The 70,241-nt window shown below is 45.7% G+C and overlaps 1 protein-coding gene across 4 annotated transcripts; it reads right to left on the reverse strand.

Moving 5' to 3' along the window:
* Positions 1 to 6,766: 6,766 nt before the first annotated feature.
* LOC107144743 (core histone macro-H2A.1) lies at positions 6,767 to 60,129 on the reverse strand. 4 transcript variants are annotated; one of them, XM_015488582.2, is made up of 8 exons: positions 59,899 to 60,129; positions 39,784 to 39,890; positions 39,169 to 39,366; positions 30,677 to 30,784; positions 21,696 to 21,786; positions 17,094 to 17,183; positions 14,662 to 14,836; positions 6,767 to 7,528 (listed from the first exon to the last, which is right to left on the reverse strand). In XM_015488582.2, exons 1-8 carry the CDS (start codon positions 60,068 to 60,070, stop codon positions 7,363 to 7,365), a joined length of 1,107 nt encoding a protein of 368 aa, XP_015344068.1. In that variant the 5' UTR covers positions 60,071 to 60,129; the 3' UTR covers positions 6,767 to 7,362. The 4 variants fall into 4 exon arrangements, with proteins under 4 accessions (XP_015344068.1, XP_015344066.1, XP_015344067.1 ...); XM_015488580.2 differs by lacking the exon at positions 21,696 to 21,786 and adding an exon at positions 23,518 to 23,617; XM_015488581.2 differs by having other exon boundaries at positions 30,677 to 30,787.
* Between the last annotated feature and the right edge of the window lie 10,112 nt (positions 60,130 to 70,241).

Genomic DNA, 70,241 nt, shown 5'->3' on the forward strand with positions numbered 1-70,241 from the left:
GTGGGGCGGGGGCTTGACAGCCCTTAATAGGCACATTGTCCCCTCGCTGCCGAGAGCGCCGCCCGGCCACTTCCTCACACGCCGCGCGCTGGATGAGCTCATGTCTGAGCGGCGGGCGGCTCGAGCGCCCGGCCCGGCTGCAGGGAGGCCCGGCGGCTGGCGAGGCCCGCGCGGGCTGGGGCCGGCGAGTCCTGAAGCGGAACGTTGTAATGAGCGACGCCGGCTGGATTTATGGGGCTGCGCACGTGCGCCTGGCCTTCCTGCGAGGGCCTCCGCATGGGAGCAAAAACAAGGCCTGGCCCGAGGACGGCGCGACGGGGTCTTAACAAGAGCCCGCGCATTACTGGAAGGCCCCGGCCAGGACCCCAGTGTGAGGAGGAGGAGCGCTCAGGACCAGTTCCCCGGTCAGTCTGAGCTCTGTCCAGGAGGGAGCACAGGGTCCCCGGGCAGGCAGACCACTCCCTGGCTCGGTGACTGAGGAGGGACAGGTGCTGGTTCAATCTTCTCACTTTTCCTGATCTGTAAAATGGGAACCCACAGTTATTGAGGCCAGTGGGAGGCAGCGTATCAGAATGAACAAGAACTGATTTCAGAGCCAGTCATTATCTTGCTTTGAATGTGGTTTGGCCATGTTCTTGCTGTGTGGCCTGGGCAAGTCACTTCACCTCCCTGATCAAAACTCTTACTTAAAAAGCAGGGATCTAAGGTTCTCTTTATAAGGTAGTTAGGAGGATTTGCTGAAATACCACATGCAGGCCCCTCAGTCCTCACAGTGTGACTTCTGTGCAATGGCAACGTCTCTTGTGCTGTTATTTTCCCACCCAAGCATGGAGGTGGCAGATTCCTCTGAGTCTTATGGTGGGCTCTCGATGGCCCTCCTGCCATTGTGACTTTACTGGGTGCCATAATGATTTGGGCAGCAGAGAGTGGGAGACACCTCCTGCAGAGGGATGTGGAGATCCACCAGGGCTGCCCTATGGATCACCTATGATGGTGACCACAGGATGCTCTTTTCTAGTGGAGGAGCCTCACAGTCCCAGGAGTCAGGTCTTGGATGGAGCTGGTGTCAGGACCTAGTCCTCCTGTTGCAGGGCTGGCTGTGAGAAGCAGCTTCCTGACACAAATGTGTGTGTGGTGTCACCAGAAGAGGCTGTTGATGGCCCACAAGAACACATCCCTGTGGCCTGTAAAATATGTACTCTCGAGTCACTGGCACATGGGCAAGGGCTTTCTGGTACCATAACTTGCAAGTCCCTTCTGCAGACGTTTTCCATTATTTCCCCTGTTTATTCACAGCATGGATTTAGCATCTAACCAGAAAAGCCCCACATCCACTCCCCTTGCAACTCCAGAGCAAGGCAAAGCAGAAGCATCAGATGCCATGAGATCCAGGGTGCTGCTGGCAGTATGGCAGAAGGGGACCAAGTCAGGGCCTAGTGCCAATATCAGACTCTGAAGCCACCCTGTGCCCACAACAAAGAAGAGGTCTAGCATGATGGGTTACTCCTGGTTGTCTCCACCCCCAGGTTGATTTCTACAGCGTTGGAGTGCCATAAATGTCCTTGGGGGAGGACAAGAAGGAAGACCACAGTCCCCTAACCTGCTCTCTGCCTTCTCTGAGTCAAGTCCAATGTCAGCTGACTGGCCTTTGAGTCCTTTCTGGCAATGATTCATGCAGCCATCAAAAAAGAGCCCCCATTCCTGCCCCAGGCCTTCTGGGGTGGCACCAAGGGTGCGACAGGCCCTGGTCCCCACCTTCATGGAGGGGAGCATCTCTTTTCCAGACCCTAAGAGGTGATCAGGGGCTTTGGGGAATGTATGCACAGATGCCACTCGGCATCTGCTGGGGAGACTGGCATGCAAACGCTAGACAGCAAGGCAGGTAGTGTGGATGGTGGGCGTGCAGGGTGTGCCAAGAAAGGGCACCTGGACCAGACCGGAAAGCTTCCTGGAGGAAGTGGGAGGGAGGGCTGAGCTGAGACCTGCAGGGGAGAAAGGGCTACAAAGAGGCAGACAGAAGCACATGCTGGTGAGGATCAAGGGCTGACTGCAGGACCAGAGTGGCCTCTCCCGAGGGAGGAGAGGTGGAAGGAGTGCCAGGGGAGTGTGGGTGGGACTGGGGAGGGCCTCTGGAGGAGTTAGAAGGCAGCAGCCCCATGGCTTGCAGGGCCTCGGTTTCCTTACCTATAACTTGGAGCCACTGGCCCCACTATCTAGGAAGAGAATGCGCCCAGCAGCATGGTTCTGTAGGCAAGAGGCCTGAGTCGGGTGTGGTGGTGGTTTTGAGGAGCCCTGGGGTGACTGGGTACATACATAAGAATGCACAGGAGAGTTCAGAGAAGGGCCCTCTAGGAAGCAATGTCCTTTAAGCATAATCCTAATGGAAGTTGTCAACATCCTCCCAGTTGTTTGGATTCACCCATAATTAAATCCTGGAGAGCTGTCAGTGACTGTGGACAAAGACATCACAAGCACTTTGAACTCAGCGAAAGTCTTACAATTAGCCACATGCCTGCCTGAGGTGGCATTTCCCTTTAGAGGAAGCTCCACTGGGCCAGATATGCTCTCTTGGTGTGCTGTAGCCTTCTCAAGGTGGGACTCCGAAGCCAGGACCTCCGTGGGACCTAACGAGGAGCTGCTAGATTTCAATTATGCGCCAGCCCTGGCTTGCCCTGTTTGACTGACAGCTCATTACCCTGCTGCCATTTTGGGGCAGTGGAATTTAATCTCCCAGATGGGAAGCAAATCAATTTGCCCATCCGCTGCAGCTGAGCCTACTTGAACTCAACTCTAATTTATTCTCTTAAGCTTAGGAAGCCTTGTCGTTTCAAGGTACAGAAATATCAGGTTTCCCAGGCAGCTCGGGCAGGGACTGCATAGGCAGATGTGCAAAGAGGGCCGGGTCTGGGGCCTGACCTGAGTGAACTGTGGTGGTTGGCAGGGGACATGCTATCAGCCTGTGTTAGAGGGAACAGGGCTCAGTCCCCACAGGTCAGGGTCACGGATGGGGAGGTTGTATGTGGGGATGTGGGAACAGTGTGACATCAAGAATCCAAGTCACCTGCCTAAGGACTCAAAGTCAGAAGGGATTCCCCCAGTAAGGTGCCTTTGACCTCGTTTCCCTGTGTTCTCGGGATGCTTTCTTCTGTACCGCGATCGTCACTGTGGTTTCTGAGCTTTGGACACGGGATGTGCAGGGTATCATTCTGGGTCTCTAAGCTTTTCACCTTCCTCAAAGAGTAGTCATAAACCTGAAGCCAAGGTGCTGACCATTAACCTGTGTCATTGGGGCATTTTTCCCAGATTCCCTGCTCAACAGGGCCATCAGAGGGCTTCTGGGCAGGGAATCTGCTGGGAGTGCATGGGGCACATCCCCTGCTGACACCAGAGTGTGTGTGCCAGCTGTTGGCGTGCGTGACTGCTGTGTGCTGGATCCCCCAGACTCTGGAGGGAGTCCTGGGTGCCCTGCTCTAAGTACTCCGAGGGGGACTGTGGGCAGATCTACAGAAAGTTCTAGTCATTTCACAGAGCAAAATAGGCCCAATTTAGGAGACCTCTCAAAGAAAAATTTCAGTTATGTTTTGTGGGAGACAGAATCCCGGCTGTTTTCTGTTCAAGTTAAAAGGCTGTTTGCATGTCCTTCAATTCTGCTCTCTGCCAGCACAGAGGCCTCTGGAGTCTCCTTATGTATATGCGTGTGTGAGTGTGTGTGGGTGTGTGTGTGCACGCGCCCGTGCATGTGGGGTGAAAAGAGAGGAAGGGACAGAAAAGTGCCTCTTACAGAGATGGTGGTGTCGCTGCTGTTTCTGGTTCCCCCAAGCTTGACACAGCAGCCCAGACTGGATTGGTTTCCAGGGGTCAGGGAAAGGCCAGTCTATTTACACACCTTTGCCAGGAGCATGGAGGGTGGTGAGGGGCTGGATTAATGAGCAGTGTGATTGCCTCGCCTGTCACCAGGGTCATGTGATATTATTTTGATATTGGGGGGCCCCCACAAGCAAACACAACAGGCCAGGTTATAAATAGAAGAAAAGCCAAAGAAAAGGTGGCCTCACCCCTTGCCATTGAACGTTTCCCTTTCTTCTCAGTGGGGAGTGGGCCCCAGGACCCCTCCCCACCCCAGTGTCTTGAGGCCGATCACTCTTAGGCGGCACCAAGGCCAGCTCCCAAGATAACATTGGCTGGTGGCGCCGGCAGCAAAAATTAAACATCACCGTTGCTAATGAATAAATGGGCCAGGCCATCCCCCGGGACCACTCAGGGCCACCGACGATGTGGCCTGACTGACAAATTAGGAAACGAGACACTCCCCTGCACCCAGGCTGGCCTGGCCTCGTGAGGGCCTCCACCACCCAAGGAAGACTGACTGTAGACAGACTTGAATCCTGGGGCTTAGGAAGGGCAGGACTGTGGAAATGATTGCCCATTGCTTGCTTTTTTTTTTTTTTCGTCTTTTAAAAAATTTTGCTTTAACATATGCCAGTTTGTCTGACAGGGCTTTGCTGTAGCTGTGACCAAATACAGCAGCCATCTGACCCCAAATAGGAGGGAGGGATTCTATCAAACAAAGCCATCGTGGACAGCTGCACATGATGGGGCTGAGGCTGGGGCCAGGGCTGCAGAGCGGAACCAGACTGAATTGGCTGACATGGTGGGAAAGGGACGCAGACCTGGGGTTCTCGGCAGAGGGGACATGAAGGAGTAGCTATGTGCCGGCTTGCCACTCACTACTTTCTCTTTTGGTCTAGGAGATTCCAACTTTTTATACAAAGTAAAGCCCTAGTCTGTCTGCTCCAAGAACCACTGCAGAACTCTCCGAACCAGCAAACAGAACTCCCTGATCTGAGCCTGTTGCTGGACAGAGGCACTGTCTGACCTGCCTTTGGAAGAGGCCCCAGTCTGAGGCCTCATTCACAGTAAGCACGCATCATCCACTAGACCTCTGGATTGCTTGAAATACACATCCCTATTCATCTTTCCTTCTACAGGTTGTTTATGCCCCCAAGGCTGGCCACATAGGCTTTATCAATGAGTAGGCAAGAAGCCCTGCCTAAGGGAGAACAAAATATTGGGGCAGATACCAAAGGAGAATCTAGCTCCAGGGAGGGTGGCGAGAGGTCTGGTTGTATAATCAGAGCTGGGTTCAAATTTCAGCTCCACCATTTACCACTGTGTGACCTAGGGAATATATGCTTTACCTATCTGTTGTGCCTTCCTCATAGGGTTGTTATGAGAAGTAATGAATACTGTATGGAGAGGACACCTACACTAGTTACCATTGTCAGCCGAGTCCCAGTTGGAGCCTTGTTGGTTTTCAAATGACATTTAAAGGAAAAATCTGGATTATTCAGGACAAAACCCAGCTGCTGAGTTTTGACAAGCTCAGAAGCAAGTGGGAGTGGATGTGGTCTGCCTGAGGCCACCCTGGGCTCAGGGCTGCAGGATAGAGGTGGGTGCTCAGCCCACAGCACTCTCCGAAAGTCTGCCTTGCAGCTGATGCTCATAGCCAAGGGTAGAGCTGGGCTGGGGAACAACACCAGGCTCAAGATCCCGCAGGGTTTCTCCCCTCAAATAATTTCATTTGGCAAATTATACTAATTGCAAACTTGTCTTGTGAATAGAGGCATATGTGCATTTCAAGAAATTCCTAGCTAGATGCAGTGGTGCATGCCTCTAATCCCAGCCACCTGGGAGGCTGAGATAGGAAGTCTGCAAGTTCAAGGACAGCCTCAGCAATTTAGTGTTGACCTTCAGCAACTTAGTGAGAGCCTGTCTCAAAATTAAAAAGGGAGCGGGGGTGGGGATATAGCTCAGTGGTAAAGCACCCCTGGGTTAGAGCCCCAGAACCAAAAAATAAATAAAATTAGATTCCTGTAGTTCCATCAATTTTTTTTTAAAAGTAGTGATCCCTTTCTTTTTCTTGCTTTAAACATGAGGCTGACATCAGAGAACAGTTTTTAGTCCCAGTTTTAAAAGTTAACTGGGTGGTTTAAAGATGATGGGAATCCCAGGTGGTTTGTTGGCTTTCTTTCCCTGAGTTTCATTAAAAAGAATTTCTTCTATGTGCCCACATCTCAGGGGCACAATGTACTTTGGATTATTCAGAGTTTAGAAACATTTAGGTGATTATGGTAAATAATTCATGCAAAGCCTGACAAATGCAATTTATTCTTTTGTGCAATCAGAGCAGAAACCTGAGGCCCTTTTCTCTAGGTACTTCCTAAACCTTTGAGCGACATCTAGTGGAAGATCTTTGAAAAAATACAGCATTTACTCCTATGATGTTTCTCTAAAGTTAAGGAAATCCAGTTCACTGAGAAGCTATGTAAACCTCATCTCCATCTAGATCATTTGATGGTGGACGGAGATGTTTCTGTCTCTGAGTCAGAAACAGCACCAAGGCCAAATGGACTCCTGGCACTGATTAGAGTGTGCCATTAGGGGCCCTATCTCACAGGTTGGCATCTGCGCTTGAATCTGCTTGTCACTTATTAACAGTGTGGTCACAGGCAAGTTACTAGGTAGGCCTCAGTGTTCTCAGCTATAAAATATATCAAATAACAGGACCTGCCTTACCGTGTCATTATAAGTGGCAAATGGTACCCTGAGCTCTAGCCTGCCATTCGCCCCTAACGTGGCTATAGGTACATTCCCAAGAAGAGACTTTACATGAATCCTCTGCAAATTACCAGGGGCCAGCAGATGGTCCCTGCCCACCACCCTTACAGCTCACAGGTATAATAACTTGAAACATGCCAGTCGCAACAACAGTTTAACATTTTACTAAATCAATTCACACAAATTCCAAATTGCAAATATAATTAAGGACAAAGATTCTGTTCTGCCTTTTAAATCTGTCATTTTCAAATCCATCATTAAGACAAAAAGTAAACAAAAATTAGGTCTGTTGCAAATTCATGATTTTTTTCTTCTGAGGAAAAAAAAGAACAATATAGTAAAAAGAACGCCACTGGGTGTACAATAGAGCACCACGACACACGGTTACAAATGGGGCTTCCTGGCTTCTGCGACATGTAAAAGGGACTGTTCTCCCCACTGCTCTGCGTCAATCAGAATTTCATTAAAATAAAACTATAATATCTCCTAGGTTACTCTAAGTCAGACACGGTCTGCAACACAGTGCTTAACAACAGTAATGCCAACTATCAGTGCTAACGTAAAACATTTTAGAAGGTCAAAAACAATTAAACTGGAAACCAAAACCTTATTTTCCCTAGATGAGCAAAACTGAAAAAAAAGGGTTCCTGCCTCCCAGTAAGCGTGAAGGGGAATTTTTTTCTTTATTTTCTTTCAAATTGGAGGCAGGGGACACGCTGTGGGCTGGTCCTGGAGTTCTTCAGCCTAGTTGGCGTCCAGCTTGGCCATTTCCTGCACGTAGATGCCTATACTCTCACTGTCAAAAAGCACGAAGTACACTGTTTTGATGGAGGAGGACATGGTGGACACGAAGTAATTGGAGATGGCCTTCAGAATCAGCTGGGCTGCCGTCTGCTTCGGGAACCCGTTCCTACAGGATAGAAAGCAGGCAATCAGCAACCAGGTGGCCACAGTGGTCCTCCTGTGGGTCTTCTCCTGCAGAAGGTCCTCAAGACCATCTGAGCATCTTGCCCCATGTTGTGTCAGTGTTCACTGAGCCCTGTGGCTGCTTGTACATGGGTATGAGAAACCCCAGTACCCTAAAGACTGGGGGCAGGCGGCAGGCAGAGCACTGTGTGGCACAGGAGAGTGCACTGTGTGCCTCCCAAGAAGCAGGCACCCAGGTCTTCTGAAAGACAACCAGCAAGTGGCAGGACAGTGTTTTGTGATGTGCATTAAGCTTTCCAGGGGTGGCACAAACCCTGCTTCTTTTTCCCACCGTCCCTGCCTCTAGTGCTGTCCCTAAGCCACACAGCTAAAGTGGGTGCCATCCCTGAAGAAGGCTGGAGGTTCTCTGGGAAGGTGCTGACCTCATCCACACATGCAGGATGATCTCTTTACACCAGCCTTTAGATTCAAGGCTGCAAGAGCCACTGTCCCAGAATCTAGCCTCCAAAACACATCAGCCAGTGTCACCCCAGAGGCCAGGCATTAGGAGCTAAGAGCACAGAAGAGCTCTAGGCTGAATGAGCTTCTCATCCCAGAGTCTCCATGCATTTCCATTTAAAGTAAATGTCACGTGGGGAGGCAGGGGCTCAGAATTTAAGATGAACTCAGGATGGGGAAGATTGATACTCACTGTTCTGTGTGTGTCTAAGGCTGTTCCTAGTTAACACTGTGTACACATGATCCAGGGCACCCCGAGGAAGGTGACAGTTACCAGATAGCTGGCCTGGTCTGGTGGAAATAACCAGGACTTGGAGGCAGGCCCTGGATTCAAATCCTCTGCTGACTATGTTTTATGGTTAAGGATACTGAGGGCGAGAGTCTGGGGCCAGCTTTAGGGGGATTTCTTTGCTCACTGGAAGATTGACAACTGAGCCCATGGACACACAAGCATCTGAAATGATGGGCCAGCCTGTCTCTGCTGGTCACCTCCTTCAGGTAGGGTGCCTGCTAGCAGGTAGGCAAATTTTCAAACACGAGACAGGAATTTGTTACAGCACTTTTAGCCTCACTTGTTGCATGCCAGTGAGTTTTGAACCATCTAGTGATCCCTTGGAGAGCCACAAACATCTTACTATCAGTGCTCAGAGCCTTGCATGCTCACAAAACTGTTCTGTGACTTGCTTTTGATAAAACATGGCTTCATCCACAGCTTGAATGGTGGCAGGGACATGTAGGGAGAGGGTTTTCTTTTATTTTGGGGGTACCAGGGATTGAACCCAGGGTTTACACATGCTAGGGAAGTGAGGGAAAAGGGCCTTGATGAGAGTGGGCAGGTCACTTGTCTGTCACCCATGCCCACTCTCAGATCTGAAAGCTCAGCCAGGCACAGCTGCCATGACCATTTTCACAGGCAGCAAGGAGCACACGGGCTAGGTTATTTGGAACAAGACACAAAGGCTAGACTGTCTGGGAATTGCTGGGGGAGGTGAATGTGACCTTTCATTCGAGGAGCATCTTCCCAGCTGTGCAGGCTGCTTCCAGCTGTGGCTGGGCTCCTGTGTCCTGCTGCAGACTATACTGGAGCCAAGGGAAGGATATGGGCTTTTGAAGTGGGCTGAGCTTGGATGTGTGGAGACTGATAGCACTGTGAGGAGCTGTTCTCTGCATGTACTCTGCAAGCTCTGCACTCTCCAACGACAGTGCCTTCCTGCCTATCTCCCCTCATACCTCCACAGGTGAACTGGGCTGAGGGAAGGCATGTATAACTATCTGGAGTGGCAGTCTGTGGTATAGCCCAAGAGTTATGGCCCGTCTCCTTCTGTCTGCTCAGCCTGGCTTGTGTGGCCCTGGGACAAGGCTGCAGCCCTAAGGCCTCCCAGCAACTGGTCTGCCTGGGCCACTGCAGCTATAGTCTTAGCTCTCCCAAGCTGGGTAAGATGTGGTTGATATAGGCACACACAGAAAATGTGGCCCTGGGCCCCTGTGACGGGGAGGCCCACAGTTCTCCATGGAGCACAAAAAGTATTCCAGTCACTCATGTTGGCCTAGCAATTTCTCACACAGAGCCTCTATGGCTCTGCAATCCTCTGTGTTAGACCCCTGAAAATGGGTTTGTGACTTTTAGTGAGGGATGTTCTTTCCTATTCTTCTACATCAAAGTTCTCAAACTACAGCCGGCACCAGAATCATGAAGAGTCTGCTGGAACAGCTTGCTGAGTTTCTGATCTTGCACATCTGGGCACCACACTTTGAGAACCCCTGTTCTACACATGGCCAGCATGGATTTTTAATCTGAGCTTACAAAGTAGGCCCAAAGGTTAAGGATGCACAACTGGGGAAAAAGGTATGGAACAGAGGTTTGGACCTGCAGGGCCCTCACAGTACCTTTCTGCTAACGGAGAGCAGGCTATTCTGTCAGGATGTGCCAGGCCTTGTCCTTAAAGGTTAATTTTGGGTGAACATGAATCAGGTTTTTTTTGTAGGAAAACTCTTGCTGACGAAACCATAACCTAAAGCAGGAGCCCCTCCATGAGACTGTGGCTGCTCTGGACCATGCAGGCTGCCAGGAAGGAATGGCAAAGAAGATGGCCTTCCTGAAGTTTTCAGGCAGGAACCCCAACTGTTTCCTATTTCTACAATTAGAAGCATTTATAACAAATTGGAAGTTGTCAGATGCTCTCAGTGCTTTATATACCCAGCCCTGCACCCTCAAAACAGGGGCAGCCGGGGCATGGCTCAGATGCACAGATGCCCTGACAGCCCCACCCCTCCAGGCCAGAGAAGCAAAGCAGCGAAGAGCTCAGGAGTTCCTGGTGCCAACATGGATCTGAGTGCCCATGTGTGCTGGGGCCTGGTCTCTGTCCCATGAAATGGAGAACATGGAGTATGGAAGAAGCTGGTATGTTCACTTACCAGGGAGGTGCAGTCCTCATTTAGAAGCTAGTGGTCTCTGGGGATCCTCTCTAAGGCTCACCCAGTGAACTGCCCTCCACCCCAGGCCTTGTGACAGGGTATTTTTTTGCCGTTGTAATCACCCTGTGCTAACAACGTTGACCTCAGGCCCCCAGAGAGAAGCCCTTCAACCTGCAATGCCCTGTCTTCTTGGAGGGCTGTGGGCCTGGTTGGTGGCCTGTCACAGCACAGTACATCACAGGCTTCCTGGTGCAGTGCCACCCCACTGAGCCCCTTCTGGGAGCAACGTGCCTCCTGGCTTTTCTCATCTTTGGCTCCTTGGCTAGCTGGGTTCCCTTGCAGGTCACATATCCTTCTAAATAGGGCCCTTCCTGCTTGGCCAGGTCTACCTCCTCGGCTCAGGCTGACTACCTCTGTGACAGTCACCTGCCCTGTGGACTGTTTGCCCTTCAGAAGAGATGGGATGCCACAGAGCAGGTGAACGTAAAGGGCTTCTGCTCCAGAGTCAGACTGGGTTTGACCCAGCTGCCCTCAGGCTGGGAGTGATCTTCTCTAAGCATCAGTTTCCTCAACTGGTTATACACCATGGGGAAGAGCATGCTGGGGCCACCACCAGTCCCACCCGTATGTATGCCCCTCTCTATAGCCCTGCCCTGTGCTCATGGCATGCACTTCCAGCACGCAGGGCTAGGCCTTGACTACCCCTCCCCCAGCTCCTAAAGCCATGTCTGAGTGTCCCTTGGCATCATTCCAGTTGTTTCTGGAACAGCCTTTGCTCAGAGTCCTAGCCCCTGTTTCCCTAGGCTGGTGCCAGGGGAGCCCATGCTGTCAGGGTCTGGTGTAGTCCTGGCTCGGCCTGCTCAGCAGTGGTTGGGGCACACACAGGACCCCTGTCCTACTTGGACATGCAGGGACGCTGGGTTCACAAGGGCTGCTCCTCTTACTCTGTTAAGCTCTCTCCCAGTGTGGAGCATCGCTGGCACCCTGTTGAGATCTCACCTCCAGGGAAAAAATGTGAGGAGCAGATCAGTTAGGGACACCTGGGATTCACAAAGAGCAGCTCCATCCAGGGATGAAGGCTCCAAGCAGATGTCCTGGAGGGACAGATGGGAGTTGGCCATTGATGCTGGGTAGGGCAGAGGCAGACTGTCTTCCTGCTGGGCCAACCCAGTCTGATCATCTTGGCTATCTGGGAGATGGGAAGGGCGGAGGTCTTGGAAGCCTCGCTGTCACCCCACGTGTGGATCACTGCTGCTAGAACAGGTTCTGTCCTGCGCTGCTGCTTCTGGTCTTTACTGTCCTCCCAGCTCTGAACTCAGTGATGGCCTGACTGTATGAATTTCCCCCACCCTGAGGTGAAGACCAGGTGAATCATCAACTGACAGCAGTGGTGTCCAGAAGGGCTGATGGGTCCTCTGTATTCAGGCAGCCCAAGGATGGCCTCTACCATTTCTCACCTGGGCTCACAAATCAGCTGATGGGGAATTTCTGCCAGCTCAGAGGCTTGGCATTGGTTTCTGCCCTTTCTCTTTAAAGTCAAAGATGAGGGGCAAGGAGGCTGAAGGCCAGGTCATGTGGAGGTGGAATCAGGCAGAGCCTGCAGGCAGGGCACCAGGGTTGCCTAGGGCGTAGGCCTTGGAGCCAGCAGCCTCCCGCAGAACCTGGCTCTGCATGGTCCTCAACCTGGTGACCTCAGGGGAGTTATTTAGCTAAGCTTCAGGTACTTTGCCTTTAAATGGACATAGTGACATGTCGCCTCTTGGGGTTGCTGTGTGACAGTATAGCTAAAGGCTTTACCACAGTGCCAGGGGCTCTGTGAATCCTCATAAATTGTAGGTTGAAAAACACAAAGGGAGCTTTCCTTTTAAGCTATAAATCTAGGGAAAGTTTAATCAGAGCCCCCAAACTGGCCCTTCCCTATGTGCGCTCAGCAAGGGTTACCTCCTAAGGTCAAAGAGCTGAGATGCAGGGCTGTCCACTGGTATTGTGATTAAAATGGCTTAGGCCAGGGTTGCACATTTGCCTTCATTGAGGCTGAGGAGCTGGAGGCTGATGGCCTCCACGAGAGAAAGTGACCCTGGCTCTTGACCATGTTTGTATTTCTATTGTTTTAGTTCCAATGTGACTTTTGTTCCAGAGACACTGGATGCCACAGATGAGCCGTCTTATTTCCCTTGGAACCCCCTGATTTACTGCTGGCCCTGGTGTAATCCCATTCTTTCCTCATGAAAAGGAGGGCAGCTGTCTCCCAGGCTGCAGCAAGGTCTGCCTGACAGATGTGGCTCAGGGAGCCCCACACGTGTGCTGCCTTTGGCATTCTGCCCTCTTAAAAGCTTTAGATTGATTATTTTTAAAAACTTTTTACTCCATGAAAAATGTAAATAAGTTTGTAATAACAGATGCTCTTTTATGGGAATTACTTTTATGCTTCAATTAAAAATTTCCCAATAGCCATATGAAAGAGCGTGAAATTATTACCGCCAATAAAGGTTCCTATTGCCTTGCTCTTCGGAAGCACCTTTCATCAGGGTAGATCAAAGTGCATCCGAAGCACTAATTAACTGAGCCACAGAACCATCTGTGAGGAAAGGTAATCCCTATGGCCTGACTTGAGGTTAAGGCAGGCCAGAAACAGAGAGGTTGATTCACTTACCAAAGGTTACACAGTACCATGCTGGCAACCCCTACCCCGCCAGTCAAAAAAAAAAAAAAAAAAGGCCTTGTGTAAGAAATGGGGGAATGAGAAGGTGGGAGAAGCAAGGAGTATGGTTACTCAAGCTCTGACCCAGAAACATTTAAGAGAAAAATGGTTTTGAATCCACTTTGGGACTGGCCTTAGCACCTATAATGCAGCTCCATCACTCAAGGGAAAGTTGAGCTGCTGAGTGCTTGCTGACTAAATTATGAAGGATGCTTGTCTTTGCCAGGTGCTCTTAGAGCCAATCAAAAGGGCTTTTAGATATTTTAACTCTGCTAGCCTTTGATTTCAATGTGTATTTAAATGGTATTGACTTTTTAAAAGATATTTCATGTATGCTTTTGGTAAAAAAAGGGACTAGAATGAAGTATAGTCACTGAAAATAAAGATGGCCGTCCAAACAGTAGGAAAGCGAGTGGAGTCGGCAGCTCTCCACAGTGCATTTCTGGAGGTGTAGTTGAGTGTGGAGTGTGCATGCGTGCATGCATGGGCGCAGGTGCGTTTGCTTGTCTTCTGCTCAGGAACCCTCCTGGCGCCCCATCCACACACCATGGAGCTGTTGTCTCCAGCCTCCTTCAGCCAAGAGGCCTGAGGAGATGCCGCCCCAATCTCAGAGGTGGCATTCTCCTGACCACGGACCCTGTGTCACAGCAGGTTTCTTAAAGCACTCTCCCTCTAAAAACTCCTTCAGCTTTCCGAACACCCTGAGACGTTACATGGAGTGGGGTTGGGGAAGGGGGTGATTACTAATTACACCTGTTTTCAGAGTGGGGGTTCATTTATATGCTGTGAATCAGCTGGTGAGTGGCCAATTCCAGGCCTGGCCCCCAAGTCACAGTGCAGCACTGCCCTGTCAGAAAACCGAGAGGCTACTTGTTGGTCTGGGAGTGTGTGGCCAGGGAGGCTGTGGGGGTGCAGCTGAGGCCTATCTGCATCCTTAGCTGCTAAAGACTAAACTCCTCCAGTGGTGGCCCTCTGGGTTGTCTCAGGGGCAATCATGCTGCTCCTATAGGCCTTGGCGAGTCTACCTGGGGATAACTTGAAGGCTGGGAGGTGGAGCAGAGCGGGTCATCGGATCACCTAGAGCAGCAGGACAGGAGAGGAAGGGGCTTTGGGAATAAAAGAACAGAGATAAAGGGCTTTGCCCAAGGCTGTGGTAGCTTGGGGGCAGAATTATTGCTTTTAACCTGCTTATTATAAGAAGATCACAATCTTAGTACTCCTATGTCCACACCTCCCATCCTCTCCACCTTAATCACCTCTGTGATGACATTTGCTATCATAATTCAAGTTTCATAGTGTCCTGGGGTCTGTCTCTCTGTGATTGCTCAGTTGCCCTTGCTATTGATTAACATTGGCATTCTTCCCTTTCTCATGCTCTGGTCTCCTTGACCAAAGCAAGGTCTGAAGCAGCCTCAGGAGGCCTTGTCCACAATGACAGTGTCACAATTAGGGGTCACAGAGAAATACAGCCACGACTGACATGATGACAAGAGTGCCCATACCTGCCGCTGCCAATAGATGGAAATGCAATAGATTTCAGCTTCTTATCATCGGCCAGGGCCAAGCAGTTTTTCACGGTTTTTTCCAGAAGTTCTTCACACTTGTCTGCACCCCAGACTGGACTATTACAGTGGATCACAAACTTCGCAGGCAGGCCATGGCCTGCACTGACAGCAGCTGGAGGGGACAAGACAGAGTGCACATCACAAGATGCCAAACACAAGCCTGCTCTTCGCTTAAAGCATGCATTCCCCGGGCCTCTGCTGGCCTGTGTCCACAGAGGAAGGCAGCTGTCTGTGGGGTGGCAATTCTAGCATCAGCACAAGCTGGAAACTGCTTATCCCTTGGTCTCCTCATTTGGGGGTGGTCAAGCAAAACCCACCCCTAGAAAGCTGGCACTGGATGTGTGCCCACCAAAGTTTTAGCCCAGACTGTAGTGAGCACTGCCTCAGAAGCATGCCGGATGTCTGGGCTCTATCCATCTAATGCGACCCAATGTGTCAGAATTTTGCAATGACTATGATTTATCTCTACGTCTTCCAGACACCATTCAAGATAAGCCTGCTAGGAGAGAGTGTTAAGCAACATGATCCCCTCTCTGTGGCCATCCTTCATGCATGACTGACCCTGCCTACTTGTGGCAGACCATGATAAGGGCGCTAAGATGCAACTTTTCCTGTGCCTGGAGGAGGAGCCCATCTCCAAGTACTCATCTCCTCAGAGATCCACCTTTCCCTTGTTAGATCTAGGGACTCACATCTGCCATATACAGGAGCAGCGATGAGCCTGTTCCTTTCTCCCATCCATAACATGCTCCATAAAGAAGGTGGCTCCAGGGCCAGCATGTCTGACAGGTTCTGTGTGCTAATGTCTCCAACCCACTGCTACAGTAAATACCCAAACATCTTGGTTTGATATGTATATATGTTTGGTATGTCCAAAACCCACTTTGAGGAATACCTGTCAGCATTGTCCAAGGGGTATGGGTTAAGATTGTAGCACTAGGAGACACAGGAGAAGTGATCTGTGGATAGCATTGCACTGTGCTGTAGAAATAGCTCTAAACTAACAAAAGTGGGGTCTGGGTGTGAGTCTTGGTTCAGCTTGCTGACCCTACAGAAACTTATGATTAGGAGGCTTAACTCACTGGTTTGTCCATATTTGAAGTCACTGCTAAATTATGCATGGACGGCTGGAAAGAAACATGCTAACAGATTATCTCCAGGCAGTGGAGCAGGAGTACATTTTGTTTTCTTCTTTATAATTTTTATAATATTTTCTAAAACAGCTCTTATATATAAGAACAAAATGTATTATTATTAAGTAAAATTATCTTGAACCATGCTAAATCTAATGTGTTTGCCTCAGCTGTGGCTCTCTGTGTGTGGGGGCAAATGTGGAGGGCCACAAGTGGGGCTCAAACAGGAGCACTGGGGGGGAAAGTCTATGGGCTGATACTGGCAGGGCCTGGGAAGGGGAAAGACCAGCAGCTTGTGGCTGGGTAGCTAATGCTGTGTGTGCACTTCCTTGTGCAACATGGAACTTTGGTGCAACAGTAACTTAAGTTACTGCTCTGCCTGTCATGCCCCTTATATGCAGATCAGAAATGGCAGAGCAAAGGTGAGACTCAGGTCAGCAAAGGGAATGCTGCTCCTTCACTCAGATCAGGCCTCGAGACTAGCCCAGGATGGGGGTCATGTGCAGTCACTGGGGAGAGAGGGCCAAGGCCTCGTTGGCCAGCTGACAGAGAGCCTGTGTGGACATCATGTAGTAATTACTGATGTCCATATTGAGTTAAGATTCACTTTAAATATACAAGCAGGATTTACTGATAGAATGGGTCCTTAATAAAAGAAAATTGGAGTCCAAAGTGCACGGACTCAGGAGGCCACTGTCCTGCATGCCCGACTGATCACCTAAAATTCTAAAATTCAGGCATGCAGCTGTGGGAAATACTCTGCCTCTAGATTTAAGCAATGTTTCTGCCCATGTCAGGCTCAAAGTAATTTTATTCCCTCTCCCATCAGGAATGGCAAATTAGAAATATGTATTTCTATGTTTCCCACTAAAAACACAGGTGGTTGGGTGAAAATTATTAATTTGCATCTGCCACCAGCAATTGTTGCAGATGGTTCATTATCACTGTCTAGAATTCCCAGTTTGTAGATTTGCCAAACTCAGTTTCTGTAATTCCTTAAAATTTGATGCCAAGCTTATAAGAGCTATTAACTTTTTTTTTTTAATTGCAAAGGTGAGTTTCACAAACCTTAAGCTCCCCTGACAATTTGCATGTGATAAATCTCTAAGTGGTAATCCTTATAGGGCCCTCGCCCCGGGAGATATATTTGCACTGCCACTCACCTCTGAACTCTAAGTCATCTCCCCAACATAGCATGTGACACACCAAATGAGCACAACAGCTTCCCCACCTCACCTCCAGCTACTTCCAAGGGCCCGTTCTTTTTCCGAAGTTCCAGAACAGCTTCCACAAACTCCTTGCCACCCTTCTTCTCCAGCGTGTTTCCTAGACAAGGACAGGGTAGGATCAGAGTGCCATCCTGTGCCTGCAGCACACATAGACACTTAGCATGTCAGGTGATTACGTACTTTAAATGATCTGACCAGCTAAATTTCCATAAGGCTGCAAAACAGGAACTACGCGTTGGCTCAGTCAGGAAAGTGAAATTTAGAAGGGATTTATCATGGGCCAATTACCACCCTGGCACTGCGGCCTCTACTCACATCTCTCCTGCCCCTTATTTGGATCTGCCTCAGTGATGCTGCCAGAGGTGTGAAGATGCCTGTTCTGCATGCTTTACATAGGCACAGAGCCCAGTTGGCACTGACTTCCAAGGTGGCTGCCTGCCCTAGGTTTTCTTCTATGTCTCTGGGGAGAAGCCCCAAATAAGGAGGTCTGTGAAGCAGGAGACCATGCCCCTATCGAGCAGCCACCTCTCCTCTTGGCAGGAGGCCCAGAAAAAAAGTGTTCATATTTGGCCCCCTTTGGACTAACATTGCATGCTTAGTTTCTATTTTGCAGCTTTGGTGTAATATGTGAATAAAAAAAAAAAAGGCCTCAGACAGTATTTTCTTAATTACACTAACGATTCAGAATCGTTTTAGGGAAAGGAGGGTAACATCAGAAACAGAGCTTAAAGATGAACTGGGTTGTATAAAAGTTTGAAAAGAAGGCTAACTGCTCAAGATCAAATTTGAAACAACAAAATATGGTGCTTTTAAGAATCGGGGTGCTTGCTAAGTGATCATTTACATCTATGAAAGTCAAGTTCTCAAACCAGGTCACCAACACCTGTAAGAACTTTGGGTTAACATCTCACGTGGGCTAAAAAGCAGCAAAATTAGTGACAATATCACCCTTTAATGTTTGGCCAGAATGGGGTCTGATTCTTCCTTAAGCTCTGTTTCCTTAGTTTTGCACATTTTAAAGTACTTTTCCTCACATGAGGATAATATACTCCCCTTAAGATTCACCATATGTCTTGGAAAATTCAAGGTGTATCTGGTGTGATTCTGGTAAGGAGGGTCAAAGTATATCAGAATGCACCAGCCCCAGCTCTCTTTGGATTCACTGGGTAATGATGGATTATATCTATTTATCTTAGCAAAACCTGCCTCATTCACAGGCTTGTTCTGCAGAGGTGAATCAACCCCAGGAAGTGTCTGGAAAGGAAAGCAAACAGCTTGGGCACTGTCACAAATAAGACAGAACCAGGGATGATGGCAGGAACTGAACCTGTTGCCGCCCTGCTGCAGGAAGTCAGGGGTTCGAGAATGAGCATGACTAGCAGCCCCCTGCCTGTGGGAGACTCTTGGCGATCTGAGGGCTAGGTTTCCAAAGGAATAAACTTTGGATCCTGTGTCACTTATCATTAACTCAGACTGCTCTTATCCCTTTGTCCTGAAAAGCAGCAGAAGCTTTACATGGCAGGTGTCACAATGTCACATCCAGAGACTGTCACCTGCTGCTGCATGTCTGTAATAAAGTTAAATGTCAGGGGTGGCAGCTGAATGAGCCATGTGCCTGAGGGAGCAGGTTCTGGGCCTCCTGGCCCAAACTCCACCCATCAGGAAGCAGATACTTTGGAAGACTGGGTTCTAGCCTGGGCAGGCTTTATTCCTTCTGAGGTTTGTCCTAGCTGGGACAGGGTCAGTGAGGGATGTGGGACTTGACCTTGGGCCCAGGTTACTTGTGAGACCCCAATACAGGAGTGCAAATCAGCTGGATCCCAAGACTAGTTTTCCCCTTTAGCCCATTCTCAAGCTTGGGGAGATGGGGTGACAAATATGCCACAGGCTGGATTATTTAAGGTTCTCATTCTCTATCATATCTACCATTTTGTAAAAACTGGGAAATTTGGAAAATAAAACAAGATCAGCACTGTATTCATAAAGACTTTCTGAAGTACAAAATATTTCCTAAGAAAATGGGCTGATTTTTAATTAAAGGTGTTTTATCTTAGGAAGAGTGTTTACTTTAAAATTTTTACTTATAATTAAATATTGCTTTAATTAGAAGTGAAATTGCAAGTTAAAATACACTTAATGCATTTCCCAAACTTAAAAAAAACTGAACCCTAGATTGCAGGCAATCAACCCAGTCAGGACTTGACTCCTACACACACATATGTATGCACATGTTCATGTAGACACACGTGTACTTTTTAACAAGAAACAGGCCCATTTTCAACCATATTGTCAACACTCTTAATGTAAGACTCTTGCTTTTTAGGCTTAACTTCAGGGTTAATCATAAAGCAATTGGCTTATTTGCCCCCAAGCATAAACATGTGTTACTCCCATGAGAACAAGAACATTATTTCATGCTTAGAAAGCAGGCATAAGTATCAGTGTTCAAAACAGCCTAAGCGAAAATTTAGGCTTGGGCAAATGTCAGGCTAAGCCTGTGGTCTATTTCACTGTTAGAAAGAACTTTTGATGGGTAAAAGTTAATCACTGGGGCTAAGCATTCCTGCACTCGAATTCCTTCTTCCAGCAGTCTTGGGACTCAGGAATTCACACCGAAAATGAAAAGTGGAGTGGTTGCTTCCCTAGCTTCCTCTTTTCCCCTCTCACACATCAAGGTGGGAGCTGGAACCAATTGAGGCCATGTATGAATCTGGTTGATGGTTGTTTTGGGATTATACGAGACATCTGGGGTCAGTTCTAGTTTGGACTGGGTTGCCAGGCACAGCAAGCACAGAGGTGGGCTTTGGAAGACTGGGTTCCAGCCCTGGCAGGCTTTATTCCTTCTGAGGTTTGTCCTAGCTAGGACAGTGTCAGTGAGGGATATGGGGCTTGACCTTGGGCCCAGGTTACTTCCTGACCCTACGATACTGGTGCCTGGGCAAGCATGACAGAGGTAAATAAAGCATTAGCAACATTGTTAATCCGAGTCCAGCCCCACTGACAGCTCAGAAAGGACTGGGCTTTTTAGGGGCCTGTGTCCTAGCTGGGTGCCACCCTGTCTCAAAGCCTCCAGCTCTCCCCCAGGCCTGGATAATCCTGCTTAACATAGCCTTCCGTGGGCCACAGCAGGTTGACCAATTTTCTCCTCTCCTTGGGCCTGGGTGAGATCCTCTTGCCCAGGGAGCTTCATAATTTCCATTATCAAATGCTCTGGATGGCAGGATGAACACTGGCCTTTGTTCCCCCCAGCTAAAAAAAGGACTAGCCCTTTGCTGTTCATTTATTTATTTTTCTCCATATAAGTACTTCCCTCTGATCAAGTTTTAATTTGGTTAAGAAAAGAAGCATCTTTCTCTTAAGCTCCCTGTCTTAAGAGCTATTAAACTCCTCTAAAATCTTATGAAAGCAGAGTTTATTTTAATTGCCTACAGTCTGACTTCACTTTGGCCTTGGCACAGATGGCAAATCCCGACTTTCTCATCCAGTTTGTCCATCCATGTCTGAAGTCCAAAATGCTCAGGACAGCAAAGAGCCTAAATCCTGTGGTCCGGGTAAGACTGAATGGCTCCTCTGCTAGTGACACTGAACAGAACTGGGCAGCCACAGGGTTCTGTGCTATTGTATATCTAGTGTCCAGGATTCAGCAAAGTCCTAAGTTCCTCATCTGTCATAATGACTGTACTTGGCACTTGTCAGGAATGTCACTGTTCTCTTTGGAAGCTGTATTTGAATACTGAGAATGCTGTTCTCAGGCCCAGCAAATGTATATATAAATCACATCTGCAATCAGAGGGAGACCATGCAGCAAGCACCAGTCACAAGACAGACACCAGACAAGGCACTCTGCCTACAGTTCATGTAATTCTTATTATTACCAGTTATGGAAACTGAGGTATCCAGGAGTTAAGTGGCTTTCCTGGGCCCCATAATAACCAGAAGATGTTAAGGCTAAGATTCAAGTTACTTCTAGCTAGAAATTAATTTGGGGATTACCATCGGATGCCTCATTACATAAGCCCTTCAGCATTATTGGAGAAGGGCCTTGATGCCCACACTGTGAATCCACTGCCACAGGATGTGCCTCCTCAGTGCTCTCTGCCTTGGCCACACTTAGCTAGTAAGCATGCAGGGGAGGAAACCTACATTGGGTTGCCAGCTGCCAGAGGAGAGGAAGGTGCCTTCTGGATCTAGAATAGCTGTCTAGGGACTTCTCATCATAAGTGAGGTGGTTTTCATACCCCTTGTCCACTCTTTACAGGGCACAGAAGTGGTCTTAGAAGCATGCGGCCCATCTCACCAAATCCTCCCTAAGATCTCTATGAACCCAGTCTCCAACAAAGCTGTGCCTCAGGAAGTAAGGGAAGAAATGATGCTGCTGAGCCAGTTTACAAACCAGAAGTGCCCACTGGTGAGCTGCATGATGCACCCTGGCTGACAGCTAGCTGTATTTCTCTGGTTCACAACCCAGGGACGGGAGGCCTTGGGAAGGTCAGGACAGCTGGAAGTGTGAAATGAATGCAGCCCTGCATAGCTGTCAAAGGATCAAGCTGTCTGCGGCGGCCGACTGACCATGCACACACACACTCGGCAGCACCCGGCTAGGCATTACCTACTTCACCACCGATGTAGAAGTCAGTGTTTGTCGGGTGAACGACAGCATCACTGTCGATCGAGGCAATGTCAGCCTGTACAACTTGCAACTATAACAGGTAAACAAATGTAGATCAACTGTGTTGGACCGAGACCCACGCACAGGCACATTTACTAATGCCCCAATGGCAGGGCTGTCCTACCTGGTCGATTCCAACATATGAGCCCAGGGGGCAATCAGTCCACGCAGTGTGCGCACATGTGGATGGGGGTAAGGACAGGAGGAGGAGGAGGAATATCAAATGTGACATGTTTAAATTAAACATTTGAATGACAAGTCCAAAAAAAGAGAAACACACATGAGATCATTTCCAAAGGTTAAAAGAAATTAAAACAACAAATGCCCCATTTCACTTCGCAAAAGCCTGTAACACTGGCACCCCACTGAGAAGGCTACTAAAACATGGCATCTGCTTTAAAAAAAAATGTGGACCATCAGGCCAACCAAAACAACAAGTTTCTCCATTTAGTCTGCAGTAGTCAACTTGCAGGCTTTGATGTTCATTCTTGTGGCATTCACCATTTTGTCTGCCTTCAAGGGGAAGCTCTCAAAAACCTGAAAACAGTATAGATGTGTGTTCAGGATTGCCTTCATTCCCTCAATGGGTAGAAATACTTTTACAGGCCTGTCTCTTATTCTAGTAAATCTTATTTTTATATATTTAAATATGAAATGTACCTTGAATATTATCTTTGCATTTTTTATTTTTTAGCTTGTGGCTTTTTTAAAGTATTGTGTGAGGCAGTTGGAAAAACAGTTCAAGAAGGACATTTTTATTCTCAGTCCCCACATCTTCAGCCCACTGAAGCCCATGACTTCAGTTTGGTTTGTGTGGAGTGGGCCCAGGCTGGTAATAAGCAATTCTCCTAACAAGGCATCTGCCATCTTTCAAAAGTGGCCACAGCTGGGAGCTAAAGGAACACAAAATACACTGTAGTCAGTGTTAGAATGACAATGTCTCTGTGGGTATCTGCATAGCCTGGCGAGGCTCTCTACCCCTAAGGGGACAAGCGGCTTTAGTGCCCTAAGTTGACAATTCCTTATATGAAAAGATGAAACAGACACAGGACATCTGAGGAGTACCTCTGTGCTTGCCCTAAACTCTCTGCCCTCCTGAGCAGGAGATACCATGGCCCTGAGGCAGTTTCCTTCACAGGAACACATTCAAAGAGATGCTGCCCTTCTATTTCAAATAATTGTCTTGGCCAAATAATTCATTAAGGGGCATTTAGCCATTCAGTATTTTCACTATAGAAAAAGTGGGAGAAGTGTCAGTAGGTGGTAAATTTGGGACAAGCCAATCTGCTTGTAAATGAAAGACAGCTCAGTGGCACACTAATGTAGCGTGTCTTCCTTTTCAAGCTTTGAGTGTCATTCCTCATCAAGGCTTAAATGGAGAAACTATCATTTTGTAGTTACCTGAGACTGTTCAGTTTAAAAAAGAAAAGGAAAAAAGAAAACAAACAAACAAAAAAAAAACACCACGTGTTTAAAAATCCCCCCCAAGTAACCAGCAGTCAGTTTGATCATTATGGAAGAGAATTTAGATGATAAACATTGCAATTGAGGGGAAAGTGGCCAATCACACTCAAGGAAATACATCAGACCATTTCCATTTGGAACAGCTTGAAGTAATATTTAAGGTCTGTACTCGAAGGTCAATCAAGGATTTGAAAATTTGCCTTGACCATTCTGGAGTCTGGGTGGATGAAAGTCTAAATTCTGGGTTCCATAACTTTTCATCTGACAGCTGGTGGTGCCGAACCCCATCCCCAATTACCTAGGTCATCTTTAAGGTCAATGTCAGCATTGGTAGGATTGATTATGGCCTCCACCTCAAAGCCGGCTAAATTACTGATTTCACTGTGAATAAGGTTCAGCTGAAAAGAAAAGCATGAGGTGGGAAATAACAGGAGAGCCTGCAAGTCGCAGAGAAGTGAGCCCTGGACACAGGTGATAGCAGTGGACACTCACAGTGCACTGGGCATGGAGGGAAATAGGGAGGCGCTGGCTAACATGATCCATTTCAATCAGAAGACTCCAATGTCGCTTGGGGTGCTGAAAGGAAGCAAGCTAGGCAGAGTGCTCACAGCTGTGGGGTGACGCCTAGGTCAGAAGGGAAGCACAAGGTATTGGGGGGATTGGCTCTCTTTAGAGGAACTTGTGACCTGGGGACCAAAGTACAGCAGCTGTCAGGACCCAGAATCAGAGTGCTTAGTGCCAGGTGGCACCTGTGACTGTCCTCGCCCCTGGGCACTAGGGCAGTGTGAAAGGGAGTAGTAACTGGCTTGGGTACGCCCCTAGTAGCTTTGCCATTGTCTTCCAAGTGGCTATGGGTCTTTAAGGCTGTCCCATCACTGTGACTGCTGGCTGGTGGGTTCCCCTCCCCTGCTCAGGGGTGGCAAGGAACAAGAGGTCTGTTGTTTAATGACTTAATTTTATTAGTCATGTAATGCTGAAGTTCTGGTGGAACCCAGGAAGAAAACAGCAATGCTCCAGCAGCACAATGTCCTAATAGTTTTCACCTGTTGGTCAGGTCAGAATCCCTAGTTGATGGCTTATGAGCAGTTTCCTTGAGGCTGACCAGCCATCTGGCTCTTTCTGAAGACCCCCTGACTGTCTTCTACACTGCTGTTCTGTTGCCAAGGCAACCCTGAGCCACTGAATAAGAGAGGAGTGAGTTGTGGATTTGGCTGTCCTGGCCCTACTCCTCCCTTCCTTTTCTTCAGATGCAAGTATCTGTAGTAAGTTTGCATGTGCCTGCCCTCTGTCCTTTAATAAAGTTTCTTCAATGATGTAAAGTCCTAACAACTACAAAAAAGTGCAACACCTAAGCAGCCCACAGAGGAGCTGGTGCTCAAACCTACCATGAACCAGGCTGGGAGAGGGATTGTGGCCTGTGGGGCCCAGTGGAGCAGGAGCTCTGGTCCTGGTGCTCACTCGGATAAGAGGCTGTACAGACTCTGGGCAAAGAGGCTCTTGGTAACTGAGCTCTGAGCTGCTGAATTTCCAGGGTCAAGCATTTTGTTAAAAAGAAAACAAACAAACAAAAAAAAACTTGACACTCTATAAGCATGAGAAATATAAAACCACATGTTTGATTCTTAGAAGGAGCCAGATTCTCAAAAAAGGGAACTGATTACTAAAAGTTATTCTTTAGGAGAAAGCAGCTGTACAAATAAATTTGGTTACACAGTTAAGAAAGGACCCCATGTAGTCCCTGTCACAGGGTGGTGGCCCTCATTTTAAGTTAAAAACTCAGAAGAGAGACTAATTTTCTCCATTGGACTTTCTGGGCTGTTGCTCCTGTGCTCAGTACCACAGGCTGATTTAGGGGACACTTATATCCCTGAATCTGGAGGAGGCCTAAGGGGGATCTCAGCAGCTCAAGGCTATGGTGCCAGACAGAGGCACAGAAAAGAGATAATTAGCATAGGGCCAGGCCTGACCATTGCCCTCAAGGAGAAGGGGTATGAGTGGCAGGGTTGGGTTGGAGCATCAGGGTAAGGCAAGTGAGCCCTCAGGATTTAGAATAAGGTGGTAGGCTTTACTATGTTATTTAGTATTGAATTTAAGCCCTAGCAAATGTAGTTTATAAAGACTCAAACTAATCCCTGCCCTACCAAAAATATTAAAAATTAAAACATCTTACACTGTGTGGAGATACAGGATGGTGAGTGAGGGAAGCAAAGGAGAAAAAAGGAAAGAAACACTTGGCATGGCATGGATGGTTAGATTTTTAAGTATATACCTGAAAGATTTCTTTTTGTTAAAAAACAACCACACATCCTTAAAATTCACATGATCATTTTCAATTTGTATAGATGCTTCTGGATTTATATTCAGCTATGCCTCATTGGAAAAGCAGCTACTTTTATGGTCTCTGATTCATCTAGCCAGCAAGGGACCTCAGGAGCCTTCCTCTGATTGTCCTAGGGAAAATCAGTCTCTGTCCAGGGTAAAGGAGTTTCTGGGGAAACTGTGCAGACTGACTTTGCTGAAGTGAGGGAACAGCTGTAAGCCTAACTCAGTTCCTTGGAGAACTCCCAGCTTTCTCTGGACTCACGTTCTCTTCTGACCAGAGCAGCCTGCTCCTAGAAGCATGGACCATGGTAGCTCAGGTCCACTACTGCTCAGCACTGGGAACTCCCAGCCAACCAAGTGCTGTTTTGCTCTCTCACCCACATCTGAGGATGAGGCTAGAGTTGAGATTGTCTAACTGTGCTCTACTTTGTGTCAGGGCTCAGCAGAAGTTTTCAGGTTATGGGGCTGAGCCACAAAATAGTTCTACTGGTGTAAAATATATGTGAATATGAAATTTTTAAAAATCCTCTGGACTTGAAATTGTGTGCTCGGGATGGGAAGGGAAGAAGACAAATTGGTTCAGACACTTTGGAAAGACAAATGGGTAATCAGCTTGGGTTGGGCAGGCTGGACAGTGGAAAGAGGCCAATAGTGAGATGATCATAAAAAAAGACAGTAGTTTCCCTAGACAGGAGGAAAACCCCAAGCCTGGGGGCAAATGGACCATGTATGCACAAGTCTGGAAAAGACTCCACAGTCCAGCTGGTTACACATAAATACGTGTAGTAGGGCCAAGACACCCCAGCCATGGGAGGCCTCCTGTCAGTCAAAGCATGTAGACATATGAAGTACATGCAGAGGATGGGTACTTGTGGGTCACAAATCAAACTTCTGGGCAACTGTGGGAATTCCCAAGAACAGTTTCATTTGCCAAGAAGGAGGAGGATCATGAACAATTTCAGAATTTTAATAAGGTGGTTACTTTGTCCTATCGTTGGAAAAAATGAGAAACTTAAGTTTTAAACCACAGCATGGGGAATTTAAAACAGCTGTGAAGATTGTTGGCCACTGGAGAGAACAACCACAGGGTATTGTCAACTACAGAACAGAAGGGCATCCCCTTGGCTATAGAGTTGGGAGAAAGGAACTGAGCCCATCTAGCTTTAAGATCCCTCCCGTGGTGGAGGACTGATCATCCTAACCTCAGTGGCTCTGCTGTAGCCAGTCTGTGATGCCTGCTGTACCCAAGTTTTTCCTACGGTGGCTATAGTCTTATTAGCACTGAACGTGAAACATCCTTAGATATAATTCTGAGATGAAATGGGGCTTTTGGTGGCTCCCAGCCAACCTGGTTCACCTGGATGGGAGGCTGGCACCTACTACATAGGGCAGGCCAGGAGGCAGTCTATCACTAATGACAGGAAAGAAGCAGGTGGGCTGCAGCTATAGAAGGACATGCAGCCTTCATTGACCTGACCTATTTGGTTACAGGAAATAGTAAAATCTTTTTTTAAAAATATAATCTGGTCACAAATTCAATTTTAGGAAATAAAAGTGATTGTTAATGATAAGCTGAATAACGTGCTGGATCTAGCTACAACTGTCAAATTTTGGTGTCCCTCATAATGGTCAAGGAAGGAACCTGGCTGCTCTCATGTGTCCGTGCTAGCCCCCCCCCAAATACAATTCTTTTTCTGTCCCCAATGTCCACTTCCACTAAAGGGAATGGGAAGTAGGTATCTTCTATGGAATTACTTCTAGATTTCTCAAGAGAACTGTGCTTTCCCTGGGGTCCACATGGTGGTGGTGGTGTGGGGGGGGGGGCGGAGATGGGGAATGAGTGAGGAACCATAAAACTTGAGCAGGTTCTAGGAGGCCTGTCCCTGAGCCACTCTATGGTTCCCTAGTCGGCCTCACAAGTTGGTCATCTGCCAAAGTGGTGGAAAAGGGTGAAGGGCTCCTTCTCACTCACTGCTGCCTCAGAGCTCCCTCTTTCCATACAGCTTTTCAACACCAGAAGAAGTGGGCATGATAAGGGGGAGGAAGTCCCTGGGCCCCCATGTCACTGGCCTTTAATGGCTTCCAGTGCTGAATCCATGATCCTGATCATTTGAGAGGAGGGAGACTCACTCCCTCCTTAGACTGCCTTCCCAACTGCTTCAAATAATACTGACTCTACCAAGAAACCTAAATCATTTACTACCACCGACACAGATTTATAGATAGACACATTGGAAGTGTTTTTCAGCAATAAAACCATCAGGTTTTAAAACCTCTGAAAAAAGGCTGCAAATCTCAGTTGAACCACGAAGCAAAAACACTTAGTGGATTCAGATTCATAGCACTGTTTTCTTTTTTAAAACAATTCAACAACGTGTGTGAACATTGGGTAAAATCATAGCTTAATGAGGGCAATCACTCCAGAGTCTTCAGTATGTGAAATACATCATTAACAACAACAATTAGGTCCCTGCTCCTAAGCCCTGGGCCATTTCCTCCTGTGAGTAGCTTAGCAACTCTGCCTTACAGGGCTGGAGCAAGCACAATATCACCTTTCTCCACCTCAGTTTGCTTGCAATATTCAAGCACTGATTTCACTGTCACAGATGGAAAAATAAGATTCATAGAACACAGGGTACCATACAGTCATCATTCTACAGTACCCTTTTGAAACATTTACTAAAATCCAAATCAAAACTCATATCTGTAATAACAACATTCGCAATGTGCTTTGTGTAAAATTTTATATGAGTCAGTTTTATGACTCTTGCCCCTTTTATACCACATGCAATGATTTTCACCTGACAGTAATAGCCAATAAAGGGCCTGAGAGTACTGCTTAAGAATAATGCTCTGAGGGCTGGGGATGTATGCCTAGCATGGGCATAGGGGTTCAATTCCTAGTACCCACCCCTGCCAAAAAAAAAAAAAAAAAGATAATGTTCTAAAATATAAATGCTAACTCCATTTCATGCTGCAGGAGTATAAGGTTCCAGAAAGGACAATGGCATCTTAGTTTCTAACACTGGTGCCCAGGCTGACTTGATAAGCTACTTTATTCTGAGAAGCAACACTTGGGAAGATGCAGCTTGCCCTGCTAACAGGTGCCTGCCCTGCTGGATATTCAGGGCACCTCTTCCTGGGTGCATGAATTTTAGCTCATTATGTTGTAAGCACATTTAACAGGAAGGATAGTTTCATGGTAGCTAAGAGAACAAAGCATGTGAGATGCAACAGAAGGCTGTCAGCATCAGCCCCTTCTCTTACTGGTGACCATTTTACAGCGGGCTCCAGCTCAACCAAACCTCACCAAAAGCCAAGATATCTAACAGGCCCTTTAGTTTCACTATCCAGCCCAGTGCTTTCATTCTCCTCATTAGGCAATATGTCTAAATTATAGAGTATTGAGACTTTTCTATGGTTTTTTGGTCCTTCTTCCTAGCCCTAAGAGTCAGTATCAGCCAGATCTGCACTTTTTTATTGCTGTGGTGCTTGCCCTGTGGCCTGTTAGGAAAAGTACCCAAAAGGGAGGAGAGCTGCCAGGAGCAGACTTGTGCCCAACTCTGTGATGGGAGCCATCAAGGTGTCTACTACAGCCTTTACCAGGCAGGGCTCCAGGCATCGGACACAGATCTGATCCCATTCATTTCTGAAGAGCAACACAACAAGAAGGGCATCTCTGTTTGTACGTGGGCATTTGTATTGTTCTGTGCTACTATTCTGGAACTATGTGAGCTCATCCAGCAAGGGGGGTCTGAGCTCTGATCTGAGGTTGGCCAGCAGGAGGAAGCAAGAACACGGAAGAAAGAGGCCAGGGACCTGGAGTCCAAGGACAGAGTGGGGCAATAATGTGGTACCTGCTTAGTAGGTTTGGGAGCCCTGGCTAATCATCTGTTTGGGATCTAGAACACACAGGAGCTAATTCTGAATAGCAGGAGGTTTTCACATGTTATTTTCAAATGAAGCAATTTGGATGACAGGTCACATTAACTTTCAATACATTCCCCAAAGGACATGTTAAAGGGTGTGAAAGTAAACCCAGGTGGTTGCCTGCACTGCTGAGTTGAAAATTTTTAAATGAAAAGTACATGTATTTTAAACAAAAACTTTTAAAGCCTCAGACCTTAAGATGACAACTAAAACTGCTTTTTTTTTCTTTTGAAAAATGCATATGAAATACAGATAATGGTTATAAAATGTAAACAGCAATGGTTAGATTCTGGAACACAGAGTCCACCACAGGAATTGCATCATGAGAGACTGAGTGCAATTAGTGACAGGAAGGGGGAAGGGCTGGGGGGAGAACTTGCAATGATGTGAGCAAGAGAACCGTGTCACTGGGATGCTAAAGAAAATCGACAGTGAGGATCTAAAAATGATGCAGCTTCTGAACCATGTTGTTACCACCTTAGAACCAAACAAATTTACATGGAAGGTCAAATTCAGTCCTTTAATTTTTGAATGAAGAATGAAAAAAAAATTAAGCAAAGCTTAATTCTCTTTCTCCCCACCCTCTTTTTTTTTTGGTGCTAATAGAGAAATATTAATGTACTCTCGTTTTCAGGTCTTAAAAGCCTTTGCATCATTTTTATTTTCAATAAAAGTGAATTATCTTTTACAAAACCATGGCGTCCTTGCAAAGTTGCATCACTGGGGCAGCTGAAAATATATTGCCCACGGTTAAAACAGACAAACATTTGGCTTGAAGAATCGTCTGGTGGTTCAGTGAAGAAGCCCCGAGTGCCCAATTAGTACCTCTGAAAAAAGTCCCCTCCCAGGATCAGATCTACCTTCAGCATCCATGAGAATGAGGAGGCTGCCTGCCAGATCCTTCCCTTTGCACCACCCATGCTGTCTGGTGACCAGGTTATCCCACAAAAGCAGCTCATTCCCCAGGCTAAGCCCAAGGGTCTGATAGCAACTGGCAGACTCCCACCATCTTTACCACAGTCTCCCCATCCCTACCCGCCAGAGTCCCCCACCCCAGCTTTGTGGTCCTCTCTCAGTCCTCAGCCCTCCCTGGGCCACTCCCAAAGTCCCCTGCAGCTCTGTCCACCCGTGGGTCCTGGAGCAGCCCTGGGGACCCCCCAGCCTTGCCCCGGGGCCCTGGAGCAGGCTGAAGCGCAGCTACCTACCTTCTGGCCAAGGAAGAGGCTCTTAGTAGAGAGGACGGTGAAGCCGTCGGCCGGCGTGCCCTCTGTCGTGCTGTCAGCACTGGCTGCCTTGCTGACTTCTCCCTGCTTCTTCTTGCAAAAACAAAGAGTCAGAATGAGAGCCAAAGGAGCAGGACCAACAAGTCTGAATTTTTCTTCAGGTTCTTTTTTTCCCCTCTCTTCCATGCTGGGTAAGTGCTCTGCCATTGAGCTACAATCCCAGCCTAAGTCTGGGCTTTTTTTAATGGGAATGCAGCTCAGAGGCCTTGCCCATAACATTTTGGATAAGACAGGAAACTAAACCACAATCAACTCTCAGCATTTCCCACAGGAGGACTGCACACTTATTTTGAGGGCCCAGAGTTCCATTAAGAAGCAACTTAAAGGCAAAACTTCACTCTATTGTGATAGTTTAGAAAGAGAACCATTGTCAAAAATTAAGACCAAGTCAACATCTCCTCAAGTTTCTTTCCTTTCTAGATATCTGCACCATTCAAGTTTAAGAAGAAAATAAACTATTTTAGGTCTCTAGTCCTCAAAAATCCTTAACAAGCATCCCAAGGACCACAGGCTTGAACCTTCCCACCCAAGAAGGTAGGACTCTTCTACTTTCCTTCATAAAGCCCAGCTGTAAAGAAGGATGCACACAGGGCTGTTGGTATCCTGCCCCCAGTGCCATGGGCCTTGGCAGGCTCTGGGCCTCTTCCCCAGCACCATTCAGAGTGAAGTATGTGTGCACTGGAGTTCTGGAGGGCCTTCCAAGGGGCATATGCTGTCCATAATTTTAAATAAACCAATCTCCAGAGGATCATCTTCCTAAGGTGTTTTCTCTTACACATAATCTGCCCTATGAAGGTTCTACACCTGGGGCTGAGGTGACACACTGGGTTCCTTCATAACCACCCTCTTCCCACTTCCCAGAGTAACCACCAACAGAACACACTATTCTGGAGGTCAAGACACATGCTTTTTCATATTTCTGTTAAGAATGAACCTGTGATAGAAATGGATATTTGGTTCATTTGGGAATTTTAGCATTCATATATATTATAGCATAAGGATAGTGGGAATAATGGCAAGTTTTGTTTAGACACTTTCCCTTTAACCTTCCCCTAATCACTATCAAAAGGTACTTTACTCCCAAGGTATGGCCCAGTGGAAACAAAGGAAGAAAAGCAAGGCTAAGAAATAGGATGAGCCTGGGCAATAACCTAAGGGAGGCACTGTGGCCTAGCCATTTGCATGTTTAGGATTCAAATTCATTAATGTGCATATTAAGTTTCACTTACATTGAAAAATAACACCTAATTTTGCTGGTGCCTTTAACAATAAGGACTACTTTGGCAATTAGGTTATTGACTTATATTCCATAAATTAAATGAACTCAATTTGAAGTTCCAAGGCTTTGATATAAAGAAGAAAAAATATTTTATCCAGAAATATGGGAACTAGCTGGCTAACAAACCCTTTCAAAGTCAGGTGTTTTTAATTCCACATTTTCAACAAAACAGAAGAAATACCTAATCGAGTTAACAGCTGAGAGACCATGGAAAAACAGACTGATGCAGCTTATTTAATAGTATTGTGCCAAAGTCAGCTGCTTTGTCAAGACCACGTGTACCACGGGAGTGTAAGATATTTACAATAGGGAAACTGCTGTTAACAGTGAGGGACATGCAAGGACTCTGTACTATCTTTATAGCCCTTTTGTAAATCTAAAGCTATTCTAATATAAAATGTTTATTAAAACCAATGGATAAGAGATTACTATGTGGCTGTTGGCATATATCAGAAACAGCAACATCACTTGGTCCTCTGTACTATCACAAAACTCTGTTCCCATTGACTTATCTTAGTGAACAAGATTTTCCATGCACTTACATCTATAAATATACAAAAATAGGATGTCCATACTTTGTCTCATTCTAACAAAAGGTAACATTCATCTTTGGATACTTAAACTAAACTGGGGAGAAAAATCTATATCCACCCATCCCATAATGCTTTTCCAATAAAATTTTATTTTTTCCCTAATAGTTATTAACATTAGTAATGCACTGTTGGTTTGATCAAATGTGCATTATTAATAAAGGCATCAGCTATCTAATCTTGTAGAATTCGTACCATTTAGTGCTTTTATAAAAGGCCAAAATATTTTTCAAAATAAATTGAAAAATCATTTTGTTGCAGAAATCAACAGAATATTATAAGTACAAAGCATGTTAAATTAAAATGAAATTTTGAGGGTTAAGTGAAAGGGAAATAAGTTTAAAAAGAAATAATGTAAAATTTCTAACTATTATAAAAGAGCTGCTTTGCATACTTTTAAAACAGATGGTGTTTCAAATCAGAATATCTGGATTCCACTGTGTGTGTGTGTGTGTGTGTGTGTGTGTGTACACACATGCATATATACACATTTTTTTTATTTTTAAATTTTTTTTAAGTACTGGGATTGAACCCAGTGGTAAGCTACATGCCCAGCAAGCCTCCTCCTTTTTCTGAGACAGTGTCTCACTAAATTGCTGAGGCTGACCTCAACTTGTGATCCCCCTGCCTCAGCCTCCCATGTTGCTAGAATTACAAGCTTGTGCTATCCTGCCCAGCTCCACTGGATATTTAAAAAAGAGATGAAACAATTTTTAAACATTAATATTTTTAAAAAACCAAAAATCATATCCTTTACAGCTACTTAAATTCGTTATGAAAAGTAAAGCTGTCAAATTATAAATTTGTATGATACAAAGATATTTCAAATTCTTGGGCTGGGGCTCAGTGGCAGAGTGCTTGCCTAGCATGTGTGAGGCACTGGGTTCGATCCTTAGCACCACATAAAAATAAACAAATAAGATAAGGGCATTCTGTCCATCTACAACTACAAAAATAAAATTTTAGAAAAAGATATTTCAAATTCTTTTAGAAGGTAGGTAAGGCTTGAAAACCACTGCTCTCTTCTACCCAGCACAACACTATGCATTCAGAAGGTGCTCAGTAAATATACAGGAATAGAACAAAGATGTTCCCACTGGAGGATAAACAGATAGTATAAGGATTAGTGCTTCTACCCAAGGCTACAGGGATCTTTTTTTTTTGTTTTTTTGGTACCAGGGATTGAACTCAGGGACATTTAACCACAGAGCCACATCCCCAGCCTTTTTTTTTTTTTTTTAAGACAAGGTCTTGTTAAGTTGCTAAGGCTAGCCTCGAACTTGCAATCCTCTGCCTTAGCCTGGGATCACAGGGGTACGCTATCATACCCCACAGGATATGGGAATTTTAAGAGGTGAGAAAGCCATAATAGATAGGAATTTAGGCCATGGAAGTTGGAGCTGGCTCAGTGGAAACTGAGGCATTTAAGCTTCCCCTACCTGGATACAAGCCAGGTTCTAAGGGTAATGCCATGATCCCGGTGGTTTTCAGCAATTATTAAAATTGTTGCCCCCACTTGCCCTGTTGTGGAAGGCTTTCTAGTCCCCATTACCAGAACAGGGTCTTCTGCTAAGGAAGTGGCCCACGGGCATGGGTCAAACTCAAGTTCTACGTTTGAATCCAGACTCTGGTAGTTGTATGACCTTGTGAAATTGTCCACCTTCCCCAAGTCTGAGATTCTTCATCAGATATGTTAATACTATCATGCTAATACCACATTATTTTGATCACTATAGTTTTTAATAAATCCTGAATTCAGGTATTATTAAATCTCCAACTTTGTTTTCCTTTTATAAGTTGATTTGGTTATTCTAGGTCTTTTGTATTCCCATATAAATTTTAGAATCAACTTTTTAATTTCTCAAAAAAAAAATCATGCTTGGATTTTCAATGGGATTGTGTTGAATCCATAGATAATTTGGGGGAGAACTGACATCTTAAGAGTACTGAGTCTTCTAATTCAAGGACACTGAATCTGAGAGATTCTTACTAAGAGACTCAGAAACATTTTCTCAATTCTGAGTTAACCCCTGTTTTCCTATTATAGTTTGTACTTTTAGATGATTGTTTCTGAATTATTTTAGGTATCTTTAATAATTATTTTATATACCTCTTTATTAATCTAATCTTAGAGTAGTAACTATATATTTAGTGCTGTTTATAAAAGCGTGTTTAACATCATTCCATCATGTTTGTTCTAAATTCTTCTAATTTCACGAAATTGTTACACTAATTAGTGTACTGTGTGTGTGTGTGTGTGTGTAAGGAAGAACGTATGAGTGTATTTGAGTATTTGGTTATCTGTAAAAATTCTTTTCAATTGTGCTCAAAATTATAGCTTACCTATTCATAGAATAATCAGGTTGGAGAACTGCTGATTAAACAAGTGGCCAAGATAGCAAGCAGTAAAGTGGTACAGAGAACAAACAAACCATTCCTTCTGCAGCCTGTCTGCTTGGCAGAGAAATCCTGTCTTTTCTCTTCAAGGTTCCCTCCCACTTCATGGGATGCCGGGTGCACAGGAGCCCTCTACTCTGAGGCACCTGAATAATCCAATACTTTACTTTCAGGTCTCAGCTCAAGTGTTACTTTAGAAGATTAGCCTCCCCCGACCACTTATGTAATATAACACTGCCTATGCCATCGTGTCCCTCTGTCACAGCACTTACTCTCTCCTACCTTCTATACTGCACCTGCTCCCCTCACTGAGCACTGGGGAGGGCAAGAACATTGTGTTCACTGCTGCCCTTCCTCTATTGAGGTAGTAACTAGCATGCATAGATGCAAAATATACTAATCAAACGAGAATTCTTTCTCCTTTGAGCAACTTGATATCAAATGTCAAAGAATAAGAAAGCTTTTAAAATTCTTAATGGAGTTAAAATGCTCTGCAGTGCATAACAGCCATCAAGGTTAAAAAAAAATACTCACACGTTGTGTTAACAAGTTCACTTTGAGAGCTTCATCTCATAGATATACTTGCACGTGAACACAGAGCCCCACCTCTGGTGATGGTCACTGTGGCACTATCAGAATGAATACTAAAAACCATCTCAAAGTCCATTCTTGGAGGACTGGTTACATGGGTTTCACATATTATGGAAGTAACTACGGGTATCCTATGAAACGCTCTATGTGCAGAGATGTGGAGGAACTGCCAAGGTAAGGGTGGCAGCAGCCACCAGTGTGCTAGACACAGCTGTTGGTATTTTATGTGAATTCTCTTTTTTAATTCATTTTTTTGTACTAGACATTGAATTCAGTACCACTTAGCCATATCCCTATCCCTTTTTATGTTTTATTTTGAGACAAGAGTCTCACTAAGTTGCTTAGGGCCTTGCTAATTTGCTAAGGCTAGCCTTGAACTTGTGATCCTACTGCTTTAGCCTCCCAAGTCACTGGGATTTACAGGCATGTGCCACCATGCCTGGTTGTGAATTCTCTCTTAATCCATCATGTCCCATATATGGGACACCTATAAAAACTTAAATTGAGCATTACCATTTGTGGTAAATTTATGATAAATTTGTTTTTAGAATTCTATTCTTTAAAGAAAATTAACAGGTGAAATATTCATTTCTATTATCAATGACTTTATTACTATTATTATCAATAATAAATTCTATAATAAGCTTCAGCTGATGATGTCCAACCTATTTTAATACATATTTGAAATATTCACAGAATTAAAAACTTGGGACTTAATGGGTTAAGCCTCACAATCACCCTGTGTTATAGCTCTAGATGAGGAAATTGAATGACAGGGAAGTTTAGTAACTTGCCAAGATCACTCAGCAGAACTCAAATATAAAGCAAGGTGGCTGACTCCATCGTGTCAATTCTTAACCATTAAGAACAGGTAGGATGTGAAGGGATTTGCAAATCTATATTCTTTCACATGCATATATTTATTTATCCTTCCTGAACGAATAAATAAAAGCTCACTTCAGAGACTATGATGGCAGTGCAATTTTTTTTACTGCAAACTCATGTACTATCCAAACACGCATATATATTACCTATGCAAAAACACACTGGGTAATATGCATAGAGCCACTGAACTGTAAGGACAGAATAGAGCCTATCATTTTATAGGGTAGATGTAACTGAGGCATAAAGAGGGGAACAGACTTGCCTGAGGCCACCCAAGGAGGGGGACCCTGGGGCACAGCCAGGGTTTTGGACTCACAGTTCCCATGGAGTTTGTTCCCTTCTCTGTTCCACTATAGCTACTCAGCTGCCACAATTGAAGATTTTCAAAACCTTCAAATTACATAGAATTGGGGGGAAAATTATGATTTGGAATTTGAGTGTTGACACTTGAAAAATACCGACTCCTTTCACTACAAGTGCTTTAGCATGTTACTAAGGCTTTCTCTGTGTTTCTCTGGAAAGGTTATTTTCAGAATGATCCACTTAAACCTGGAAATGCAGGGTTCTCTGCTGTTTCTGGGAGCTGATACCACAATTTACATTAAACAAATGTTTTGAAAATTAGCTGTTCACGGTTCCAATTTCAGCTCCCCCCAGGGTTTAATGTTAGCCAAATACTGGTACAGTAAGCAGACAATGTGTTTTATTGTGTGGAAGAAAAACAGACCACCATCACAGACTTCCTGCTTTTGTAATCAAGGGAAAAGTTGAGTGTTTGAGTGATTATTGGCATATGGTTATTAGAAACGCTGACTCCAAATATAGCTACTAGCAGCTAAGGACACACACATACACACACACACACACACACTCACACACACACACACCCTTATATTTCAAATCCAAAAAGAAAGAAAGAATTCCTGATAAACTGGAAAGTTCAGAAAGTCACGGGGCCAAATCTACTAGAAGGCTAGAGTCACAAGGGAACAAGGTTCAGCCCTAGTTTGCTGGCAGATGCTGGTGTCCCATAGACATGCTCAACTCTCACAGCAGCGTGTTACATTCAAAGAAGAGCACTGGCTCAAGACACAGCTACAGTAAGGACCAGGCCCAAGACATGGCTTTTCCCGTTCTACTCTAAGACCCAGTGCCAGGGCCCTGTGCTGTGGGCATCCAGGCACCTGGGTCCTGCTTTCAAGAGATGATAGATTTGACACCTCTATGTCTTTCTGAACATTTAAGAAGGGTTGCACAGCACTGTGCCCCACCTTCCCTGCCCTGCCACCCTCTCAACTACAAATGTTGTAAGGGGGAAAGGAACAGTTCGATCTGCTAATTTTATAGTTAGCAGGAATGAAATAGAACATTCTGTGAAGTCCCTGCCTGGCCGCCCCAGCCTCCTCCAGGACTTGTGAACCAGGTGGAATGCATGGGCTGTTTTCAATATTAAGTTTCTCTCTGCAAGAACAGGGAGAGACTCTGGGCCTGGCGTGAATGGTGATTTGCCAAGAGGTAGATTTCATTTTCAGGAGTGTTTTTTGCACCTGGAGGGCATACAAGGAATACAGCCTATTCCACCTCAAATAATGGAAGCCTCAAAATAGTGTAAACAGATAGGAGAAGATTAGAGGTGTTCCCCTTTGGGATGAAAGCTGGGCTCCAAGAAGAGGACAAGCTGTAGGCTAGGAGCTGGCAGGCTTACCAGATGACCACTGAAGCCCATCTTTGGAAGGTATCCTCACTATTCCACCCTGGGGAGAGGGTCTGGGCTTGTGGAGGAACAACTGCCCAATGCCATATCTTTGGATACCACAAGGCCCTTCCAGGACTTCTTACTGGGGTCTGACAAGATAGAGGGGCCACCTTCTGCCAGAGGTAACTTCCTTCTGGTCCATCTGAAGGCCAGAAGGAAAATTCCTCAGAGGCACCTTAAGGGAGGTCAGCTCCGAGTTGTATCATCCCTTGTTTGTTGGCCCCAGAGGTTGTGACAACATTTAAGAATGCACGTTCTAGCTGACATTCAGACAGGAGAGCAGAGCACTGACCCCATGATGTGAGGGTCCTGTTTAGGATGTAGGGTCCTTGCCCATCCAAAATGGCACTGGTCACACTAGTGACAGGGTTTCCCTCAACACAAAAAGATGAGTACCTCACACCCAAGTTAGGTCAGGCAGAAAATGTCTGGCTAATCTTTTTTCCTCCTTGACAGAAGCACCCATCCTGAAAGGAAAACTTCTGGACCACCCCTGCCAGAGCATGCCCAAAGACAGACATATAGCTATGGCAAAAGAATGAAAGTCTTGCAAATGAGCATCAGGGCACAAGGGCAGTCTGGTCTCAGAGCAGGACTGACAGCAGGCCATCTCCTAGCACAGGGAAGCCCCTTTCCATGTGCATGTGCATTTCACTAGGCATAGAGCACTTCCAGCCTAGGGTTGTCACTGCCCCCCGACTCCTCCCTGAAATCCCATCCCATCCGGCTTACCCACAGGGCAACTGTGTCCAGGCTCTAGGAGACCCTCCTGACTGGCTACCTGAGCTGGCTAGGCCTGTCTAAACAGCTCCTACATGTTCCTCCCTTAGTAGCCCCTGAGGGGTTGACCTCCTTAGGGCCCCATTTACCTGTGCATCATCCTACTCCATCCTACATGACCTGTCAGATCACATACCTTGGATTTCCGGGCCCCTTTCTTGCCTCCTGCCTTCTTAGACACAGGCTTCTTCTGGGATGGAGACTTGGCCTTTTTGGCTGGGGGTGGGGTGATGATGGCTTCCAACTTTCCTTTGGATCCTCGCTTCTTTGCTAGCAACTCAGGGTGGATGTTCGGTAACACCCCTCCACTGGCTATGGTGACTCCTTTTAGCAGCTTGCAGGAAAACCAAAGTAGCAGATGGTGAGCCAGACCGCCATGATTCTGACCTTCAAGAAGTCAGCCCTGCCCATGTGTCCTCTTGCTTTTGGCTGGTACAGCTCTTGCCTCCATGGCCCCTATGAGGACGCTGACAGAACTCAGGCCTACTATACGGGGATCAAGTCCTCAGAGTCTCTTAATCAAATGGACTTCAGATCATATTCTTTCTCCAGGGAGAGCCAAACACCTTATTTTACCCACACTTCCAGTACGGCCTTGAGGAAAAACTACCAGAGGCAGTAGGCAAGTTGCTCACAGTCTAAAATGCCATCCGCAGCTTTGCTAGTCAGCCAACCACTACAGCCTCTCTGATGGACTGCTCTCTCCTGGGCTATATGCTTAGTGTCTGGGGTGGAAGAGGGAGCCTCATACCTGATTTAGCTCTTCGTCGTTGGCCACAGCCAGCAGGATGTGCCGGGGTGTGACCCGTCCCTTCTTGTTGTCTCTTGCTGCATTGCCAGCCAGTTCCAAGATCTCCGCTGAGGAGCAGAAAAAAGTATGTGATCATATTAGAGCATCAGAGGTCTGTGTGTGTCCTAATCCCCACCCACAGCATGGAAACAGGGGCAAATAGTTGCCCTGAGGTGAGAAACCTAATCAATAAATGGGCTAAGGAGCTGAACAGATACTTCTCAGAAGATATACATTTGATCCACAAATGTATAAAAAAAATGTTCACCATTTCTAGTAATTAGAGAATTGCAAATAGAAATTGTTTTAAGATTTCACCTCACACCAGTAAGAATGGCAGTTATTAAGAATACGGACAATAATAAATGTTGGCAAGGGTGCGGGGGGAAAGGCACACTCACAAATTGCTGGTTGGACTGCAAATTGGTACAACCACTCTAGAAAGCAGTATGGAGATTCCTTAGAAAACTTGAAATGGAACCACCACTTGACCCAGCTATTCCACTCCTTGGTCTGTACCCAAAGGACTTAAAATTAGCATACTATAGTAATGTAGCCACATCCATGTGTTTATAGCAGCTCAATTCACAATAGCTAAACTGTGAAAACAACATAGATGCCCTTCAATAGATGAATGGATAAAGAAACTATATGTATATATACACAATGGAATATGACTCCGTATTAAAAGAGAATAAAATTATGGCATTTGCAGGTAAATGGATGGAGTTGGAGAATATCATGCTAAGCAAAGTGAGCCAATCCCCAAAAAACCAAAGGCCAAATGTTCCAGAATGTATCTTACAGTGCCTACTTCTGTGATTCTGCCCCTGCTAAGGCCTTGTCTCTGATGTCCTGCCAGAGTACTCTCTGGGCCCACCTCAAGCCTGACCTGTTGCCTGTAGGTAAGAATTTCTAATGTTCTAGTTGTGTTGTAAACACTGGATCTCTCCAGCAAAGTCAGTACTTGGAATCATTATGATATAATTAGGGACAAAATGCTAGGTGCACAAAAATCATGGGTTTGAAATTTACAGTATTACATGGTATATACATTTTTAAGAGGTACTAACGGTAGCTGAACCCCACATGAAACACTGCTACTTGTGTGTAAAGCCGAAAAGCTACCTGGCTACTCATGAACACTTTCCTACAGGCCGGGGGGAAAAAACAGTCACACTTGGAACAGCACATTTCCCTGATAAATCCAGGAATTCATTTGTTTAAAAAATACCACACTGAGACACACAGCCTTGTGCTTAAAGAGAGGGACACAGAGGTACCAAGGCCCCTGTGTTTTCAATGTTCCCAGGTCAACAGGGAGATCACTTGCAGAGCTGCATATACCTTGCTACAGAAGTACCACAGGGTCCCTTCCCTGGGCTTCAGTCATGTTGCAAGAGTCATGAGTGCCAGGCAGAGAAGCTGGCCAGTACTTAAATACTATAATTGGTGGGGTGGGGAGCCACCTTTACCTGTCAGTCTCACAGGGCTGTTCCCCTACAGCCTTAGTATAGTTGAGTTTGCCAGTTTAAATGAAGCTTTCTGACAATCGATCATGGTAATGGGTCCTGATGCCCAGCAGACAGGTCCATCTCCATTAAGGGCAAAAAGCCCAAAAGGAAGCCAAAGCTGATGTCTGAACACCATAAGAGCACAGCCTCCAGGAGTAAGAGAGCAGGAAGGACAGCCAGCCACAGTGATCGCTGTGCTGGAATCCAATGCAGCAAGGCCTTGGAGGGGCATCTGACACCATGGAGCTGTAACCACTTTGTTGGCTTCCTGGTATCTACAGCATCCTCCCCTCCCCCAGCATACCTCCACTTTTTGAGGCCACAGGGAAACACAAGGCCATCAGATTCCAGAGCCAGAATATGCACGAGTTTAATTTGCTGACCATCATGTGTAAAAAAAAGTCTTACCTGCCCCTCATTAAAAAGAGAGAAAGAGTGAACATGTCCACCAAAGTGACCTGTTTTACTAAGATCGACTCTGTGGCAAGAAAATCATTTGAAAGCAGCTTCTCAAGAAAGTGGAAGTAGCCTTTTCCACTTCCTGCCCAGCATGTTAGCGGAAGACCCTCTGCAAGATGGGACTCAAGTGGTCGTTGGTGGTTGGGGAGGGGAGGGATGTGGTCTTTTCATTTTCTGCAGAGCTGCCCTCACTCTCTTGTGCAAGGAAAATGATGGATCAAAAGACCTAAATGGTGTGGGGCTGGGGAAGAGCCTGAGTATGTGTGGGATCCCTGGACTTGGGTGGGGTAGGCAGTGTGTGAAACAAAGAAAGCAAGCAATGGAGTGACCCAGAAGGAACCCCAGGACCAAGGAGTCACAGATGAACTCCCCAGGAGCCAGAGGACATACTCCCCAGCCTCCACAGGCCTTTTATCCTAGGGTCTTACTTTTTGGCTACAAGTTCAATATTCTCAGATTCTCCACTGAGGAAATGTCCAGAACTGTACTCACACGTTGCTACTTTAGTTTGGAGTACGAATACCAAACTAAATCCATCTGGGAGTCGCAATGAGCAATGAAGGGGCATATGGAGTGAGGGACAGGGAGCATCTCAGCTCCTTGGAGAGTGCAGGGCAAGGGTCACATTCCACCACCTCCTTTACAAGGAGTGTGGAAGTCCAGGACTTCTTCCTTCCTGCAAAACCCCTAGATGGTTGTTCAGCCCCCAGCCCCCTACTGCCAAAGAGTGAGCCCTCAGCTCTGCAAGCAGAGACAGGAGCTCTGTCCAGTAAGAGTAACTGATAGGGGCACAGAGTCACAACCCAGCTAGCTGAGCAGGCACTTAATCTTCTGTTTACTCTTGCATTTTTTCCAGATGGATAGTAACCACAGTAACACCAGCATCAAGGGACATACAAGATGAAGACACACTTTTACGAGAAGCGTGTTCCACGCTCCACCCATCCCTGCACTACAGCAGGCAAAGGGCCTGGGCATTTTTACAACAGCCAAGAAAGATGGAAGACACATCCTGATTGCTAACAAAAGTGGGAACCCGCAGCACAAACTCACCCCTTGCTGAGTATCAGTAATACCCACCCTTTCATCCTCAGCCCAGTTTTAGAAATGGCAATCATAAAGGTCTTTTCCTGGCTAAGAGAGGGCTGCCTGCTATAGAGGAGAAGGAGAGGTACAAAGTGCCAGCAACTCAACAAGATGAAATAACTTCCATCTGCTATCCAGGGTATGCACATGTTCATGGGATGGAGGGGTAGAAAGGGTGATATACTGCCAAGAAATTGGGGCAGGGCACATGCCACCAAAGGAGAGATCCTGATGAAGTCTTCCTTCCAGTTAGTGATTCTCTGCTTTGTATGTGACATGGAAAGCTAAGTCATGAAGGTCCCAGAGCTGCATGGTGATTCCTGCCACTGTACCCCATTCTCCTGGGATGGGCCCATAGCCCCACTAGCAAGCGGGCCATCCTCTAGGCTAGACCAGAACCTGCTCTCTTTGCCCCAACCTCAATGGAACCCTCACCTTCCTACATAGTAGGGGTTTGTGCATTTAGTTCATTTCACATTTTGGAAGGTTTTGTGAGTCTCTAAATTTTTTGTCTCTGGCTAATCTAAGAGAAAAATGATTCTGAGAAAGAAAAGCAGGAAAATACCAGATCCACAAGTAAAAATCCTTTTCTCCATAGTTTCCGGAACTCAACCCTTGGACCCTCCCTAGGTGGGATTTTTCAGGAGCCACAGCCCTGGAGGCTGTAACCAAAACAAATGGAATCTGTCAGAAACCTCCAGGGAACTGGAAAAGAGCAATTAGAAGGAGAAGCAGAAGCCTTTACCAGGCTTTCCACCCCCTGGAGCCAAGTCTGTGAGGCCAGCAACAGTTTAATTTTGTTGCCAGTGATCAGAAGTGGACTGCTCTGGGGCCCAATATTCTTGGGTCAGATCTGGAGAGGATTCTGAGTGTGGGAAGGTTCCCAATTATAAATGCCACAAAAGGGACAAGTGGAATGATGAGCAATACTGGCCAACTCATTAGTTATTCTTTTAAGGTGTTTTTTGTTTGTTGTAGTATCTGATTTGCAGGACACCCCAGGGTGTACTGGCTCCCACTCCTGGCCAGACCTGGTGTCTAACAATGAGTAAGCAGCTGGCTCACCATCTGTGGTGGTGGGGACCAGCAGGGCAACGTTGTCTCTCCTGAGAGCAGCAAGCACTGTAGAGGCACCCCCAGGCCCAAAGCTCCCCAGCTTCATTGAACATGATCGGTTTAAGGCAACTTGACAAGATTCCCATTGTCCTGGATAATGGCAGGATTTGGCAGCCCTTTCAACTATATACCAGCTGCCTAACATGAATACTTTTGACAGGTTTACTTTCCAAGCTCACCCCAAGACTTAAAGCTTAGGGTCTTTCTCTCCCACACTCCACCCCTGCACCCCCAGGCTTTAACTAAACCATATCTGTTGTATGGAAGCATTTCTCCTATCTTCCTTTAGGGAGATGAAGTCATGGTTTATAGCATTAGACTCCTAACAGCTAACAGGTGATGAAAAGAAGCTGCGCCAAATTCCAAACACAAACCTTGCAATAGGAAAGATTCTGGGACTTTACAGACCTGTTTGAAGCATCTCATCTAACAAAGGAAAGACTGAAAAGAACAACCAGAAATCAAAGAAAGCCAATGTTCATGTAATCCCAAGGTGAAAAGAGATATTTGCTACAAAGCCAGAAACACGATAAGGAATCTGTTTATTGTATTTCTTTCAAATCTCCCATCCTTCCATCAGCAGTTCACTGGGTTCAGAGCTATTTTACACCATTTCTGAAGACCTTAACCCAATCAACCCCAATGGGAGGGCGTCTGTTAAGAGCTTCCTGCATCCTGACCACACCACAGCCTCCTTAATTCCCTAGTTGACCCCAAGTGTTTGCAGCTGCATCCCAGAATCACCCCCACCTTTCCACAGGGTGACAGGGACTGACACTGCAGAACTATCAACCAAACTCTAGGCCACAGTGAAGTTCCCCAATCTGCCTATCCCAGGGGCCTCAAAAGAACTAAGCATTCTACAGAGAAAGTAAAGCTTATGGCAGTGATGAAAGAAAATATTTCCTTTATCAAATACAAAGTATTTTGTTCATGAACCACTCTTCTACTTCACCAGAGATGGTTCAGAGTCTGACAAGCTTATTCCTTGCTGTCAAGTCTAAGAGTCAAGGATCTCAGAGGCAGCATCTGGTCCAGTCTCCCACCTTCCCACGGTTTTCCAATAAGCCAGAAACACAGCTTAACTTGGGAATTTCTAAAGTAAGTTCTAGAGGATGCTGTCTTCCATGTTTAACAATAAAGAAAAAAGTCATTTTATATCATACACATTAACAAGATGGGCATATTGTGATTGCTGGCAAATATTACCTTGCTCTAACCCATCAACCCAGCCCAATGCCTGAAGAGCTCCCCATCAGGAACGCTTCCTCCTCTCTTGAAGGCTTGCCCGTCTGCAGTGGAGGCAGCAAGCATGCACACTGCTTAGAGCTGCGGTTAGCTGTCAGCACTGGGTTGATGACCCAGCTCCTGCACTTTGCTGTGAGACAAGGCTTTGTTTCCCATTCTATAAAGCAGGGCTTGAGGTTACCTCTCAGGCTTGTGAGGTTTAATGAGTTACCATTGAATTGAAAACTTGATAAATACAAGCTATTTTTACTGAGGCTACAACTACACTATTACAAAATAAAAAGTGCAGCAGACTTGATTACTAGGGAAAGAAAACAATACTTCCCCCTTAGCCCTATTTCCTCTACCTAAATAACTGGATGGAGGGATGTGTGTAAGAAGCAAAAGAGGAGAAAAGCAACAAAAAACCTGGTGTTTCCTCCCCCGATAGTTTATTCTTTGCTGTTACACTTAACAGTTTACATATGTTTGGAAAATGCACTTGAACTTGATTAACCTCAGTGCTGCCAGACCTGCCTTGATGGAACACAGCACCCAGAGCGGCCCCACAGGCAGTCTCTGCCTTGGGATAGTGTCTGGGTCTTTTGTCTTACCACAATAGGAGAAAAAGGACCAGAGCTTTCTGCTGAGGCAGCAGAAGTTCAGGCCTGAGGCGGGAAGGGGTTGGAGGGAGCTGCCTGAGAAAGGTCCCCAAACCTGTTCTAACCCCTGGCCTGGCTGGCAGCTGGGTAGGGCCTTCCGCACCACCAAACACTTGCTTTCAAGGACTCTAAATTAACATACAAGGAAATGGTTAATGTGTATGTTTGTTTTAATATGAAAAACCACAGCCATTTGTTCTTAATTCATCTTAGGATGGGGTGAACAATCAGAGATGGCTGCTGAAATGAAATGATTTGAAGAGTATAATGTAAAGAGGAAATTCATTTAAGAACCTTGTCATGGTACTATTTCCCAGATGGACTTTTAAGAGGGGAAAACAAGGAGTGGACCGGGTGGGTACATTCCATAGACTGTCATTTGAGGTAGGGGTCTATGCTCTCACCTAGGCATCATGGCAACAGGGACTGGGAGCAGGGACTAGGCCAGAGGGAGACCTGTGCTCTATGCTTTTTTGAACTATTAGGATTTATCATCTGCATTTTCATTTCCAAATTAAAACTGAAAAACAGAGTAAATGAGAAGTAGCAGGCAGCTCTACTCTGTGCTGCCCCAACTGGCCTTTGCTACTAGAATGTCACAGGCCTTGGACATTCAGGTCCAGATTGCTTATCTGGCTTCTCACAAAAAGGGTTCTGAGTGCAGGAAATTTTTTCAGGTTGCTTTTCATAGTGGTTTCTAGAGCAATGAGTGTGTCCTAGAAATAAGAACTCCAAGAGCAATTACAGTTCTGGGGTACATCTTTACAAGATCAGTCTCTGTCCCATCTACCTGTAGATTCCAGAGGCTAAGGGCCAGCACTGTTTAAGCACGTGCCTAAGCTCTGTCACCAGGACTCCACATATCCCCTTCTCTAGTGAAGGGACACTGACCAAAAAGCTTCTTGCCCTCCAGTCCCTCCCAGCACCAGAGCAGTACAACCTCTGCATACCTGCTTGGGCAAAGTCCTCTCTGAGGCCTACTGGGGCTCCTTGTGTTGCCCTGGTCAGGCTAGTGCTTTCCCTTGGTACCTTACTTGTTCTGTAGCTGTTACTTACTGCCAGCACCTCTGTCACTTTTCACACTGTCCCTTCTTTGTAGCCCAGCACACAAAACTCCAAGGAACCCCCACCCTTGCTCATACCCATTTCCTCCTGTATGTTCTCATTTTCCTTATCCCTGCCCCATCTCACAAGACCCTGTCCTCCCTGACCACATCAGGCCACAGGAATGTTTCCAGCCTTTGAAGGCACATACCATATGCTCTGGAAGCTGCCTATGACTGCCTCCAAGTCTATTCCCTTAGGCTGCAGCTTCATAGAGAACAGGAGCCATGCCTGGGGGACTAGGCACACACTAGTCCTCATGAGGTATCCACTGGCTGCTTTAAGATGAACTGCATAGTGGACTAAGTGGTCCTTAGTCCCTTGGCAGTTAACACACAGACAGCCTGTAGAAACTGTTCTTCTGGAGATGGGGCACTGTGGTGAGTGAGTTTAGAGAAGTTCCTTAAACTCTCTGAGCCTGTTTCCTCGTAAGCAAAATGGTGGTTTGAGGATTCAGTGAGCTGCTCAACATAAAGCAGTGTCTGGCACATGGTTATGTGCTCGGCATATGGCAGATGTTAGAACTTAAACTGCTGTCATCACCTAGAACTCAAAAGCACTTTCTCTTCACCCCCAAAACAATTACAAGCCACCGTCTCTGCCTCTGGAATAGATACTGCTGAAGGATGGGGTAAGGGGACGAGAAAAATGATGCTGCTCCAGGTAAATGCCTTCGTTTTCTGAATGAGCAGCAGATATTGACTCTTAGCAGTCAATATCAAGATTGAAAGAGGCAATAGATAAATGTTAACCAAAGACTGCCTCAGCTATCAATTCCTATAAGGAGCATTAGTCAGGATATTGATAGCAAGAAAAGTCAATAATTAGCCATTTCCAGAGCCCTGGCTTTCCAAACCGTTTCCCCACCTCTGTAGGCCTGAAATGAAGAGAACCAACATTTTTAAAGACCCGGAGAGATCCTCTGTAGATAAATGGGAATGGTATCATGCACACCCATGAGAGGATGTTGTGGTTTGGATATGAGGTATCCCCCAAAAGCTCATGTGTGAGACAATATAGCAATGTTCAGAGGTGAAATGATCAGATTACGAGAGCTGTAACTTAATCAATGGATTAATCCATCAAATGGATTAATGGGTAGTAACTAGACAGGTGGGGCATGGCAGGAGGAAGCAGGTCACTAGGGGCATGGCTCTGGGAATTATATTTTGTCCCTAGTGCCTCTGCCATGAGCTGGCAGCTTTCCCTCATCATGCCCTTCCATCATGATGGTCTCACCTCCAGCCCAGAGCTAACCATGGACTGAATCTCTAAAACCATGAGTTAAAATTAACTTTTTGTTAATTTTGTTGGATATTTTGGTCACAACACAATGCTAACACAGAGGACACCTCAGTGTGAGGCACCACCTATAAAGGAAGCAGCTCTGGATACCAGGGAACCCATGCTTGCCAGCCATAGAACAAAAGATACACTTGCCTGAAAAGGGGCTGGGGTGGGACAAGAAGAAAGAAAGGAGTGGGGCAGGGGTCAGAACAGTAGGCTGAACCGGGCAGCCAGACAAATCCAAGGAGGATTTATGTCATCTTCTGGCAAACAGAACTGGAAGGGGTGACAGGAAGAGACAGACAGAAGGAGGCAGACTGTGATTAATACCCTTTGGGTTTACCTTCTTGTTACAACTTATTTATAGCTCTGAGGAGTGGCTTTTTCTTTTATGCTATTTTATTCTGGGTTGACTACACATATAGCCCTCTAGTCAGGGAAAGAAAACAAGAGAACTGTAAATGTGTTCCATCAGTTGCTGATATTTTAGCAGGGAGACATTGGGAGAGAAGATAGATGCAGAATTCTGACCCATTTCCTTCTCTCAGTAAGTAGTTCTTTTTGAAGCCACGTACAGAGGCACCCTGGGGTATGGGTAGCACCCTTGCCAGAACACTGCAATCTTTAACCAGGTGGGCTGCTTTTCAGCTTCTGGCCACTTATGCTTTTCAAAGTAGAACTGAGACATATGTGGTGACTTTACGGTACAGAGAGACAGAGCAGTCCCTGCAATGCTTCTAAAACCCTCCTATTTGCCAACAATAGCTACGCTGCCCCATGAACCTCCTTAGATAGATGTGGTCTACTGTGCTCGCCTGTTAATCCTACTTATTCTTCATTTAAACATCCAAGGGAGTAGTTTAGCTCTCATCAGCTTCCTGCATCTTACATTATTAATTATTTCCTCCTCCTGCTAACTGGTTTTCTCATCCTTCAATAAAATAACTATTTTTCCTGCAGCTGTGAAATGCCAGGCCTTGTGCTGGGAGCTGAGCAAAGGCAAGGGTGAGGTGCAGGGAGCAGTCTCCACCCTCAAGTCACTGACATGGCCTCTGACACGACTGGCACATACAGGCACTCAATACACATCCATGGAAGTCAACAATGTTCCTTTCAACCCCTGGCACCCAGCTTGGCACCCTGCCCTTGCTCAGGGAGTGGTAGGTCTTTCCTAAGTAGGTCACTCCAGATAGACTGCTGAAGACTGAGCTGAACATTGCAATGGTCAGGCAGTGATGAGGGATGGAGGTGCAGGGGTGTTCTCCAAGGCACTGGCCTGCTTTCATGTATTAGAATAGCAGGATCCACTACAGGTGGCATGAACTAAAAAGCTACCATCCAGAGGAAAGCCCTGGACAGGCCCAGAAAGCAGGCAGGTGCAGTCTCCCAAACCCAAGTGGAGACTTGAGTTTGACTGGGGAACTGAGCAGGTTGAGGGGGGTTAGGGTGAGATCAAAGACTCTCAGATCCTCCCAACACTTACATTGGTCCAAATGTAAATAAGTCATCAACCTCTGCATACTACACGCACCCATTACCCTCCTATTTTTTGGCATTTCATTTTCAAGATTTATTTTGAAATAAAAAAGAATATTCTTCAAAAGATGTATACCATATACAAGAAAATCCTGGGAAGAGAAATGGGCACATGAAGGAGCTAGGAGGGAGATGCAAGTCTATTGCAGACCCTTTATTATCATGTGAATTTTGCCATGGGTATTATTACTTATTAAAGAAAATAAAGTCAACAAAAGACCTAGTATGTATGAGAAAAAACATGAAAGACCTAGTATGTATGAGAAACAAAGTATTTTATAATAAGACAGAAAGATCAACAAGGCAGAAAAAGATGTCCTGAAATAGCGCTAATTATATCTAGTAATTCTGTGTCTGATAAAGGTAGCATCTCAGATCACCAGGGAAAAGATGGGATATTCAATTAATTGTGCTGGGATAACTAGGTAAGCATATGGGACAAAAATAACTTGATCTGTATCTCACACCATATTTAAGAATAACTTCCAAAAGGTTCAAAGGAAAAATATGACAAATGAAACCTTTAAAAATACTAGGCAAAAGCATAAAGACATTCTTTTATAACCTTGAGGAGGGTCAGGATTTCCTAAGAATGACTCAAAGTACAGCAGAAATAGACTCATAAAGACTTATATTCTTAACAGCATGTAAAATAACTATGTGAAATTTATTTTAAAATTTTATTTTAAAAAAAGATAACTCAAAGTGAAAAGATTATATAAAGACAAGCAAATCCAGAAGAGATCCAATAAAATTATAGAAATTAAAGTATAATAACTGAAAATTAAAATTTAGTGACCAAATTAAGCAGTAAATTAGACATAGTTGAAGAGAAAATTAGCAAACTGGAAGATAGTTCTAGAAGACAGATCAGAAATAATTATCCAGAAAGTAATCCAGAAAGACATGAATAAACAATATGGACGAGATTAATAGATATGGAAGATAAAAAAAACTAATATATGCTTAATTTGTGTTCCAAAATGAAATTAGAATAGATTTTGTTAAATAAATAATGGCTGAAAATTTCATAGATGAGATAAACACATGTTCAAAAACAACTTGAGAATATTTACCACAAAGATGCTTACTAAATGAAATTCTAAGAGATACACCTCAATCAAAAGTACAGTGATCCCAGATGAAAAAACTCACATTTAGTTTTGGTCGCACCTTTTCATTGTCTAAAACCAGAACCAGATTTAGTGGTGTTGTGAGCTTGTCTGTTGGCTCAAGCAAATACAGTACACTTAACGTGGAACTTGTCTACCTCTCTGTTGATCCTGATGGCACAAATGAAAACTGCATATTGCCCTTCAAAGGGATATCATGAGAGAACAGTGAGACTCCTTGACCATTAAAGATTTCTAGTTAATTTGAATGAGGGGCAGGATACATTGGCAACATCTGTAATCCCAATAGCTCAGGAGGCTAAGGCAAGAGGATCACAAGTTCAAACTCAGCCTCAGCAACTTAGCAAGGCCCTGAGCAACTTAGCAAGACCCTATCTCAAAATAAAACAATAAAAATGGGCTGGTGATGTGGCTCAGTTTTTGAGTGCCCCTAGATTTAATCCCCAGTACCAAAAAAAAAAAAAAAGAAAAAAGCAATGAGATTTTTTTCAAGAATGGTGCTAGACATCTGAACATCCACATGTTAAAAAAAAAAAAGGAAAAAAATAATCTATATAAATTTCGCCTTACATCCTTGTGAAAATTAATTAACAAATGAATTATAGACCTAAATATAGTGTGTGAGACTGTAAATCTCCTGGAAAATGATATAGGAGAAAAATTTAGATGACCTTGGTTGGGTTTGGTGATGATCATTACCAAAGGCTCATTCCTGAAAGAAATACTTTTCAGGCTGGACTTCATTGAAATTAAAATTTTCTACCCTGTGAAAACACTATAAAGGGAATGAGAAGACAAGCCACAGACTGGAAGAAATATCTGCAAAAAGAAGCACTGAGGCCTTTCCTCTCTCCAATCCAAGTGTTGTAGTCCAACACCTAGACCTAGGAGAAAAGAGAAAAATGAGACCATTATTTCATGGAGTAGGCCCAGGTCACATTTGTACTCTCCTGGACAATTTTATGGACTTTTTAGAAGGACCAAATGAAGGACTACATGAAAACTCAGTTTTTGAGCTCTACAGCAGATTCATGTGCCCTGGAAGCAGCACATCCTCAAGCCACACTGTACATCCACATCTTGGGTAAGGCAGTGAAGAACTGGAGGACATCCCTGACTTGGTGACTCCCAGGCTCTAGGCCTGACCCACTTGGGTCTGTTAATGTGCTGGCCACAGGATACCACATCTTAAGGCACATAATGATGTGCACACATGGTGACAAGCACCAAAGGCACATAGTGAGGAACTGAGTCTTCTTCAAGTTCTCCCTGAATGTCTACCCTGGAGACATCTTTCCCTTAGGAGACTGAAGGAGGGTTGATGTGGAAGCACCTCCTTAATCATTTCATAAGTGGCTTTATAAGATTATATATGAGTCTCTGTGATGAGACGATTGGTTATCAAATAAAATCATCAATAATGTATGTTAATAAAAACAAATAATTAGACTAACATCTATCTCTTTTATACATACACACATAAAAGGCATGCAGTGCCAGCTGCTATCTCTGGGTAGTAGGATTGAGTGAGTTTTAGCTTCTTAAATTTCAAACACAAATTACTCACATAACCAAAAAAGGGACCATGCATTCAAATGCAGTCTGCACACACAAGGTATCCAGCACCCTGAAGTTTGAATTTCAGGGTCTCCAGCTTTATTCTAGTTGTAACCTCCTGGCTCCTTAAAGTTCTTCTTCATTTTCTGTGTATGTGTATATTTTTAATTAAAGAAAATGAGGCTCATAAAAGGCTCTGTAGAACACAATTAACACAGTAGCATGAGCCCTAGAGCAGCATCAACACCCCAGAAGGTTCCATCAAGCACTAGCTGGGTCTTTACCTGAAGTGTCAGTCTAAGGTAGGTACAGTCATGCAAATATGCAAGGGATGTGGGGCCATAGAGCACTAAGATCTGAACCTGACTGTCCTCTTCCTCCTGCTCTATGTTTACTTGGGTAAGTCCAGGACACACTTGGGTATCCCAGATACAAAGCAGCAAAGAGGCTTGAGACTGATTTTCAGTCAACTACAGGCCCTGCCTACCCCAATCTTCTAAGCTTATAAGATTCATTCTTTCCCACATCAGAAGTACCAAGTGTGATAACCTGGCTGAAATGAGTACCTGTGTAACAGGATGTGCAGCTGACAGGAAAGGGTTCTCTCTGCTTCACTTCTGGGAGATGGGAGTGGGAAAGAGGTGTGGTTCCCAGGACTAATACCCAAGACAGGCAAATCTGATCTGAGTTAGAGATCAGAAATCAAACAAGTTGCAACATGGAATGAGGATGATCATTTTGTTAGCTAAAACCAGATGGCCAGGTGTATTTCTAATAACTACCCCTTTTCCTTGGGATTCTATTGCAGGATGCAACCCCAGGCCTGAGGACTAAACCTCATTCAGTCTATAAAGTGGCCATAACATCACCCCAGCGACCCTGCTTCTTCTCCAGGTCAGGATCTGGCCCTGAAACTTCACAATAGTTAGCCATGAATCTAAGGTAGCTTCACATTTGTAGCATCCACTATTACAGGATGCTGGGTACTTGTCAGAGGAGTGTAGGGATTCTGGTCATTGAGAAGAGATACAAGAGAAAAGACCAAGGTTTAAAACATGGAGGATTAGGAATATGTAAATTTAGATGTCATCATCATTTTATAGACTAAATCCAAGCAAGACAGAAAAGAACATATATTCTAGCTACAAGAAACAAAAATATACTAGATTTTAAACAGACCAGAGCTTAGCTCTGATCTAAGCAGTGGTCACCTAGGGAGGGTCTATGCATATTCCAGTGATACTAGTCTTGGGAGCTAGAAGTAGTGCTTTCCATCCTGCTAAATGTCAGAAGTCCTCTGCAGGTGGATTTGACTTTTACAAACAAGCTTAAATCACTAGGAGGTAAGTTGGTAGAATAAGATGTGTGATCAGTCTATGTAGTAGGGTTTCTGGACAAACAAGAAAAAGAATGTCATTATAAAGGAACCAGGCCCATTTTCTTGGGGTCTGGTTGAAAGGTTTTTCTTTCCAGGGCAAGCTCCCTGAGAGTAGGGACTCTTGTCTTGAATCTCAGAGTCTAGAACAGGTCCCCAAGCTAGCATATGAGTGATTCAGCTCAGAATAATAAGTGTATGGCTTCCCAAAGTGACTTCCTCACTTACATGTTCCAGCACTAGCTATGTGCCGGGCTCAGTATAGAGACGGAAGGCCTAGATCGTGCTAGCTATTAGTCCAGCCTGGTTCCTCAATGGCACAACAAACCAGACCTAAGCTCCTTCTTTAAGATGACTTTCTATTTTGATTCTTTACTCTTAATAGTGCCATCTCATGGGCTTAGCCAGCAAGCAGTCTATGCTCTGTTATGCAAAATATTTTTATTGTTATTCCTTGAAAGACTTTAGTGGTAAAAACTTGGGAACAACTACATCTCACATTTCCTTTCCTGGAGATTCACAATGACACCTGGATGTAAGAGACTCTGAAAAGTCTTACAGTATAGAAGGTTGTTTTACTCAGTGGTCCCAAATTAAAACAAGTTCCTTTATGAAGGAACTCAACAAAGTTTTTCATTTATCCATCTCCAAAGAGGGAGAATGGGTCTAGGTCATGCCCTGATTTCAGTCATAGGACCATGTTTTTTGGTAAAGTGCCACTTATATGTCATTAAACACCCCATCATCAATGAAAATTCAGGGGGAGGGGAAAAGTCATATCACATGGTTTTTTTTTTTTTTTTTTTGACATGTTTCCTACACCCCAGCACTGTCTAGTTTCGTTCTTGGACTTAAGTAGAGTCAGGTTCCCTTAAAACACCATTAATCTAAAAGTTCTACAGAGTTGTGGCGAATGGCACACACCTATAATCCCCAGCTACTTGGGAGATTGAGGCAGAATTTCAAGTTCAAGACGAGCCTGGGCAATTTAGTATGATACTATCTCAAAATAAAATTTAAAAGGCTGTAGATCAGTGGTAGAATGCGTGCAAAGATGGTGGCTGGGCAGAGGCTGTCCCTGACTACCCCAGTTTCCTGCATAATCACACTTGTTTTTATCTGTCCTTATTGAGTGTTCACTATGAATGCTGGCTAAATGTTTCAGATGCATTGCCAGGTCTCATAGCACCCAAAAGGTGGTGATTCTATGGTCATCTAGGTCAAGGGACAAAACAGAGCAAGGACAGTCAGTCCCAGGACACTGAGGAGCCCAAGAGACAGTATCACAATCTTCAGGAAGAGCTCTGGGAAGGGTCAGGCAGAGCTTGAAGCTAGATGCACAGAGATCTGGGGAAGGAGTTGTCTGGTTGTTAGACTCAAATTTGTTCCAAATGCTTCCTTCCTTTAAGTATGGCAGATTAATGGACTCTGCAACCAAGAGAAGAAACAGAAACCAGCTTCAAGTTGCAAGGCTTCATATCCCTCCATCCTTGAGAAGGATAAGGAAGAATATTTCCATGAAGAATGTGCTCTTCACAGAGGTCCTTATAACAGGGTTCCCATGGCTCTGGCCTGCAGGGGTGCCACCAAGTCACCTATTCCTTGGCTGGTTTGGCCTCAGCTGTTGTGTAACAGGACCATGCTTAGCTCCTGGATAACCTGGAAAATCCTTAGTGGTTTCCACGAATGAGCCAGGAACTCTGGACAGAAGGAGCCTGTTGCATCAGACAGAAGAGTCTGGCAAAATAGGGCATCCTGAGGTGTTGGGTAATAACAGGCTTTAGAAGGAAGGTCCTGTGGCTACTTGAAATAACTCAGGGAGCAGGCCTGAAGCTGCCAAGATATCTATCAGTGTCTGGGAAGGCCTGGTAAGTTTGGAGCAGCTGGAAGGACAACAGGCCCTGATGGGCAGTGACAGTTCCTGTCACCATCCCTTAAAGGGGGCACCCTAGTAGTCAGACAGGATTACTGGGGATCCCCTCCTCTCCTGCACTTTAACCATAATGCTAATGGTCAACATGTGAGCACATGCAGGTACGGGCAATAAAAAGAACCACACATGCAGCTCCTTCTTCAGCCTCATAACAACTCTCAGAGGCAATGATAGGGATCCTCATTTTACTGATGATCAAACCAAAGCACACAGCTGTAAGTGGCTTGCCCAAGGCCACAAATAAGAACTGGCAAGTCTGACACTAAGATCTACCTTCTTAACTTCCCAGCTCTAGAATTTGGCAGAGTCCCAAGTATCCCGAGCTGGTCACCAAGGAAATGTCAGCTCAGTGCTTCAGAAGGTGGGCCCTGCAACTCAGCAGTCCTACTAGCAACCCCTGAGCACCCAGACCCCTCCTGGTCTCTCACTGGAGACTTATGAAGGCAGGAGGCCAGCCAAGCTACTTTAAATGGGCATCCGTGTGGCCCACCCCCATCACCATGCCTGCAATTATTTGCACCACCTATAAGAGGCTTGGCCATATGGACGAGAAAACAATACTTTCATAGAGTCTTCAGGTGACAACAAGCAGGGCATCACTGGTAACAAGAGTCCTCCAGGATTTGCAAACCCCACTCAGTCCCTTTTCCTGCCTCAAAGCATAAGTGGTTCTGTCTCATTACAGCCTTTTTCTTACTTGGATCTGATTCTGGACAGGAAGTTCGCTGCGGGCAGGTGCTTGTCTATGTCAGACATATCATAGCCTTTGGTGAGAACCTGCTGAATGGTGGGACTTCCCCCAGCTGTTTGCCTTGTGTTAGACCATGAAGTTTGGGCCACATCCTTGACTAGACCCCAAGCTGCTGAGGGGATAGTCCTCCAGCCTCTCCCTTTCTGTAGCTTCCTCACACTCTGAGAAGGGGTTGACACAAAGGAAGTGTGTCAAATGAATGGCAGAGCTCCTCTTCAAGTCCTTGTAGAGCTGGTTGGACCATCCCTCCCCAGGACTCAGCTGATATCTCCCCCTCAGAGAAGCTTTCCCTGGCTAGCTCCTCTCCAGGTCCCTGGATCACTGGGCCCTCCTTTGGCCTGTTCACCCCCTCCCTCATAGCGCTTGTGACAATGTAATTGTCTGAATTGGCTGGTTTCTCCCAGACTAGACTGGAAGAAGCAGAGCCCATTCTGCCCTGATCATTCCTGTGCTGTCATGCAGGACTTTGCACAGAGCCTGGCAGACAGCAGGTGCTCATTAAGTGTGGACATGAGTGATAAAAGGTCTTCAGTGCAACAAAAGCAAAGATCAGTGCAACAAAAGAAAGAGACCTAGGTCTACCTCTCCTTCTCACTCAGGCAACCAAACCAAAGTTCAGAGTAGGCAGATGCCAAGAGCTCCCAAGTGCCCCTTTGTTCCCACATCCCAACCCAATGGGCTGAGGGTTGTCACCATCCAAGAGCAGTTAGCATGGTGTACAGCACTGTTCTGGATGTGTGTGCACCAGACACAGCCCCAGAGGTCAGCTCTTATACCATCAGCACAGAGAACACAATGGCCACAGGAGTAACAGCACAGCACTAACCACTCAGAACATTCTTCTGAAGTCACTAGGGCCAGACTCCATGTGGGGAGCAGGCACTGGGCAGTGGTCATGCCAATGAATCAATGTTGTGTGCAGGCAGAAGAAATGGCTCAGATTCAGCCAACTATAGCCCTGCTAGGACTTTATACAATGTAAAATATGTGTATCACTCTTTAATATGCATGAGTTGATGAGGCTGATGATAGAGTAAGGAACAGCTTTGAGTTACTTTCCCAGCCACAGTGATGGGCTGCCCTGACTATTCCCACTATCCTTTATGATCACTATCACACACCATGATAGCTGGGCCAGGGACAAAAGCAGGACAAAAGACAAGGTCTCCAGCCTCCCAGGAGTAAAGATCCTCTGACCTTGACTTCATGAGCAGCAGGGTCAGATTCAGAACCAGCTAGGCACAGCCAAGGGAACCATACAGATATTCTGAGGAGCACAAGTAGTCTAAGATATGATGGAATGATAGTACTTCCCCATCACACTCTGCCAAGAAAACAGAGAATGCTAGAGGAAGAAATGATGATATTGTACTTAACCTGAAGATAGTGTCTGAGAACATCCAAGAGGCAAGGTCATTATGACATTCAGAAGCCAAAAGCCAGGGTCTGGGTTTGTATAGCACAGAAGCTTTTCCATTGTGCTCAAATAAAGCTCCTTTGGCTCTCACAGCAGCCTGGAAGTGGTGAGGGTAGGGACAGTTGTCTCCATCTGAGTTGTAAGGAAAATAGGGCCCAGAGAGGTTAAGTGACTCAACCTTTGTCATATAGCATATAAACTGCTATGCAAGAACTAGAATGACCCCTCCTCGGGACTCTGGCTGATTGTCAATGCTATACAAAACTTTCCTGGGTGTATCACCTAAATTCTCGGCCTCTGTTTCCTCATCCATGTAATGAAAAAAATCATGCCTAGCTCACGCTATCAGGTTCCCCACTTATAAGTCTCTGCCAAATAGAAAGGCAAAAATCCCAGAATATGTGCAAACACCTTGTAAACAGAGCACAACCATTACTTTTCATGCCTAGGTGAACACAAGAACTTTACCTTCCTCATGACTGAGTTTGCTTCAGGGAAACCCTTGGCCTTGCCATATTGAAACTGGGAAAGCAGAAAGCCATCCAGCTCATTTGCTGCCTGGCTGTGCCACTTTGGAAGAGCCAACTGTCTTGCTGAATCTCCTCTTTCAGAAGACTCTGCAAAGTATCAAGCCTGCTGCTTCTTGGCACGATGCAACCTACCTGCTCATGTATAGAGAAATAAGTGGTAAAAACATTACAGAAGGGCAGCAGGATCTGGGGCCTTTCTCAACTTCTTAAATGTTGTATTGTAGGCAAGTCCTTTCATGCTTTAGAGGCCTGATTTTCACCTTCCTAAAACTAGGGTAGCACCCCTTAATTTTTATGAAAACACAAATAAGATTATATCTGAAAAAAGACCAAGGATCCCTTGGAGAGATGGCTGATTTCAGAACTGGGGCAAGGAAATCCAGGGTGAGACTGAACGTCTTATTGTATTGGACAGCAAGGAAATGTACAGAAACCAGTGGAGATACAGCAAAGGGACATAAGAATCAGGTTGATCAAATCTGAGATAATTAGAGCGTTAAAAGGAATAGTAACATGAATGGGGTATAACCCACTAAATTAAATGATGATCTAACACTGGTAGCACAAAAAATAAAAAGAAGAGAAGGGCATAGGGAAAACTCTTATTTACAGAAGAAGGCTACCCTAATGAAGTACGGAAATGAAAGAAATGTAAAAGTCGCTGTTTCATACTACCGCAATAATAACAGATTCAGGGAAGATCATCAAGGAATGCTAAAGCCACTAGGTGACAACTGTGATATGAGATGTGCAGAAGTGCAACTTAGCTGGATGAGCAAGCTGAACATCACCACTGACAGCACAAACCCATATCAGGTGTGATACACAGGAAAGGACTCATCTCCTTCGAGAGTGACACCTGCTCTAATCATGAGACCAGCCCAGATGGAAGGACATTCTGCAAAACAACTGGCCTGGACTCTCCAAAAATGTCAAGATTTTAAATCTTCCATTTTAAGAATGGAAAAACCTGGAGAATTGGTCAAGATTAGTATAGGCTGGCCAAACCTGAATGCCAGATGCAATGGATAATCCTGAAATGGATGCTGGATCAGGAAAGGGAAACAAACAAAACCATAAAGGGTGTTATTGTGGCAACCAAGTATTTTCAAATTGGACTATGTAACAGCCAAAAATAAGTAACAGAGGCATCTGTGAGCATATGCGTGCACACACACATACTTGAGGAGACATAAAGCAAATGGGAAAAATTATTAACAACTGAAAAATCTAGATGATAATGGTTGTCATACTATTTTTGTAACTTTTATGTAGGTTTGGAAAGCTTCAAAATAAAAGAAACAGAAAAAAGTCCTATCAGTCCTTGGCAGACTTATAAGAACTGCCTTATCTGAGCCCAGGTGTCCATGGTTGACCTGGCACACTCACCTGTCAGGTATTCCAAGACAGCAGCCATGTACACGGGTGCCCCCACTCCAATCCTGTACTTGGGGTGGCCTTTCTTGATGTACCGCAGCATCCGCCCCACAGGAAAGATGACGCCTGCCTTGGCGGACCTGGAGGTCTTGGTGGACTTCTTCTTCCCACCACGGCTCGACATGGCAGTGGCCCTGGAAGCGGATCAGCAAGCACACTGTGAAGGCAAGAGCACACCCAATCAGGATCACATCACAGCCCCTTTCTTCCAGGTACACTCGGGTCATCTGACAGGCACAGGCCTGGCCATACACCACCTGCAGCTGCTAAACTCTCTAAGCCCAATTTACACACTCTGCTGGAGCAGTTTGATCTCCAAGAAGAGAAAGGCTCAGCTTAGCACATCAATTTTATTGGTCATCTCCATTTAACAGTTATCCTAACAGTGACTGCTCTTAAGTGCCTTGCTTTATGCCTCATGATGTAAAAGAAAATGGGATTTCTTGTTTATGTTCTACATACTTGTTTAAAAGTTGCATCGTCATAACACTTGAGATGGGGCTAATAAATTTGTAGTAAAAAGAAGAGTGTTACTTGCAACTAGAATGAAGATAGAAAGCCAGAAATCTGGGTTTTGTGATGAAAGCAGTATCTTTATATAACTATCCTGATCCAAGACAGGCAAGAGCAGTGTATAGAATTTAGTATTATATACAGCCAGGTTGGGATAAAAGGCCCTTGGAGTACTTTGGGTACACTGAGGAAAGGGGGCTATCTCAACCCAATGCCCCACCTCCGCAGTCTACAAGATGCCCTCTTCAACCCTCCAACATGACTGCATCCAGCTTATCACTATGTTAATCAAGTGGTAGCAGACAACTCCTTCAAAGAGCTACCCCACTCATTCCAATCTACCTTCTACTCCATGGCCAAGGCAATCGGCACACACATAAGAATATGTCCTGGTCCCAGTTCCAAAGTGTGCCAGGGATGCCACAAGTCCCAAGATAAAATCAAGACCTCTGTCCACCATGCAGGCCTGACACATCTGTCAAGCTTCACCTTGCACTACTTGTATTCCAACCTTGGACACAGTGAGCCACAGGGGAATTCTCCCAGACGCCCGCCTTCTTCTTCATCTCCCCTGCATTTGCAGAAACTGTTTTACCATGATTGCCTTTATCCTTTGTCTTTGCTCTTGGCCCTCCATCTATCACTTCTGAGTTCTTGGGTGAGTGCTAGGGTTTGGCTACTCCACCCTCAAGGTTCTACGGGCTTCAGGCCACAGCAACGGTGTGCATGTCCCTATCTCCCATCAGGCTGCAAGCTGGTGGAGGGCTTCCTTGACTATATCTCTGGGGTAGCATGTGCTAACTCAAAGCCTTCTGTTCACTCGTGTGCACTTCTATGCCAGGCAGAAGTGATCCCTGCCCTCCTGAGCCGGTGGGGAAAGAGACAATAAGTAACCCTAGTCATTTATATGATTATCATAAGTAGTTCAAAAGGGCCAATTCAGGGTGCTGGGAAAGGGGATGTGAGGAATCTCAGCTTGTTCTGGAATCTCCTTGATGCCTGTCCTATGGAACATCATGTTCAACCCACTGAACCAAATGGACAGGTCTCTCCAGTACTGAGAAACAGGTCAGGCTCTATGGTGTGTGAACCCCTCCAGTTCCAACAGTCTAGATCACGGGACTAGGAGTCCTTGTTACTCTCACACTCCTCCTTACACTGGGGACCACCAGGTTCACACCTAACATCTCTATGACCCTGAGAGCATCTCAAGTCATCTGGCTGACAGAAGAACTCCTGGACCCTCTGGGCTGCTGTGTCACCAGGCCCCTCTGCAGGGGTTAGGTGACTTAGGCCCCTATGATGAGAGAGATTTGTACTGTGCCTTGTCAGGGCACCACAAATCTTAAGGACTCATAATACTAGACAGAGACCCAGAGGATCAAAGTTTTTCTGAAACAATTAACTGATCCCATTTCTTGTGGTAATGCACTGTTTTAAGATATCTCTTGCAAACAGGTCCTGTGCTCCCTCTTAAGCAGGAATAGTATGCATGTGCCTGTGTTTTAGGAAGAGTTGTCACTGGTTTCCTGGCACTATCTGGCTTTACTACAAAAGTGCTTCACAGACCAAAAACCCAACATCTTTGGACTAAAAGCTAATCTGGAGGCCTCCACTCCTTCAGTAGAGGAGGCCTGTGGTCAGGGTTGATTACTGGCAGCTTAGTCCCTTTCAGACTGGAGCAGACTCATCTATGCTCTAGCAGACCTGTAGGGTGTGTCTAGGGCTGCCTCTGCAGGAAGTTGACAGTGTTCTCCAGAGAGAAGCCATTAGCCCCACATCTGGCAGGTACTGCTCACACTTACTTTTTAAGAGTGATGCTCTTTGTGTTTCCCTCCTCTGACTGTAGCCAAGGGGCTCTATGCCAACATGCTAGTGATTCCTAGTCTCCAGGCCAGTGCACACCTGGTTGCTGGGCACCAGAATTGCATTGTGACTGCCTATATCAAGGGTCTGTTTATCAGTCCCCTAGACCCCTTGAATTCCTCTGTGTCTTTTGGCCTCATCAGTGGCATTATCATATACCATGCCACTCAAGCATAAGTCATCCTTTCCTGCATGCCCCATTGCACCCAAGTGCCGATGGCCACCACCAAGTGCAACGCCAAGCTCTGTCCAAGCCATGTGCAGAACCTCAGCCTCCTCACTTCTCATTCCCCTCCCTGCCCTCCTTCAGCTTCCTTACCACTCATTATTCTCCTATCACCAGACTTTCACCACAGACAACAGAGGCACCTCTGCCCACTCTGATGGCTCCCTATCACCCTAAGTTCCAAGCCTGCCATAAATAACACCCTTCAACTACTGCTACAGCATTGCTTCCTGGCACTCCTGCACATGTTTAGCCACCCCATGCTACCCTTGATTTCCTGAGACTGTCATGCTACATAAAGGATGTCTCTGAACATGCTCCTCCTGCCTGGAACACCCTTTGTCCTCTTGTCAAACTGCTCATATTCCCTATCTGCCATGGGGGTTTCTTAGATATGGTCACTGCCTGATTTATGTTCCCATAGCATATATCCTGACATGTGTGCCTGCCTCCCCAACTCTACTGAACTCTCTTAGGTCATCATGGTTTTTCCAGTGCCACGCTGCTAGCATAACACCTTCACATCTCATCTTGAGTCAGGTTTCTGTCCAATTAGCAACCTCAAAACTTATCTGGGCCCACGAGGTTCTTACAGAGATTCTGTTCTTCCCCTTTCCCGTGTTCTTTCTGCACTTCTAACTATAGTTCTCCAAGCTATGAAAGAATTGTGACTAAGCTCTGCAGCCTCATGACATGCAGCAGCATGCAGTGGTTTGTAAAACACCCTCTGGAAAAATCACCCCACAGCTGTGCAGTCTCCAGATCAACCTATGAGTGGGCCAGATCCATTCTGCTCTTCAGAGGTCTCTGGAGGTAGGGATTGCTCTGGCACAATACCAATGTGAGGACAGAATAGCTATGACGGAAATGACTCTTGAGCATGATTGATAACTAGAAGGTGAGAGCCAGACTGACCCAATTCTAGTCATGGCTCTGCCACTTAATGGCCATGGGGCCTTGAAAATGGGATTTAACCCCTCTATATCAATTTTTTCATCTATCCAGTAGAGATGATGATAGTGAAGACCTCAAAGCCTTAGTGGGAGAATTAGTCAGAACATGCTTGAAAGGGGTCTAATACTACCTCACTGAGCAGGTCCTCAGTAGTTAACAAAACAACACAGTGTGTATCAGAAGAAAAAAGGCCGCTCTCAAAGAACAGGTGTTGGACATTTGTACTGGTGAATGTATTGCAGGGTTGCTTTAACAAATAAGTCCCTACAATTTATTACTTACTCATGAAAAATCCTGGTACACTTGGGATGTGGTTTGTTCCTAAAGATTAATGTGATGAAAAGCTGGGTCTCTTGTGTGATGACGTTATAAGATGGTAGGACCTTTAAGAGGTGGGGCCTGGTGGGAGGTTACTGCTGGCACCTTCCCTGAACCACTCTCTGGCTTCTTACTCACCATGATTTCCCCCTCTTGCATATGTTCCCACCACTGTGATGCCATCTGTCATGATGATGCCAGGACTATGACCTTTACAAAGAAGTTTATTTAGTTATAACTCCAAGCTAAACTTCTTTTCTTTGTAAAGTTACTAGCTCACATTTTTCATTATAGCAACAGAATGCTAACGAGTACAATTCAAAAAATGATTTCCTTGATTGCTTAGTGCATCATCTCCTGCACATAATGATTTGTGAGTCCAAACCCCTTCCATCTTCTGACTCTGACATCTCAATGCCTAATCCAAGGAAAATACCATGGAGGATAATACACGGAGGTTTTTAAGGACCACGTTTGAAAGTGGAGCATACCACTACTGACAATCATTCATCAACTAGAACTTGGTTACATGGCAGAGATTGAACCTAGGGGTGCACTACCACTGAGCTACATCCCAAGCCCTTTTTATTTTTGAGATAGGGTCTCCCTAAGTTGCTGAAACTGGCCTTTAACTTGGGATCCTCCTGTCTTAGCCTCCAAGTTGCTGGAATTATAGGTATGTGCCACCACACCCAGTGGCTATATCTAATTCCAAGAGAGATTGGGAAATAGATTCTAACTATTTGCTCAGGGAAAAAAAAAAAAAAGGGTCAGGGATGATGGTTCATCTCTGTGTCACATGATAAACCAGTTTGAAATCTGACTCTGAAGCTAGGGTCTAAGTGATCAGTCAAAGCTTGCCATGTCTGCAACAGTCTGATCTGAAGAACAGACACATGATAGACAAAGTGGCTTGCTAAGCACTCAGCCTCTCGGCAGAGCACCGAAATGCTCACAATACAATTATACTATTTAGTCAAACTGACAAAAATGTCACTTTACTCAGTCAACCTGTTGAGGGCCATGAATGTTTTCAAGACAGGGATAGCCTGCGGCCAGTCATTGCTGTACATTAGCTTGACTGACCTTTTGCTGTTATCAGCCTCAGACATGAAGATCTTGAGACTGATCCTGAAGGGATCTCAGTGCTACGGTTTAGACATGGTTTGAGTCCCCCCCAAGGCTTCATGTGTTGATATTTAACCCCCCCCCCCACTTCTGAGGAGTGACAGGATGATAACCTAATCCAACTATAGTGTTTTGAGGTGCAGCCTTGGGGAAATGACTAGTATTAAGTAAGATCATTAGGATAGAATCCCCATGGTTGAATCCTGTTGGCTTTATTAGAAGGAAAGAGATTAGAAGAGACACACATACATAGGTGCACTCCCTGTCTCATGCTATGTGATGCTCTACATTACCCCAGGACTCTGCCAGCAAGAAGGCCATCACTAAATGTGGGCCCTTAACTTTACACCTCCAAAAACATAAGCCAAAATAACTTCGTTTCTTTATAAATTGGCCTGCCTCAGACATTTTGTCATACTAACAAAAACCAAACTACTATACATTGAAATTTCTCCAACTATGAATTAATCACAATAAAAGTAAACCTTGTTTGTATAAACTCAATGCTTACCTGAAAAAAACTGTTAAAGGGGCTATACGGAGAGATGAGCCAGACTTGAATAAGAAGCTAGTCTGGTCACTAGCTCCTCAACAACTTGAGATGTGCCTGGGAAAAATGTGGTCTGCCCTCATAGAACAGGGCAAATTAAGGATTCCATGGACAGGATGGACTTTAGAACAAGAAGCCCTCTACTACTGGGAGGGGCATGAGAGAAGCATAAAGGTGACATGTAAGTCCTACTATATGCTCCTACTATTTTCTCCATACAAATCACCTTCACTCTCACCTCTATCCTTCAGTCTATTCAGCTTGCTCTGGAGTAGCTTAGCAACCAGAGCTCCCTAGGTTAAATACTCCCAGTTTTCCCAGTGGACATATCTGCTGATGCTCCCAAGCCCAGCTTAAAATGCCTTATAATCTCTCTCTGCTTACCCCTCATCTTTAGTATATTCTTTCTTCTCCATTTTATGTAAAGTATTCTGTAAAGGTACTTTATAGTCCTTCCTTCCAACCTGATTGCTCCTCTGCATCCAATTTATATATAAATCGTCAAGCCAATGGCCCCATCCTTAGCACAGGTATACTGTATCATCATTGAAGTCTTGGTGACATGAACCAATGCAGTCTGCTCACAACTATTGTCCAGCACCTGCCACCCTGCCTGCTACCTGGTAAGCATTCCAATGCAGGCGGGACAATAGTTGATTAGTCAGCACAGAGTAGATGAGGTTCCCTTGACAAAGAGGGCAGCATTTCCAAAGGCCAAGGACTCAGAGTTGTGGCCAGTGGGACAGCAGTTGGGAACCTTCTCTGGGACCACACACTTGGTCAAATCACTGTGGGAGCCCACTCTTAAAAGTCAGGGAGTTTGTGGAACCACCTAAGGGATTTCCAAGAAGGGAACACTCCAATGCCTTGACAGCTGGGACATAAGTCAGACAGAGGCTTACAATTCTGACAATTCTAAGGCTTCAGCAACCACTCCTCTTGCCACTAGACAGGCTCAGTCACAAAAACTAGAGGAAAATGCTTACCTTCCTCACACCTGTAAGACACTGACTCCTGCTGAAAGTGCAGCAGAGAAAGCCCTTAAATAATCAGGGCACTCAGGAAACTACTGGAATGCTTAATTGTGAAGTTTCTTATTATTTAAGCAATTAACACATGTATATTGATCTTTAGTGAAATATTGATTGCAACTCCTGGGTAGCTGCAGCAGAGAGTCCTAGCTCTAGCCCCCAGTATGGAGATTCTGAGCCATTCATACTGAAATCACTGTTTTCAAGGGGGAACTATCCCATCCATTCCCTGCAGCTGGATAAATGCTCCAGTATCCACATGCACTTGTCAATTTCCCATCAACTCCAATCATGAAAGAACACCTCTGACACTTGATTCTGAAGGGGAGGACACCAATCCTGTTTACAGTATTCTATTTTGTTTACTCCCACTACATCAAATGATTAACAGTGGCACTGCTGCTATGTCCCCAGAGGCATGTGTACATACTATACAACCATCACTCACAGCCCTGGGTTCACAAGCTGCACTCTGATTGGCTTGCAACAGAGATCTTTCTTGTAATACCAGCCAATCAGGAAAAAACATCTCTCTTCATTCATTAAACACTAACTCATAAAATGAGCCAGACAATTAAAGAACCTACAGTCTACTCTCAGTGAATGGGAGGAATTGCAAACAGAAGAGACAGAACACTGAGATAGAAAAATAAATCCTAAATCATGCATTTTGTTCTAGCATGTGTGTCAAGTTTCAGTGGTGGGAAAAAGCAAAACCCAAACATAAGTGTCATTCACCACAAGCAGGAAGCAATTTGCAGGAAGCAGTTGGGGACTAAAATTTCATCTCTGCAAGCCTACTCTATGGTGACTTTCTGAGCTGCACCAAAGAGACTGGCACTACTCAATGGCAAGTCATACTCTGCCTGCTTCACAATGCAACTTGCCTCTTCCCCTTTTGAAGGTTGTGCCAAACTCTAAGATGACAACCATTCCAGGGGAAGGCCATCAAGAAAAAAGTTAAAATGTGAGCTTCAGAGGGTGGGACCTTTGTCAAACTTAGCATCTGCAAGCCACTCAGCATTTGCTGAACAGAGGAAGTATTCCCAGCAAGAATGAAAGAACACCTGATCACATCCCTCTCCTGCTCAGAACCCTTCAGTGGCTCCTTACTGATACTTGGAATAAAGTCTTGTTCTGATCAGGATGCTGTATGACTACGCTCACCTGACTCGAGGCTTCAGTTGTACTAAGCCTCTGGCAGTTACCTACACCCTTCTCTTATTTTCTTCTAAGATCTGTTCATGTGGTTCCCCAAGCCTCAACCACCTGACCCTATCTACCCTTCTTTACCCAGTCAATTCCTACTTGACTTTTCCATGCCAGATAAAGGCTCGTTCCTAGCTAGGTAACTGTTCCTCTGGAGGGCTACACTGGCCTCTCACACTGACCTCCTAAGAGCCACTTGCCTGTCTTTTCCTAAGGTCAGTTCTCAAGGGTAGGGCCTGCCTGGGCATTTCTTGTTTATGTCTGTGCCCCCATTCCCTGAATCAATACTGATTCTCAGGAAAAAGGTTTGTTGAAAGACTGCAAGATACCTGTCAGGCAGTCCTGACCCATTCAAACAAGTCATAGAACTCTTTGGGACCAAAGCAGGACCCAGAGTTCTAACCTATAGAATGGGAGGAGGACTCTAAGTCAGGTATGGGCCCTGTGTCCTCCTACCCCTTCCCAGTCCATGTTCTAGGAATGGGGCTCTGAAAAGCCTGTTTCAAACCCTTGGAGTTGTTGCAATTCTTATGAACACCATATAGACTCTTGCTGGGTTTTTCATTGAGGGGTTTTCACTTTGTGCTTTTATTTATTTTAATAAATCTGTGAGTTGGCGCATGATTAGCTCTGAAAATATTAGAGGCAGGTCCCCAAACACATGTACTCCAAAGCCTACTGATGGGGATGGAAGTCATACTGTCTCCAGGACCAGAAGAAATGGCAGACTGAGCTATACCACTCCCTATGCCTGGTCCATTTGTTAAAACTCAAGTCAGTGACCAAGTTGTGTATTAGAATGTCACATATGAAGTGTCCTAGACAATTCTCAAAATTCAAGAAAATGTGAGCTATCCTTGCCTCATCCTAAATTAAGCCCTGCCTCAAATGATTTCCACTTACATCCCCCTTATGCCTCATTTAGGGATGAGCACTAACAAGAACAACAAAGTGACACGAAGGGACAGAGACCAAGAGGGCTCTAATTTCCCCTTGTAAAATTAAAAGGGTCAATAATTTTAAGTCTTAAGAATTTTCTTGCTATTTTTAAGGGAAAAAAAGGTTTAAAACATGGTCATCCCTATCGGAGTGTCTTGTACAAAACTGAGATGCTGCTGCCCAACTTTGGTCAACTGTATGCAAGGCTTATAAATTCCAGTTGGGAGCATGAGACTTCTATTTCAAGTGATAATGAATCTGGCAGCAGACCAGGACCCTAAAGGTGGTCTACAGTAGGTGACAGGTGGGTTCTACCTAATTTACCACTTGAGTCTTCCACTCAAACCTAAAATTGCTTAAAACTCCTACTCCCTGGAGCCAGGAGCCCCAGAACAAAACACTTCCCCACAACGGAAAAAACCTCAAACCACAAAGGTGTTAGGAAAGAGGGAAGTCAGCAAGAGGGCACTTCTAATTGTCCAGTCTTCTGTGCTGTTTATTGGATCATTAAAATCTTACAAGGACTCCGTGGTAACTGTAATTGTTGAATTCAAGGTCTGTCTCAGCTGTTTGTACAGAAGTCATTCGGTTTCAAATTCGGCATCTTCCCTAACATCTTGTCTAAAAGAGCATTTCAAGTCATCTCCTGACCAGCAATTTGAGTGATCCGTGGTCCCTGTAGGAGCGGGGGTGGGGCGCACCATCTCTCACACCTGTTGTCAGGTGATACAGCCAGCAGCAAGCCAGCAGCATCTTGCGCACTCACTCTCCACCCCACCCCCAGAGAGTCTCTTCCCTGCTGGTCTTCTCCACTGGGGCAGTCTACAGCCTTCCCCGAATTACCTTTAAAACAAAAACAAAAAACCTCCCGACCACAAAGCAAACAAAAGGTCCATTCCGAGCAGCGGGGGTTCCCGTGGCCCCTCTCCAACGCATCCCTGGACAGCCCCCTGCCCCCGCCCCAGGCTTGGCTTCATTCCCGCGAGTATCCCCCAACCCCCGCTGCAACCTCAAGCAGAAAGATACAGAGCCAGCCCGCTACACCAGGCCCCCTGGGGCTCGGTCCCGACTTATTGTGCCTGGGCGGGCAACTCGCGGGCCGGCGGGCGCCAGACCAAGTACAACTCCTCACACAACAGCTCCCGGACGCCCGGGCCCAGGCTGACCAGCCAGCCAGCGCCACCAGGCCTCCTGCGTCCTCGGGCCCAGCCCGCGCAGAGCCCAGACAGGGTCGCCAGGGGAGGGGCATCAACTGTCTTCCTTCCCACAAAAGCGCCCAGGAACAGAGAGAGGACGCCTTTCGAAGAGAAGTTGGTTTCCGGGTTTCCTTTCTTGACAAAACCAAAGGGACTGGACTCCCGCGCGGCCCGGGCAGGGCCTGGGCGGGCGACTGGCGGCGCGAGGCCTGGCGTGGGCCGCACGGAACCCAGCAGCCAAGCCCAGCCGAGCGCCGCCCCGCTGCGCGCCAGGCCGGGCCGCTCCTAGGCACCTCGGCTGGAAGGTGCGCGGCTTCCCGACCCGAGCGGCGGGGACCCGGCGCGTGGCGAGGGGCCCGCGCGGC

The sequence above is a fragment of the Marmota marmota genome, unplaced genomic scaffold (genome assembly GCF_001458135.2).
Source record: "Marmota marmota marmota unplaced genomic scaffold, marMar, whole genome shotgun sequence".
Classification (NCBI taxonomy): domain Eukaryota; kingdom Metazoa; phylum Chordata; class Mammalia; order Rodentia; family Sciuridae; genus Marmota; species Marmota marmota.

What these genes read in the sequence shown, in the direction of transcription:
- LOC107144743 (XM_015488579.2), bottom strand. Translation starts at nt 60,070, where the DNA reads ATGTCGAGCCGTGGTGGGAAGAAGAAGTCCACCAAGACCTCCAGGTCC. An exon ending in GCCTCTTCCTTGGCCAGAAG is followed by an intron (nt 23,618 to 30,676) that starts GTAGGTAGCTGC and finishes TTTTCTTTTCAG; the next exon opens with CTGAACCTTATTCACAGTGA. An exon ending in GCCCTTGGAAGTAGCTGGAG is followed by an intron (nt 14,837 to 17,093) that starts GTGAGGTGGGGA and finishes TGTCCCCTCCAG; the next exon opens with CTGCTGTCAGTGCAGGCCAT.